Genomic DNA, 63,105 nt, shown 5'->3' with positions numbered 1-63,105 from the left:
CATTGACAAAACCAAGAAAATCCCCCACAGGAAACAAGGAAAAACAGGAAACTCCCCCACTTCGTCACACTCCCCCTTTGCCTTTCCCCTCCCCCCCAGCCCATTGTCCCCCGTGCCCAGTGGGAGCTGCCCCTGAGGCAGGGCGCCTGCTTGCAGACTCAGACCTGCCTGGTGCCTGCACAGCGCGGGGAGGGGGAGCCACAGGTGAGCAAGCCCCAGTCGTCAGCATCATCACAGCCACAGCCATTCTCTGTTTGGGGATTTCATTTCCCCGGGGCGAGGAATTCTAGCTGCTCTTCCCTTCCAGACAGCTGGTGGCTTTTCCCGTAAGAAACCGCACACCTGCTTTGCAAAGACGTCCATGCATCCCTGTTCACTTGCCAAGTGTCTTTTCCGGTTGTTCATTTATTTTGTTAACTCAGTTTCAGAGGCAGTTTTAAAAGTCCCTTGAATTGTAGCTGGTTTTTGCCGTTGGTCCAAAGGCACGTGGAAGAGGTGCAGACTTTTATTTCTGTGGGCGAACCCACCCGACGCGGAAATGTGAGTGTCGGAGCTAGGAAAGCTCTGCAAGGGTAAGGGACCCTTCAGGACATTGTCCTCAAGTCATTCCTTCTTCTGGGCATCCCACTCTATTGTTCCCTCCTGCAGTGACAGTGATCAGTGTCTCCACCCACGGGGGAGATGGTTTGTTTTTTCTAAAAGCAGTTAGTTTATTTATTTTATTTTAAGAATTTAGAGGCAACACCCAAGACAAGGAAAATAACCAGTGACTTCCATGTAGCATTTCACATTGCTGGCTTTCTTCTCCTCAGAGGAACACGTGCTTCACATTTCCACCAGACTGAGTCCTTCTATTGTCCCATTGCTGGTCTCCTTTGCCGTTTGTCTTTCAATAGCAGTTCCAGGGTTGTCATAGTCTTTTACTGTAGCTTCTCAATGGGATATTAAGTCCTGTAGCCTACTGATAACATCCTCTTTTTGCTCCACCATCTGCATTAGCTCTTGAATCCGGTTATTCACTGTCGTCATTTTCTCAGTAGCTTCTTCAAGTTGTCGGGCAGATTCACTTTATTTAATCACCTGCATTTCAAGCTCGTCAGTTCTCCATGTCAGCTCTTCTTTGGTTTTAGTTAGTTCAACAGTAACTTTCCCCAGTTTTTCTTCAAGCCAAGCAGTCGCTTCCTGTGGGTCTTCTCGGGATCCAATATACCTGCAACCTCCTTCTGCCTGCTTCTTAATATCAGTGACATCGTCTTGCAGAGAATCAATAATACCCTCAAGAGCAGTACACTTTTCGGGATCTCCATTCTCGCCTCCTTCCAGCATTCCAGCTCTTTCATTACAGTGGGAATTCTTCATCTCCTGTTCTTCATCCAGGTTTTTGGCACATTCATTTACCAAATCCTCGTAGATTTCCAAGCGTTGTTCAGAATCTTCTTCCAGCAACTCTGGATCCTGAGAAAGGCATTGCTTGAAAACTGTTTCCCGTTGAGCAAAATACGGAGTAAATTCTTGTGTGCCTTCTTCATGAATTTTTAATTCCAAGATTAATTTATCTTTGCTTTCATTGATCAGCTTGCTTTCCAGGTCTTCTATTAGAGTTAGTAGCCTCAGATACTCTTCTTTTCCAAGAATTACTTTCTTTTCCTCCTCCTCCTCATTTGCCATCTCTTTTGCCAGATCATGCTCTTCATGTGTGTCATTGTTATCCACAGTTAAATGCTCATCGTCTTCTATCACATCTTCCAGGCTCCTGTCCCAAAGTACAGGGGCTCTTTTTCTTGCTACCTGCATTTTCCTGTCAGCGTTATTTAGGAGAGACGCGTCTCTTGCAGACTTCTGGACAACTGGCCGCTCTTGGGGAGCGTTAGAAGAGTCTTGAACACAAATTTTTGGGGCAACTGCTGAGAGCTTGAGCACATTGAGCGTTCGTCGCACGCAGCAGCACACTGGCTGATGTTTACCATCCTATAAAGCTTTCCTCTTCCCCTGAAAAAGCCTTGAAGGAAGCGAGTGTCCCGAAATGGTACGTGCAGCGGCAGCTTTGGCTGTTGACTGTTCTTGAGTGCATGGAGGCATTTGCCTAGAATCAGTAGAGAAGTGTGAATATTTCCACTCTCTTTCAATCTATCACCCTCATTGCCGAGGAGCTGGGCTCAGAGGTGTCCAGGCAGGTGCCCGGCGCTGGTTGCGGTAGCAGCCCGGGGAGGGGCATTTTAAGGGGTGTGAACTGTGAATGTTGATGGTCTCTGTGTTGGGGGGTTACAGGCCTGGGGCCAGGGGATCCCCGGAATCGCCCGAGCCAGGGCTCTAGGGGGTGCAGTCCTGGGTCTCTGAAACGTCCCCCAGGTTCTGCTCAGCCAGCCTGGCCTCCTGCGTAACTCGGCCCCGGGGATTTCAGCCGGGATCTCTGCGTCCGGCCTCGCCCGGAGCTTGTCCTGATGGGCTGTACGTCCACCCGGCTATAGCCCAGGCTGGCCCCCCCAGACCGGCTGTGACTCGAGGTCGCTCCATGAGTCAGTCCCGAGTGACCCCGGTTGGGGACCCGGCCCTCCATAGCCAGGCCCTACAACCGCCTGGCACTGCCCTAGGACCCGGCCTGCTCTTTGCTCAGCCTGGCCCCACCAAGGTCCCCCCACCATGGGACCCTGCCCTCTCTGACAGGGGTGGAGGTGGGGGAGCAGGGCTGTGTTTCCCCCTGAGGTCCCCCGATGTGTCTCCTGCCCTGGGGGAGGGTCTGTCCCTTGCAAATGCCCAGCTCTAAAGACAAGATCTTGTGGTGGTGGCAGCCGTTGCTGGGTGGGCACGAGCTGGGTGGGCAGGGGGGAGAGGGCCTGACCCCCGCCCCAGGGGGAGCAGCTCGTGTTTACAGAGCCCCTGGATTCCCCCCACTGCTGCTCACACCCTGTCCTGTTCTCTGGAGCCCCGTGGGGCAGGCTGTCGGCTCTGGGATGGGATTCGCTATGTGTCAGGGAGTCCCCGGGCGATGCTCTGGAACTGCTCCCCACAAAGCCAGACAGGACTCTGGGGAAGTCTCCTCTCTGGGAGCAGCCTGTCTGCAGGACACACAGCTCACCTGGCTTCCACCTTCCTGGGTCTGACCTCGGAGCCTTCAGCATCCTCTGGCCCTCCGTGCGCTTCCCACAGCGAGTCCGCCCAAGCAGGGTCCTGGGGAAGCCAGAGGGTCCTGCCCCCTAACTCCGTAGTCAGACGTGACTCTCATCCAGCCGGGGAAACAGAGGTTTATTAGATGATAGGAACATGGTCAAACACAGAGCTTGTAGGTGCAGAGAACAGGACCCTTCAGCCAGGTCCATTCTGGGGGGCAGTGAGCCAGACAACCCCGTCTGCACTTCACTCCTTGTCCCCAGCCAGCCCCAAACTGAAACTCCCTCCAGCCCCCTCTCCTCTGGGCTTTGTTTCTTTCCTGGGCCAGGAGGGCACCTGATCTCTTTGTTCTCCAGCCCTTTAGCTCTCACCTCACAGGGGGGAAGGGCCCAGGCCATCAGTTGCCAGGAGACAGAGTGTCGGCCATTTATGTACCCTGGCCCTTTGCTCTGCAACAATTACACCCCCTAAAGACTTAAGAACTGCCTTGGTGAAACTGAGGCACCCCTACAGTATTCAGAGGAAACATTAAGAACAGTCCTGCTTCGTCACACTATGGGTCTGTGCCGGGGTGGGATGGGGCAGGGGGATCCCTTGGCCTGGGGTCCCTGGAGGGAGCAGCATTTGCTGACGCCGTGGGGACAGGGAGCGACCCGTGTCTGTCTCTGAGAGTGTCACGGGGGGGTGCTCCGTTCACCCCCATGGCAGCACCCTCTCCATAGAGCTCAGAGGGGCAGGGAGCAGGAACATGGGGTGTGGTGGGGGGAATCCAGCGGGGAAAGCGCAGGATGGCCCTGATTTCTTGGGACGTGCCTCACCCATGAGGGAGGGGACGTGTCCGACAGACCTCCCGCCCCCCCCCCCCACACACCCAGAACCCGCCCCCAGGAAAGCCGGCCGCACAGGGTCCTGCTTGGGCAGGGATGTCTGTATCCGTGACCCGCAGCCTGTCCCTCCGTCTGCACCCCGAGCCTGAGCACCTCCAAACCCCCATCCTCAGCCAGGACCCCTCATTCCACACCAGCCCCACTCCTCTGACTGAGCACCCCAGATGGACAGACAGCCCCCATGCTTGTCTCTAGCATGTGGGGGGTGGGGGGCTGGGAGCCAGGGCTCCTGGGTACTTTCCTAACACTGCGAGGGGAGTGGGGACTAGCGCGGGGGGCTGGGAACCAGGACTCCTGGGTTCTATCACAGTTCTGTGGCTTCTGACAAGTCGCTTTCCCTCAGTGTCCCCCTCTGTACCATGGGGTGAGGACACCGACCGGGGCTGCATTTCACTCGTAGTTTATTCCTCTCCAGTGCAGGTGTGGGGCTGGGCCAGGCCCCCCGGATGCCGGGTGGTTTCGGGTGGAAAGTCCCTGGCACCGAAATAACGCCCGCCCATGGGACCCTGGTGTCTCACTGACGCACCAACAAGCAGGACGCTGGGCCGGGGTTAGCACCTCCGGGGCTCGGCCAGGGGCAGCGCGGCACCGACCGGGCATCACCGGGCGCCGGGCAGAGTCGGGGCGGGGAGCAGAGTGTGTTGGATGCTGCTGGGGCCCCGGGCTGGGGGCTCAGACCCATCCCTGGGGGCGGGGGGGAGTGAAACCAGGTGAGGGGGAAAGCAGACGTCAGTCTGTCTGTCTGTCCGCCCACAGGCTGCCGGGGTGTGAAAGGACGTAGAGAGTTAACCCTTTCGGGGTCGCGGGGCCTGAGAAATGTCTCCACTGGGCTGTGGGCAATTGCACGGGGACTTTCCGCTGACACGGGATTGATGGCCCTGGACTGAAAGGCCCCATGTCCCGGCCCTGGCCCCCTGAGCCAGCCAGTCCCTCCCCCCCAATCCCGGCCCTTCAGCGCAGCCCTGTCCATTTGCCCTCCCTGACGGAGCCTGTGCAGGGAAAGCCCAGCGAGGCCGCGCTCGAGGGCTGGAGTCTGGAGGGGCCCGTACTCAGAGCTGGGCTGGAACCCAGGAGTCCTGGTGCCCAGGGCTGGGCTCTGTCTGGCCCATGGGGCTGCCGTAGCTGCACCATAGTTAGGTGTGACACAGACTTTGGTTAGCGCAGAGGCAGGATGGTGAATAGCCGGGGCGGGGGTGTGGCGGGGGGCAGGAGTAGGGCCGGGATGGTCCATGTGGGGCGCTGGAGAGAGAAGACTCCATGGCAGGGGGGTCTTGGCCAGCAGAAGGAGCAGCGGGCCAGGCTCTGAGTGACTCACACAGATTCATGCCCTGGCCCTGTGTCCCCTCCCACGGGGACAGCCCATGGGAGCAGCTGACAGGGACGTCCCCACGGCCTCATCTTCCCGCTCTCTGGGACACTCCCCCACCAGGGTCCCAGAGCTCTTTGCACCCCGATAGCACTGGGGCCAATTTCCCCCACAGAAATACAGCCACCGCTGGGGTGGGGCCTGGCAGCTGGGAAACAGCATCCAATGGGAGCGGCGGGGAAGGGCCAGGGGAGCATGAATGGCCATGGTGGGGCAGGGGCTGGGGTCTCCCCGGCAGCCCTGGGGCAGGGTAACAGCGACAGAGCAGGGCCGGGCTGGGGGGAGGGGGAATGTGAGCACCCAGCCCACATATCGCCCCAGAGGTTGTGGGGTCCTGAATAGCTGGGACCCCACAAGCAACCCCCACAGCGGGATGTGGGACTCTCTGACTGGGATGGGGCTCCCGTGTCACTGGTGAGTCTCTGGGCCCCTGGGGGGATGGGGCTGTGACTCCCTGGGGGGTTTGGGCTCCTGAATAATAACTGCCCTGCCCCATAGCCCAGCTCAATGACAGCCCCCCCATCCCAGCCCGGCCCTGTCGCTGACCCCAGGCCGGGGTGTCCGTGCTCTTGGGGTGCCCCCCAGGCTCACCAGGGGGACGGGAGCATCCCCCCCTCTGCAGCTGCCTCTCCCCTGGGGAAGGAACCGGTCTGCACTGGGACTGGGAACCCACAGCCTCCCCCAGGGGTCACCCCCACCCGCAGAGCCCCCCTCTGGGGTCCTGCCCCCTCCCTCCCGTCAGATCCGGCCCTGCCCAGGGCCCTCCCCAGCACAACAACCCTGATCCCTCCAGCCGCTAAATGGCCCCATGGTGTGTCTGGGGAGTCCCCTCCCCCAGGGCAGCTGCTCTGTGCCCTGCGTCCCGCTCCCCCCAGCCAGAGCCCAGCGGGCCCAGTGGCCCCAGCCCTGTCCCGGCCCCGGGGGAGCAGTGAGCACGGAGCCGGGGGGGCTGGGGATGGTTTATTAGGGTGCAGCAGTTCTAACAGCGCCCGGCCTCGGTCCGGCTTCCCCCCGGGCTGTGGAGCAGCGTCCCCCAAAGGTTCCCCGAGGGCCGCGGGGTCAGCGAGAGGGAACGTGGGGCTGGGCTGGGGCAGGGAAAGGGTTAACACAGGAGGGGTCGCCCCAGGGCCCTGCGGGGACTGAGGGGCAGGGACGGGTCCCCAGGCGGGGGCAGCGCGGGCTGGAGCCGGGCAGAGCGCGCGGAGCAGATGGGGACGGGAAGGGACCAGCCCCAGGTTCTGCATTCTCCGGGCTGGGCGAGGGGCTGGGAGAGACGGACGGAAACTCCTGCCGGCTGGGGATCCGACGCCCAGGATCTAACTCAGGAGCCCTGCAGGGAGAGGGGAGAGAAATCAGCCCCTGGCCGTGGGGCTAACGGGAGGGACGGGGGATTTTCTCTGCCAGGCCCCAGGGCGCCCCCAGGGACTCTGCCCGGCAGCCGCAGGGCTGGGCGATGCTCGGCAGGACCCAGGACCCTCTGCCCCCGGGAGCAGCTCGGGGATCGGCCTGAACGAGGACCGAGGGAGCCGCAGACTCCTCCTCCGCGATGCCAACGCCCCATTGCCCAGCTGCCCCGGGGCTGAGCCGGGCGGGTGTCATGGGCCGAGGGGCAGAAGCAGCCGCCCCACGGGTGTCCCAGGCAGCCCATGGTCAGTGTGGGGGGAGGTGGGTTTAACGGGGGGAGGGGAATTGAAATTACCTGCAGGTTGGGGAATGGGGCGCCCTGAAAAAGAAAGAGAGACATGGTCAAAGCTGTGGGCAGAGGGAGCCGGATCCTGGGGGTCAGAGCTCCAGCCCCCGCCCCATGGCATGGAACGCCCCTCACTAGGACCCCAGCCCCCGTCTAACCCCCAGACCTGGGGTTCCCCCCAGCCTGTTATTACAGTATTGTAAATCCCTGCCCCAGGATCCCCGCATTGGGGGAGGGGACGGGAAAGGCTCTCAGCCCCGGGGTACGAGGGGTCGGGGTCTCTGTCCCACCCCGGGGTCTCGGCCGGGAGAGGGGAGAATGGGAGCTCCCAGGCTGGCCCTGGGGCCCCCCACTGAGATCTTCCCATGGCCCCTGCTCTGTCCCTACCCTAAGGGTGGGTGTGGGGGGGAGATCTGACCCAGCCCCAGCCGACTAGAAGTTGGGAGGCCCCTGCCAGGCTCTGAGCAGCCCCTGCTGTGGGGTGGGAAGGAGCCTGCAGCCAGGCCCACATCCCCCCCACAGAGAAACCCTGGTGCCCCGACCCCGCCCGGAGCCATTCACCTTTCTTATTCTTCAGGTAGATGAGGAGTCCTGGCACCAGGAAGATCAGCCCCAGCACGAAGCCCCCGATGCCCGTCAGCATCTTGCTCCTGGCAGCATCAGACTGTGCCTCTGTGAGACAGGGAAAGGGGAACGGGCAGTCGGGTCAGAGCCAGAGGACTCCGGGCCAGGCTCCCGTCAGCACCAGGGACCAGCGCCAGCCGGGGCAGAGCCCGGGGCATAGCCCGCAGGTGCAGCTATGGGACATCAGGGCTCCTCCCGGTCTGTGATCATCAGAGATCGGTCTCCGGCTCTGCAGCGCGAGGTCTGACATCCTGCCCATTGTCAGCATGAACTAGTCGAGCCCTGGATACTCCTGTGAGCCACAGAACTGGACAACCCCTTTGTAAACCTTGCTCAGCTCTTGGGTCCGTTATATCCTGTGGCTGTTCGTTCCACAGGGGAACTTCACAGTGTGTGGAAAAAGTCCTTGCTTTTCCCAGGTGTGAATTTGCCCCCTCCGTCGAGCGTCCCCTTCTCCTTGTGCTGTGAGACAGGGAGAACAGGAGTTCCCAGCCCAGGTCAATAGATTTGGGTTAGCAGGGCTCAAACAAGTGCTCTAAAAATTGTGAGTAGGGTCGATGCTTTTGCTAAACACAACGTAAATGTAAAAATCTGGATGTAACTGTTAAAATTTTAGAAGAAAGTTTCCCCCCGCAAAAGCAGTGTCCTTTTCCAAATCAGGCCAAACCTTAAATTGCTAAAACCATTGACTCTCTTCCGCAACAAGAAATCATTTGTGTGTGTACTTCCATGTGCAATTCTCCCATTTGGCCAGGACAAAAACCAGATGGATCATGGCGTCTTCGTACGGATGATCAAAACTTAAATGAAGTCTCTCCAGCTGTTACAGCTGTTGTTTCCAAAATCCCTAATCTAATTAATCTGTAAATCCCAGAGCAAAATAAGTTTCTACCATTGGCACCTGTTGGGTTTGAATATAACTATAAGCTTTAGAGAATGAGTTCAGCACTTCTGGAAGAGTGCTCCCAGGGTGGACACGCATCGGTACTTGACCCCGAACCTAAATTCTCACGAGCGTTGACATGTAAGAAATACAGCAGCAAATGAATTCCATGCCACTGAGCAGTCAGCACACCCCCCCTCAACCCACGGCCGTAGCAACTAAACCAGCACCCTGGATTTCAACTCCGCCCAAGGAGTATAAAAAGCAGGAAGTGAAATTAAAGTTTCAAATAAAACCAAAGTTACCAATAAATACTTAAAAAGAAAAGGAGTACTTGTGGCACCTTAGAGACTAACCAATTTATTTGAGCATAAGCTTTCGTGAGCTACAGCTCACTTCATTGGATGTATACTGTGGAAAGTATCGAAGAAAGTACCCACCTGCGGAAGTGAAGAAACAGATTGATAGAGCCAGAAGAGTACCCAGAAGTCACCTACTACAGGACAGGCCCAACAAAGAAAATAACAGAACGCCACTAGCCGTCATCTTCAGCCCCCAACCAAAACCTCTCCAGCGCATCATCAAGGATCTACAACCTATCCTGAAGGACGACCCCTCACTCTCACAGATCTTGGGAGACAGGCCAGTCCTTGCCTACAGACAGCCCCGCAACCTGAAGCAAATACTCAACAACAACATACCACACAACAGAACCACTAACCGAGGAACCTATCCTTGCAACAAAGCCCGTTGCCAACTGTGCCCACATATCTATTCAGGGGACACCATCACAGGGCCTAATCACATCAGCCACACCATCAGAGGCTCGTTCACCTGCACATCCACCAATGTGATCTATGCCATCATGTGCCAGCCATGCCCCTCTGCCATGTACATTGGCCAAACTGGACAGTCTCTACGTAAAAGAATAAATGGACACAAATCAGATGTCAAGAATTATAACATTCATAAACCAGTCGGAGAACACTTCACTCTCTCTGCTCACGCGATTACAGACATGAAAGTTGCAATATTACAACAAAAAAACTTCAAATCCAGACTCCAGTGAGAGACTGCTGAATTGGAATTCATTTGCAAATTGGATACAATTAACTTAGGCTTGAATAGAGACTGGGAGTGGCTAAGTCATTATGCAAGGTAACCTATTTCCCCTTGTTTTTTCCTACACCCCCCCCCCCGCCCCTCAGACGTTCTTGTTAAACCCTGGATTTGTGCTGGACATGGCCCACCTTGATTATCATGCACATTGTAAGGAGAGTGATCACTTTAGATAAGCTATTACCAGCAGGAGAGTGGGGTGGGGGGAGGTATTTTTTCATGCTTTGTGTGTATAAAAAGATCTTCTTCACTTTCCACAGTATGCATCTGATGAAGTGAGCTGTAGCTCACGAAAGCTCATGCTCAAATAAACTGCTTAGTCTCTAAGGTGCCACACGTCCTCCTGTTCTTTTTGCGAATACAGACTAACCCGGCTGCTACTCTGAAACCTGTCAATAAATACTTCCAAGTGCTCGGAGCAGGAAAATGGAGCGTCCTACGGAAAACCAGCAGGAACCACTCCCGTATATTGATGGTCAATCCAGGAGGGGGCAAGAGACTCTAACACCATCGAGGAGGAGGCGAGTAAGTCTGGAGGTGTAACTGGCACGTGGGACGTATGTTTAGGACTTGTATATGCGGTGACATGTATAACTTTGTTGGTAACCTTAATAAAACTGCTAAAAGACAGATGCTCTCGTATGCGTTGGGTGCCTACGGCTCCATGTGTTCCTATGGGCTCTAAATCCAGAAGAAACAGAGACAACGTTGTGGAACTTGAGACTGCAGCCCAGAGCTGAACCCACTGGAGTGCGATTCAGCGTAAACAGAACGAAAGGCTACGGCAGACAGTGCTTTGAAGTCTTGGCTTGGGCTGGTATTTGTGGGGGCTGGGTGACCCAGAGGCTCTTACCCCAGTTCACGGCGAGGGGGCCCCGCAGGCTGATGTGCTCCACCTGGCAGGTGTAGACGTCCCCGCGCCGGGGGCTCATCTCCAGCATCACCAGGATCTGGAAGGTCCAGTCTCCGTTCTGGAGCAGCTCCGTGGACACCACCCCGGCCGTCTGCTCCTGCCCGTTCTTCAACCACTTGATCTCGATCCCCGAGGGGTAAAACCCCGTCACGGAGCAAACCAGCAGGTGGGAGTGGGGCCCAGACCCCGATGTCGTGGGGGAAACTTTCACCTTGGGCTGAACTGGGGGAAGAGAGAGAGAGCTGGGAAAGGGTCTGGAGATGGACGGGGGCTCAGAGAGAACAGGGGCCCCTCCAGGGAAATACTCCCCCCAACCCCCGCATGTGCCCAGCACCTGCCTAGGGCGATGCCCCCCAGGGTGTGTGGAGTCCAATCCCCCCAACCGCACACACGGTGCCGTTCCAGGACAGGGCATCCGACCCCCCCAAGACACCTGGCAGCTGCCCGGGGCAGGGCACCCGGGATGTGTAAGGTCCCGTTCCCCGGGACACGCCCAGGACAGACGGGGCTCCCCATGGTGTGTGGGGTCTGATTGCCTGGCCACCCCGTTCCCCCCTCACTGCCCTGGGGTGGGGCTGGTTCTCTCCTGCCCCCCGTTGCCCTGGGCAGGCTCCGGCAGGAAGGGCCCGAGGGGAGTCGCGTCCCGTCACCCCCATGGGGACAGAGCCGGGGACGGTCTGACCCTCGGGGCCCCGGGAGACGGGGTCTCAGCCAGGGACCAGGGGCTGCGCTGACCCCTGCCAGTGGGGACCCCGAGGGGGGAGGGGCGGGGTTGGGGGGAGGGGAAAGTTCTGCCCCATCGCCCGGCCCCCCGAGCCCAGGAAGGGGGGTAGAAGCCGCAGCAGCCGCCTGCCCCGAGGGGGGTCTGGGGGGGCGCTGGGGGCTGAACCCCTCAGAGGGGCGGGGGGGGCTGGGAAGGGGGAGGGGTCACCGGCCCCCCAGAGACTGACCCCGGGTGGGGCTCTGCTCCCTGCCGACAGGGGGCGCCGCAGCCAGACCGGGGCGGGGCGGGGTGGGGGGGGAAAGGGGAGATTCCCCCCCCCGTGACCCCGCCCCAGCGCCTGCTGCCCCCCCCGCCGTGGCGCGAGACGTTCGGTTCCCCCCCCCCGGGGTGCAGGTGGCGGATCGCGCCCAGCGAGGGGAGGAGGGGGCGGGGCAGGGCGTGTCCTGCTGCGGCCCCGCCCCCCGCGCTCCCTCTCCGGCCCCGCCCCCTCGGAGCCCCGCCCCCGCACTCACCTCTGCGGCCCCGCCCCCCTCGGAGCCCCGCCCCCGCACTCACCTCTGCGGCCCCGCCCCCCTCGGAGCCCCGCCCCCGCACTCACCTCTGCGGCCCCGCCCCCCTCGGAGCCCCGCCCCCGCACTCACCTCTGCGGCCCCGCCCCCTCGGAGCCCCAACCCCCGCACTCACCTCTGCGGCCCCGCCCCCTCGGAGCCCCGCCCCCGCACTCACCTCTGCGGCCCCGCCCCCTCGGAGCCCCGCCCCCGCACTCACCTCTGCGGCCCCGCCCCCCTCGGAGCCCCGCCCCCGCACTCACCTCTGCGGCCCCGCCCCCTCGGAGCCCCGCCCCCGCACTCACCTCTGCGGCCGACCACCTTCCCCGCCTGCGCCGTCTCGTAGTTGTGCCGGCAGAACGTGTCCACCGCCCCCCGCGCGTCCGCCAGGATCGCCGGGTCCTTGTTCCAGAGCTCGGCGTCGGGCCGGCCCAGCTCCGTGTCCGCCACGTACACCCCCAGCTCGCTGTCGAAGTGGACGTCCTGCCGCCGGTCCCAGATGTCTCGGTGCAGGAACCGGACCCGCTCGGTGCCGTTGGTGAACAGACACTCGGCCTTCACCTGGTACAGGAAATGCTCTGGGGGGGGGGACGGGCCGGGCTCAGGCTCAGCGGGGGGGGGCGGGGACAGCCCGAGCCCCGGGACCCCCCCAGCCCCGCCCTGGATCCACTGGGCGCCGCGGGAGCCCGCAGGTCTGGGGGGGGGTGACAGTGACGTGGGGAGACGCGGGGGGGGGGGACACGGGGGGAGGGGCGGGGCAGAAGGAACAGCAGAGAAACGGGGGTGGGGCACAGGCGGGGTGTGGGGAGACTGAGTCACCGGGGGCACAGCACAGATGGGGGCGCAGGGGGGTGGGGAGCCAGGCCGGGGGCACTGACACGGGGGCTGGGGGCCGGTCGCTGTGGGGCAGGAGAAGGTCCCGGGTCTGGCTCTGGAGCAGCCTGTTAATGTGGATTGACTCCAGGTTCCCCGGAGGGGGGAAGGGTGTAAAAGGGAACGATTCTCTGCATTGAGTCTCACCCCCATGGGAGGGGCCTGGTTCCCCCCATGGCCCCTCCCCAGCCTGGGACCCCCCCAAACACCACACAGGGAGCCGGAGCTCATGGAGAAAAGACAGAGACCGACACACCCAGCATCAGCCCAGGACAGGGCTCCCCGGGTGTGTGGGGTCCAATCCCCCCCTCATACATCTGCTGTCTGCCTGGATGGGTCTCGCCAGGGCATATGGGGCTGATCCTCCCTGAAACACCCAGCGCCTGCCCAGGCTCCCCGGGGTGAGCAGGGTCTGATTCCCCCAATGCACCCGTGACCAGGATGGGGCTCCCCAGGGCATGTGGGGTCTGAACCCCTTGATACACCCAGCGCCTGCCTGGCATGTGGCTCCCTGGGCATGTTTGTGGGGTCCAATCCAACCTCACAGATACACACAGCACCCACCTGGGCCATGATCCGCAGGGTGGGTGGGGTCCGATCCCCCCCCCCCCCCGATACACCCAGTGCCTGTCCAGGATGGAGCTTCCTGGGGCATGTGGGTCTGATCACCCCCCTCCCCCAGGATACACCCAGCGCCTGCCCAGGACGGGGCTCCCCGGGCACTGGGCAGTGCTTAAGTTGTGCCAGGGCTGAGCCCCGGCCCCTCTTTCATTACAGATTAAGCCCCCGGGGCGCTGGGGTCTCTGCTCACCTGGGGGCTCCGTGCAATGAGCCAGGTGGGTTCTCAGCACCGTCAGTGTCACGAGCAGAGCCCCAGCCCAGGGGCTCCCGGCCCCCAGGATCCGACCCGCCCCCATCGCGGCTCAGGAGGGAGAGATCTGGAAAGTCGTCGGGACCCCGTAGACTGAGACCTTCTCTGCCCAGCTCCGAGCACCAGCCCCAGGATGCTGCCCACGGCCCCGGGGATTGGGCACCCCCAGCCCAGGGGCCAGGCAGCATCGGGTCTGGGCAGCATCATCTGTTGCCGGGCAGAGCCGGCCCCAGCAGGTCTCGGTTCCATACTTCTCCCTCGTAGGGGGCAGAGCAGGGTCTGGGGTCGGGCTGCAGGACTCGCCTGGTGCCTGCCATGGCCCCGGGGCAGCTGGAGAGCGGGGCCAGCCCAGGGACCAGCCCCCACCAGAGCAGGGCCCCCAGCAACAAGCCTGGGACCCTCCGTCCCCTTCTCCTAGTGCCTCGACCCTCTGCTGCTGGCTGGGGCAGGCCAGGTCTGTGGGGGGGGTCTCTGGTTGTGGATAAATTTAGGCCCAGTGGAAGGTTCGGGGCTGGCCCCACAGGCAGAAGTTCTGAGCTTCCCCCACCCCCACCTCCATGGGCCTGAGCCCTGCCCCCTGGGACCCTGCTAGAGACGTTCAGTCTCCATGGGTCAGGCACAGCTCGGCCTCCCAGCTGCTCCCACCATCGATCTCCCTAAGTGGCTTCTCTGGCCCCCCTGTTTCTGAGCCCCTCTCCACTGCATTTGCCCCCCGCTTCCGTGGGGCAGGGCCGGGCCATTATCCCCAATGCCCAGCTGGGGAGGGAGGCCCAGAGAAGTCAGTGACTGGCCCAGGGTCACACACAGTCTGTGGCAGGGCCGGGAATGACCCCAGGGCTCCTGGGTCCCAGGCCAGCCCCTCTCGGCCCCTCCTGCCGGGGGCAGTGTGAACACCCAGCGCGTTAGCGGGGTGGGGGTGGGGGGACGGATGGCAGCGGGTTTGGGCAGGGGACACGGATCGACACACCCGCACAGGGCCCAGGACAGACCCCGGAGGGAGGGGGTTTGGTCACTAACAACAGGTCGGAGCCGGTGCCAGCAGAGGGGAAAGGCCCCATGTCCCCGTCCCCACCTCCTCAGCCAGTCCGTCCCCACCCTGGGGCCTCATGGGGGATGGTCCCGTGTCCCAGTCTTCCATGGATGATGCCCCAAACCCCGTGTGTGGCCTGGTCTACACTTGTCCCATCAGATCTCTGTGGCTCAGGGGTGTGACCCCCCTCAGTGGAGAGCTGGGCCGGCCAAGTCCCCCATCTGCACCCAGCCGTGCTGCAAAGCAGGGTGCCTGGGGGGGGCGTGAGCGCCCTCTGGGGAGACCCCACCCAGTGGCGCTGTGTCCACACCTGGGACAACCCCCCACTGGAGGCGCCGTGTCCACGCCAGGAGCAGGCATCTGGCCAGGAATGTGCCGTGTGGTCAGCCCCAAATGCTTTAAAATCCTGCGACGATGTACGAATACCAGCTGTGGGGTTTATTTGCCTTCTGCTCTTTGAGCCCCTCGGGTGCCCGGGGGTCACAGTTTGAAGCTCTCCCCGCAGCCCCAAGGGCTGGACACTCACTTTGTCTCTAAGATCGAGGCTGGAATCGTCCCAGACCCACATGACTCCAGGAGCTGGGGCTTTAGGAAAACACAAGAATTATCCTGAGACTCGTGACACAATCCTGAGAGCCGGGAACACTGAATTTCTCCGTCTCCTCTCGGCGAGGCTCAGCCCTGCTGCTCTGCCCGGTAACAGCCTGGTTCGCGCAGGGATTTCTGCCATTGGGTGCGGGACCCTGGGGCGGGCTCCCCTGGCCAATGCCGGGCACTGCCCCCCAGCCCTGCCTCCCCCCAGAGTGTGACACGTGCCCTCCGGCCCCCTAGCACTGCCGGCCCCACGCCCAGCCCAGTGTCCGGGGAGAGGAGATGGGCGCAGGACGGGGCGTCCCCATGGCCCAGCTGGCCCTGCTCACCCTGCTGGCCCTGCCGGGCGCCGGGGCGGTGACAGGTACGGGCGGGGCGGGGGCTGTGACGCCTGGGCCTGGGGGGGCAGCTTGACCCCCATAGTGCCCGACTCCCACCTCCAGGGAGGGGACAATGGGGGGCTGAGGGGCATGGCGGGAGCTGCAGGGAGGAGGGTCTTGTCCCATAGGAGGGAGGGGGGGGGCTGATCTGGATGGGGTGGAGGGTGGTGGGTCTCACCCCTGTGTCAGGGAGGGGGGAGGGGAAGCCGGCACGGGGGCAGCAGAGGGATCGGGGGGAAGTCGCTGTGGTTTGGGTATGACACAGCCCTGCCCTAGGGGTGCAGCCCCCCATTCCACACAGGGGAGATGGGGGAACGTTCCCCAGAGGGTCACTCCAGGGCCAGACCCTGCTGAGCAGTGAGAGCGTCTGTGCAGAGCAGGGAGCCCCTGGCCCTGCTCCCTGGCCTGTCCCCATTGTCTGGACTGGCCTGGCCTGTCCCCAGGACTCAGACCCACGGGGGCTCTGTGGGGCACTGTCTCTCCTTGGCTAGTGGTGGCGGGTTCCCTGCTTTGCGATGGCTGGGTGAGATCCTGCCGGGCGAGCTGGGATCCCTAGGACAGTGGCTCTCAAACTTTTGTATGGGTGGCCCCTTTCACACGGCAAGCTTCTGAGTGCGACCCCCCTTATAGATTAAAAACGCTTGTTTAGATATTTAACATCATTATAAATGCTAGAGGCAAAGTGGAGTTTGGGGTGGAGGTTGATAGTTTGTGACCCCCCATGTAATAAGCTCGTGACACCCTGAGGAGTCCCGACCCCCAGTTTGAGAACCCCTGCCCTGGGATGTGGGTGCTGAAGTCCCTTGGGCCCTGGGGAATCCCAGCCTCAGCCCTGAGCCAGCTTTAATGTCTCTGGCTGGGGAGTTCCCAGGCTCCTGGTGACCAGCCCCGGGGGGGGGTGAGTGTCGGGGACCAGGGATTGAAATCGCCCCGAGAACCAGGTCATGGCTATGGCGGGACACAGAACAAGCCCCATGGACAGCCAAGAGAATGAAATGTCCTGCAACCGCAGCCCCAGCCCCCAACGCCCCCAGGAGCCGGTTTGGGCTGGGTCCCGTCCCCACTTGCCAGCTGAGCCGCGTTTGGTCTGGTCACTGCTTGGCTGGGAGATGTGAATGGAAACTAGGGAACTGAGCTGGGGTCAGTAGGGGGGTGTCACGGAGTCCCTGGGCGATGCTCTGGAACTGCTCCCCATGAAGCCGGGCAGGACTCTGGGGAAGTCTCCTCTCTGGGAGCAGCCTGTCTTCAGGACACACAGCTCCCCCGGCTTCCACCTTCCTGGGTCTGACCTCGGAGCATTCAGCCTCCTCTGCCCCTCCGTGCGCTTCCCACAGCCAGTCCGCCCAGGCGGGGTCCTGGGGAAGCCAGAGGGTCCTGCCCCCCAACTCCGCAGTGAGACGTGACTCTCAGCCAGCCAGTAAAACAGAAGGTTTATTAGACGACAGGAACATGGTCTAACACAGAGACACCATCAGTGGCCAGGAAACAGGGTGTCGGCCATTCTCTGTGTCCAGACCCCTGCACACACCTGCCCTCTAGGGCTCTGCAGTGATCATACCCCCTTATCCCACTGTGAGGATGTGAGGCAGCAGGGAGGGGGGAGTGTTGACCTGGGAATGTGCCCTGGGGAGGGGAGACCTGAGAGCCTGTCACCTGAGGGGGGGGGAGGTAACACCTCTGCCCAGGAATGTGGACGGGGAGTGCAGCAGGGAACCTGCTGGGGGGGTTTAGTTTTCAGTTTGGGGCTGGGTGGAGGAACACAGGGAACCCCAGGGCTGGGGTCTAAGCTCCCTGCTCCCCCAGAAGGACTCGACTGAGGGGTCCTGGTTGTACCCACAAGCTCTGTTTTGGACTGTGTTCCTGTTGTCCAATAAACCTTCTGTTTTACTGGCTGGCTGAGAGTCTCAGTGGATCCCAGGAAGAGGGGTGCAGGGCCTGGACTCCCCCACACTCCGTGACACCCACCCCCTAGCTACTTAAGAACTGCCTAGGGGAAACTGAGGCACCCCCACACTATTCCGAGGAAACATTAAGAACAGTCCCACTTCATCACAGGGGGTCTCTGCTCTCTCAGTCCTTGCACCGGGGCAACCCTAGGGGGCTTGTGCTGGGAGGACTGGGGCAGGGGCGCTCTCCCCTCGCAGTCAGTGCTGGCCCAATTGCCCCCAGCGATGCTGGGGGGCGCCGTGCTCCACGCACCTGCCCCCCTCCCCGACACCGGGGAGCGTTTGTGCGAATGTCACAGCCCGGGAGCTGGGGGGCTGCGCTGTTGGGGGAAGCGCTGAGACCCCCTCCCCCGGGCGGGGGATCAGCCCCCCAGGTGGCCGGTGCTGATGCCCGTCTCCCCGCAGCGGAGAACATGCTCTCCCAGGTGGCCTTCTACCAGCGCACGGACCCGGCCCAGCGCGAGGCCGGGGAGTTCATGTTCGAGTTCGACCAGGACGAGATCTTCCACGTGGACCTGGAGAGGAAGGAGACCGTCTGGCGCCTGCCCGACTTCGGCAAGTTCACCAGCTTCGAGGCGCAGGGCGCCCTGGGCAACATCGCCGTGCTGAAGAAGAACATGGAGATCATGATCCAGAGGTCGAACCGCACGCGGGCCCAGAACGGTAAGGGGGGGGCACCTTCCCCACCAGGGGCCTGAGCCCTCCCACCACCTTCCCTGCCAGGGGCCTGGCCCCTTCCCCGCTGTCACGGAGTCCCTGGGCGATGCTCTGGAACTGCTCCCCATGAAGCCAGTCAGGACTCTGGGGCAGTCGCCTTTCTGTGAGCAGCCTGTCTGCAGGACACACAGCTCACACAGCTTCCACCTTCCTGGGTCTGACCTCGGAGCATTCAGCATCCTGTGCCCCTCCGTACGCTTCCCCCCAGCGAGTCCGCTCAGGCGAGGTCCTGGGGAAGCCAGAGGGTCCTGCACCCCAACTCCGCAGTCAGACGTGACTCTCAGCCAGCCAGTAAAACAGAAGGTTTATTAGACGACAGGAACATGGTCTAAAACAGAGCTTGCAGGTGCAGAGAACGGGACCCCTCAGCTGGGTCCATTTTGGGGGGCAGTGAGCCAGAGAACCATGTCTGCACTTCACTCCATGTCCCAGTCAGCCCCAAACTGAAAACCCCCTCCAGCCCCTCCTCCTCTGGGCTTTGTTCCTTTCCCGGGCCAGGTGGTCACCTGATTCCTTTGTTCTCCAACCCTTCAGCTCTCACCTTGCAGGGGGAGAAGGGCCCAGGCCATCAGTTGCCAGGAAACAGGGTGTCGGCCATTCTCTGTGTCCAGACTCCTGCACACACATGCCCTCTAGGGCTCTGCAATGATCATACACCCTTACTCCAACCCCCTAGATACTTAAGAACTGCCTAGGGGAAACTGAGGCACCCCCACACTATTCAGAGGAAACATTAAGAACAGTCCCACTTCGTCACACCCGCTTCCCCGGATCCTTCTCCCCACCTTCCTGAGCAGAGACCCCTCCCATCTCTCCCCTACCTTCCCCTCCTTGCACACCCACCCGGGCCTGATACCAGACCCCACCAGAGATTGAGAGTCTCCTCCCAGCTCCCCCCACAGCCCCTGGAGGGCTCCAGGGAGCCAGTCAGCCGGGCCAGGGCTGTGCAGGGCAGGGGTCCCGGGCAGTTCACACCCTCCAGGCTGGTGGCCCAGGGCATCTCTTTGCCAAGGGCTGTTCCTTGCCCGTGCCCAGCCCCAGGCCCTGCCCCTGAGGGATTCTCTCGCCGGCCCCTGGTGCCCCATGAGCCGTCAGGGCAGGGAGCTGGGACGGCCCCGGTGACGCCCCCACAGTCCTGGGGAGAGACCCCTGAGCTGGAGCGTGAGCACCAGGGACTGGCTGGCTCAGGGGGGCAGGGAATGGGGCACGGGGCCTTTCCCCTCTAGGGGGTTGTCAAGGTTCCTCCCCCACTCTGAACTCTAGGGTACAGATGTGGGGACCTGCATGAAAACCTCCTAAGCTTATTTTTACCAGCTTAGGTTAAAACTTGTCCAAGGTACAAATTAATTTTACCCTTTGCCCTTGGAATTTCCACTGCCACCACCAAACTTTAACTGGGTTTACTGGGAAACGTAGTTTGGACACGTCTTTCCCCCCAAAATCCTCCCAACCCTTGCACCCCACTTCCTGGGGAAGGTTTGGTAAAAATCCTCACCAATGTGCATAGGTGTCCACAGACCCAAACCCTTGGATCTTAAAACAATGAAAAAACATTCAGTTTTCTTACAAGAAGACTTTTAATAGAAGTAAAGGAATCACCTCTGTAAAATCAGGATGGTAGATACCTTACAGGGTAACTAGATTCAAAACATAGAGAATCCCTCTAGGCAAAACCTTAAGTTACAAAAAAGACACACAGACAGGGATAGTCATTCTATTCAGCACAGTTCTTTTCTCAGCCATTTAAAGAAATCATAATCTAACACATACCTAGCTAGAAGAAAAGGAGGACTTGTGGCACCTTAGAGACTAACCAATTTATTTGAGCATGAGCTTTCATGAGCTACAGCTCACTTCCTCAGATGCATAACAGCTCACTTCCTCAGATGCATCGGGTGCATCCGATGAAGTGAGCTGTAGCTCACGAAAGCTCATGCTCAAATAAATTGGTTAGTCTCTAAGGTGCCACAAGTCCTCCTTTTCTTTTTGCGAATACAGACTAACACGGCTGCTACTCTGATACCTAGCTAGATTACTTACTAAAAGTTCTAAGACTCCATTCCTGTTCTGTCCCTGGCACAAGCAGCAGACAGACAGACAGAGACCCTTTGTTTCTCTCCCTCCTCCCAGCTTTTGAAAGTATCTTGTCTCCTCATTGGTCATTTTGGTCAGGTGCCAGCGAGGTTACCTTTAGCTTCTTAACCCTTTACAGGTGAGAGGATTTTTCCTCTGGCCAGGAGGGATTTTAAAAGGGGTTTACCCTTCCCTTGATATTTATGACAGGGGTGCTGGCTCCAATCTGGTCCCAGGGCTGGGACTGGCTGGCTCAGGGGCAGGCAATGGGACCCACTCACCCCTGTCTCCCCAGTGCCCCCTGAGGTGACTGTGTTCCCCGAAGACCCCGTGGAGCTGGGCAAGCCCAACTTCCTGATCTGCTTCGTGGACAAGTTCTCCCCACCCGTGCTCAGCATGACGTGGCTGAAGAACGGGCAGGAGGTGAAGGGGGGCGTCTACGAGACCGACTTCTACCCCCGCCAGGACAACTCCTTCCGCAAGTTCTCCTACCTGCCCTTCCTCCCCAGCCAGGGTGACTTCTACGACTGCCGGGTGGAGCACTGGGGGCTGCCCGAGCCCTTCACGAAGCACTGGGGTAAGGCTGGGATGCCCGGGAACCCCGTGGGCCCAGGGCTGGGAGCCAGGATGCCTGGGTTCTGTCCTGGCTCTGGGAGGGGAGTGGGGGCTAGTGGGTCAGAGCAGGGGGGCTGGGAGCCAGGACACCTGGTTCTATCCCAGCTCTGGGAGGGAAGGTTGGGAACAGCCCCCCTCACTCCGTGCCCTGTCCCTCTCCTCCTCTCTCCAGAAGTCCAGGTGCCCACCCCCGTCCCCGAGACCACCGAGACCCTGATGTGCGCCCTGGGCCTGGCCGTGGGCATCATCGGCATCATCGTGGGCACCATCCTCATCATCAAGGGCATGAAGATGAACGCCGCCCGCAACCCGCGGGGCCCCTTGTGAGTAGCCGCTGCCCGGGGAGGGCACCCGCTGCACCCGCAGCCCCTGGGCCCACACAGCACTCCCCGGGGAGACCCCCACCTGTTGTGTGTCCCCCAGCCAGCCACAGCCCCATAGCCCATCCAGCACCCACTGGGGAGACTCCCCGCACCCGCTGTGCTCCTCCCAGCCAGCACCCCCTGTGTCACAGGGAAACTCCCAGGCAGTGCTGGGAAGTGGCCCCGATCCCTGCCAGCTTCGTGTTGGGGCCCAGAGCTCCTGGTAACTGACCCTCTTTGCCTTTCAGATAAACGCGGGGAGGAGCCGGGCCCCTGAATCCCCCAGGTGCCTTCGTGAGACCCACTCGTACTGCCCCCCGCTGTCCCCAGCGTCCCTGCTCTGTGCCCGTTGGTGCCAGCTGCTGTACCCCGACCCCGTAACCGGGACAAGCCAACCCGCTAGAGACTCACCGGGGAGCCGGCCCCTCGGACTTCCCTCACCCACCCCGCTGCTGGGCTTGGGAGGGGGCACCTATCCAGGGAGAGGGCTGCTGCCCCATGGGGCTGGGAATGGGGATCGCCCCTCGTCAGGGGCAGCAGGGCCCACGGGGCTGATCCAAACCCCATTGCCATCGTGGGGAAGGTTTCTCTTGACTCCAGTGGGAGCTGGATTGGGCCCCGAGCCCGGCCCCTGTTGGCCAGAGGCTGCTGTCAGTCAGCCCAGGTAAAGCCCCTCCAGCCATTACCCAGAAGGCTTTGGGCCAGATTCGGCCATTCCCGGTCAATGGGGTCCCTGTGGGATGGGATCAGGCCCATGGCTGGGGGTGGGGCAGCCCCAGTGCCCGGCTAAAGGCCCCATGGCACCCGTGTGCGGCTCCCCCGGGTCCAAGGGCCCAGCGCGGGGTCGGTGTGGGAAGGGCCCAGTCCCTGTATAGTCCCCGCCCCGTGTGTGTCCACAGCCCGGCCGCCCCCGATCTCGCCCTGCAGCTTTGCGAACAGCCATAAAATGGGTTTTGGGGACGTTTTTTATCATGATTTTAAATCTGGTCAGTCTGGGCCATGTCCGCGGCAGCCTGTGTTAGCCCAGCCCAGCCGCAGTTGGTCCAGGGGCCCTGGGTTATAGCGGGAGTTAAGGGCGTTCAGTAGAAGGGCTAAGGAAGGGGCCAGGACTCCTGGGTTCTGTCCCGGCTGTGGGCGGGGAGTGGGGGCTAGTGGGGGAGAACTGGGAGTCAGGATTCGGGGGGTCGATTCCCGTTGCTGACACGGACTTGCTGCGAGTTGTGATGCACCCTATGCCTGTTTCCCCTTGTGTGATATATGGCCAGTCTCCTCCTACCGTGGTGGTGGGGGCTCTGGGGCTGAGGGATGGTCCCTGAAGAGCTTTGAGATCGTCCCATGGCCGGGAGCCCTGCAGAAGGGCAGGACTCATGGGCCAGGGTCCCCCGGGACTGAACCCCGCAGGGTGAGCGGCTGCAGAGAGATGCTGGCCTGTCTGGGTGCTGCGGTGACGTCCCCCAGGCTGGGGTCACTGTGACGCGAAAGGCAGATCCCCCCACCCCAAACACGGCACTGAGCCCCCAACCCAGCGCTTCCTTGCACCCCTTCACTGGCACCTGCTGGGAGACCCCTGTGATGGTTCCCCCCCGCCCCATGGTGCCACTTGGAAGTAGGGCACCACTGAGCCCACCTGACTCACCAGCGAGGGCTCCCTTTACACCGTACTGCTCTGCAGCCTGCCAAGCCCCCCCGGCTTCAGCCTGCACGTTACCAGCACACACACAGGTAGGGACACCCCCAGCTGCAGCTTCACACAGATGCTGAGATCAGCTCTGCATGGGAAGGCTCAGCTAAGGAACTGCCCGGTACTCAAGTGCACACCCCCCTCTAGAGGATAAACCCCAAATTATACCGTCTTGCACTGCACAGAGATGGGTACAGCATAAGCTCATGAAATTCACCCCCTCCCTCAGTGTGGAGAGGAATATGCACAGCCTTCTGCCCCCGGTTATGATTTTCACACCCTGGGTTTAGAGAAAACAAAAACAAGTTTACCAAACTTAACCCCCTCCGCCTGTGATTTATTTCTAATAGATGCTTGGGATTGCTCAAACTGGTCAGCTAGAGTAGCCAGTTCATCGACAGTTTTCACCTTTTTATCCCATAAACGCTGTTTTACATCGTCATTACACACACTCAGGAAATGCTCCTGAGCAACATGATCAGCCATTTCTGCAGCGCTTCTAACACCTTTTCCCCCTTGCCCATCACATCTCTCATCTGCTTCCACAGGCCACATTACTCATTCCAGCCCCTCTCTTTAGGCTTCTGAATTTTACTCAATCTGCTTCAAGTGTGAAAGTGTTTTAAAACCATTTCCTTGAATTTACCATAATCTGCAGCATCACCAATAGGCATCTTACTGAATCTGTCCAGAGCTTTCCCAGACAACTTTGCAACCAACATGGGCATCTTTTGGTCTTCAGGAATCTCATGGAGCACATACAGCCTCTCAAGGTGATGAAATATTCAGCAATGTCCCCTGTCTCGCTGTATGCAGGACACAACCGCTCCCATTGGTGGCTTTTTGGAGCGGTGGGACCCCGTGGTGTCTCTGTGGGGCGCTGGTTCCGCCCCTCTATCAAGTCCAGTTCATGCTTCCTCTCTCTTTCCTTCTGCTCCATGGCGAGCTTCTGGGCCTCGATTTCCTTATCAGCCTCTATCGGTCTCAGTTCCAGGGCGTTCTGGTGCGCAGCCTCTTGTCCGGCATCTCTGCTTCTGTGGTTCTTTGCTCTGCTGCTTCTCCTGCATTGATCTCCAGCTGCTTTAATTCCATTTGCCTTTTGCTCCCTCCGTCTCTCCCCTCCCCACTACCCGCCTATCCCTCCCCCTTGGCTGTCCCCCACCATCCCTCGCTCAGCGCGTCGTCCCCCTGCCTGGCTTGGTTACTTACCCTGCTGCCTGCCCCCTTCCCCACCACCCCCCGCCCTTCCCACTCCCTGCCCCCACCCTCACGGGGCGGCCATGTGTCCGTGGGAAACACCTTGAGCTCTGTGGACCAGTGACATTTTCCCACGGGGCGGCTCCACGCCCACGGCGCTGACCCGGCTTCCAGCCCATGGGGAACCAAGGCCGGGAACCGCGGCCAGTGGGAGCTGCGGGGGGCGGGGCCAGAGCTGCCGGGCCCCGCCCCTGGAGTCGGGCACGGTGGGGGGGGAGCCGCAGGCAGCCCCTCAGCCCGCGGAGCAGCAGGTGTCGGTCACTGTCAGACAGACACAGACGGGGTGGGGGTTGGGACAGACAGATGGAGGCCGGGGGAGCAGCGATGGGCACCCTGGGGTTGGCATTAAATACCGACTACAGAGGGGGCTTCCTGGGGGGGGCTATAGCAACTCCCCCCACCACAGAGCAGATCTGGGCTGCAGCTAGCTCCATCCATCACTCCGCCCCGCCCCACAGAGACCCACACAACCCTCCGCCCCCCCCGAGAAACCCCCACCGACCCCTGTGCCCCCGTCACTCCTCTCCAGAGAGCCCCCCCTTTGTGCCTCCAGAGACAGCTCCCCTCCCCCCTGCTCCCTACCATCTCACTGTCACGGACTCACAGATCGTGCCCATTCTTGGCCCCGTGCGGTCCGTGGGGGGTGCCCCATTCAGTGAGACAGCCCTTCTCCCGGGGGTCCACTCTCTCTCGGGGTTAAGCCCCTCCATCTTCTGGAGCTGCACCGCTCTGAGCCTCAGCACCCCTGTCTCTGCCGTGGGCCCCCTCAGGGAGTCCCCTCGCTCTGGACCCCCGGGGCCTCCACCCCCCGAAGGGGATGATGCCCCACTGTTCTCTAGACCGGAGTGACTCTCCGCCAGCGTAAAACAGGAGGGTTTATTGACTGTCTGAACCCAGCACAGGACACTCTCAGGGCCTCAGGCCTGGCCTCCTTCAGCCCAGCACATCCCAGTCTCCCCTGCATCCAGGGGGGACCTGCCTGCTCCCTTTCTTCAGCTCCGAGCCCCCCTGCTTCCCAGCTGGGCATCTGATCTCACCGGCCCCAAGCCCCTCCCGCCCGTCCATTGTCTCCTCTTCAGGTAAACAGAGTGGCCTGGGCCTCCTCTCCTCTCTTCGCAGCCCATTGTCGTCCCGCTGGCCAGACCCGGCTGGGCCTCCTGAGCTGGGCCTCCGGGTCACCAGTCAACGATCACCAGTCGCTGGGGTCTCCATTCTCCACGCCAGTGGTTGGGGTCCCAAGTTCCCTCCCTGGTCCTCTGTAACAACAAACTCCCTCTCCCATCACCTCCTTAAACCCGTAGCACCGAGGGAAACTGAGTCCCACCCCCTCTGCATGCAACCCATTGACAAAACCAAGAAAATCCCCCACAGGAAACAAGGAAAAACAGGAAACTCCCCCACTTCGTCACACTCCCCCTTTGCCTTCCCCCTCCCCCCCAGCCCATTGGCCCCCATGCCCAGTGGGAGCTGCCCCTGAGGCAGGGCGCCTGCTTGCAGACTCAGACCTGCCTGGTGCCTGCACAGCGCGGGGAGGGGGAGCCACAGGTGAGCAAGCCCCAGTCGTCAGCATCATCACAGCCACAGCCATTCTCTGTTTGGGGATTTCATTTCCCCGGGGCGAGGAAATCTAGCTGCTCTTCCCTTCCAGACAGCTGGTGGCTTTTCCCGTAAGAAACCGCACACCTGCTTTGCAAAGACGTCCATGCATCCCTGTTCAGTTGCCAAGTGTCTTTTCCGGTTGTTCATTTATTTTGTTAACTCAGTTTCAGAGGCAGTTTTAAAAGTCCCTTGAATTGTAGCTGGTTTTTGCCGTTGGTCCAAAGGCACGTGGAAGAGGTGCAGACTTTTATTTCTGTGGGCGAACCCACCCGACGCGGAAATGTGAGTGTCGGAGCTAGGAAAGCTCTGCAAGGGTAAGGGACCCTTCAGGACATTGTCCTCAAGTCATTCCTTCTTCTGGGCATCCCACTCTATTGTTCCCTCCTGCAGTGACAGTGATCAGTGTCTCCACCCACGGGGGAGATGGTTTGTTTTTTCTAAAAGCAGTTAGTTTATTTATTTTATTTTAAGAATTTAGAGGCAACACCCAAGACAAGGAAAATAACCAGTGACTTCCATGTAGTATTTCACATTGCTGGCTTTCTTCTCCTCAGAGGAACACGTGCTTCACATTTCCACCAGACTGAGTCCTTCTATTGTCCCATTGCTGGTCTCCTTTGCCGTTTGTCTTTCAATAGCAGTTCCAGGGTTGTCATAGTCTTTTACTCTAGCTTCTCAATGGGATATTAAGTCCTGTAGCCTACTGATAACATCCTCTTTTTGCTCCACCATCTGCATTAGCTCTTGAATCCGGTTATTCACTGTCGTCATTTTCTCAGTAGCTTCTTCAAGTTGTCGGGCAGATTCACTTTATTTAATCACCTGCATTTCAAGCTCGTCAGTTCTCCATGTCAGCTCTTCTTTGGTTTTAGTTAGTTCAACGGTAACTTTCCCCAGTTTTTCTTCAAGCCAAGCAGTCGCTTCCTGTGGGTCTTCTCGGGATCCAATATACCTGCAACCTCCTTCTGCCTGCTTCTTAATATCAGTGACATCATCTTGCAGAGAATCAATAATACCCTCAAGAGCAGTACACTTTTCGGGATCTCCATTCTCGCCTCCTTCCAGCATTCCAGCTCTTTCAGTACACTGGGAATTCTTCATCTCCTGTTCTTCATCCAGGTTTTTGGCACATTCATTTACCAAATCCTTGTAGATTTCCAAGCGTTGTTCAGAATCTTCTTCCAGCAACTCTGGATCCTGAGAAAGGCATTGCTTGAAAACTGTTTCCCGTTGAGCAAAATACGGAGTAAATTCTTGTGTGCCTTCTTCATGAATTTTTAATTCCAAGATTAATTTATCTTTGCTTTCATTGATCAGCTTGCTTTCCAAGTCTTCTATTAGAGTTAGTAGTCTCAGATACTCTTCTTTTCCAAGAATTACTTTCTTTTCCTCCTCCTCCTCATTTGCCATCTCTTTTGCCAGATCATGCTCTTCATGTGTGTCATTGTTATCCACAGTTAAATGCTCATCGTCTTCTATCACATCTTCCAGGCTCCTGTCCCAAAGTACAGGGGCTCTTTTTCTTGCTACCTGCATTTTCCTGTCAGCGTTATTTAGGAGAGACGCGTCTCTTGCAGACTTCTGGACAACTGGCTGCTCTTGGGGAGCGTTAGAAGAGTCTTGAACACAAATTTTTGGGGCAACTGCTGAGAGCTTGAGCACATTGAGCGTTTGTCGCACGCAGCAGCACACTGGCTGATGTTTACCATCCTATAAAGCTTTCCTCTTCCCCTGAAAAAGCCTTGAAGGAAGCGAGTGTCCCGAAATGGTACGTGCAGCAGCAGCTTTGGCTGTTGACTGTTCTTGAGTGCATGGAGGCATTTGCCTAGAATCAGTAGAGAAGTGTGAATATTTCCACTCTCTTTCAATCTATCACCCTCATTGCGCGTCTTGAAACGTCTTTCTGAGCCAGCCAGACCACAGAGCGCCACTTCACTGACTCGGGTTACAGCAGGAGCTTCACGATCTTCCGTCTTTAGCCTTTGAAGAGTGGATACGCTGCGACTTCTACGGGAGTGAGGATCCCGCTTGCTGCAAGCAACACTCTGGTGCTTCAGCCCGAGCTGCAGAAGTTGAAAAGCTGCTTTTGAATCCGAAAACTGAATCCACGGCAGATCTTTCACATCAGAGCAGCCTCTGATGTCTTGGGCAAGACACGGCACCCTTCTTTTCTGGTCATTTGACCCTGGGAGCGACACGTGGTAAACGCACTTGTTGTCAAGCTCACAAAAGGACACCCAGACAGAAGACGTCCTGTCACTTGCCACGCTCGCCCACGGTCGGTGGTTCAGGGTCTTTTCTGGGTTCTTCCAAGTCTGCAGATGATTCGGAAGTTTTGCTGTGAGTGTTGGTGCTGTTTTGCGAGTCTACCTCTTTCGCTGGGTGAAGGATTGAATATTTCACAGCAATGTCTTCTCTCACTCGGTCGTTAGTCGGCCTTATATCATCTCTACGGCCAAGGGGTGTGAAATCCATCTCTGGACACACTTTGCCATCTCCCACAGGGGTCAACCCTGCAGCCACTCTGCCTCTAGGCTTGTTCTCTGTCCGCGCCCCCTACCAGCCCCTCTGGCCTCCCCGGGATCCCCCCTCCCGTTACTCCCGGTGGGTCTCTCTTCTTTCACCAGAGCTTCGCGTGAAGGAAAGTCTGTCATGGCAGCTTCTTCGCTCTGTCATGTATTTAATTGTGATGTATTTATTAAGCGTTAATTAATGTACTGGGGAGTCCCCCTTCGGCCCAGCACCAGACACCATGTTCTACCCTCTGGGCCCGAGGGGAAACGCCCGGCCAGGTCCGTGTCCGGCAGCGGGAGGAGCTGGAAGGAGATCCCAGGGGCTGAGAACGGTGGGGGAGGGGGACACAGGCAGGTCACTAAGGGGCTAGAGGCCCCGATCCTGCAAACGTGCCGAGCTACAAGCTGGTGAGCGACCCCCTGGATTATGTGAGAAGCCGCGTGTGCTGACGTGCTCTGCTGGTTTCGGGTCAAACTGAGCCCCCGCACCCAATGCTGCGTTTCCCCCCCACACCCACTCCAGCAAGGTCCCCCCAGCTGGGCCCCGGCGGCCCCATCGCCATAGGGCTTAGAGCTCCCCCAGCTCTCCAGTGCTCCCCTGTCCCAGAGTTGGGGGGCGCAGGGGGCTCCCTGGAGGAGAGAATCATAGAATCATAGAATATCAGGGTTGGAAGGGACCCCAGAAGGTCATCTAGTCCAACCCCCTGCTCCAAGCAGGACCAATTCCCAGTTAAATCATCCCAGCCAGGGCTTTGTCAAGCCTGACCTTAAAAACCTCTAAGGAAGGAGATTCTACCACCTCCCTAGGTAACGCATTCCAGTGTTTCACCACCCTCTTAGTGAAAAAGTTTTTCCTAATATCCAACCTAAACCTCCCCCACTGCAACTTGAGACCATTACTCCTCGTTCTGTCATCTGCTACCATTGAGAACAGTCTAGATCCATCCTCTTTGGAACCCCCTTTCAGGAAGTTGAAAGCAGCTATCAAATCCCCCCTCATTCTTCTCTTCTGCAGGCTAAACAATCCCAGCTCCCTCAGCCTCTCCTCATAACTCATGTGTTCCAGTCCCCTAATCATTTTTGTTGCCCTTCGCTGGACTCTCTCCAATTTATCCACATCCTTCTTGAAGTGTGGGGCCCAAAACTGGACACAGTACTCCAGATGAGGCCTCACCAATGTCGAATAGAGGGGAACGATCACGTCCCTCGATCTGCTCGCTATGCCCCTACTTATACATCCCAAAATGCCATTGGCCTTCTTGGCAACAAGGGTACACTGCTGACTCATATCCAGCTTCTCGTCCACTGTCACCCCTAGGTCCTTTTCCGCAGAACTGCTGCCTAGCCATTCGGTCCCTAGTCTGTAGCTGTGCATTGGGTTCTTCCGTCCTAAGTGCAGGACCCTGCACTTATCCTTATTGAACCTCATCAGATTCCTTTTGGCCCAATCTTCCAATTGGTCTAGGTCCTTCTGTATCCTATCCCTCCCCTCCAGCGTATCTACCACTCCTCCCAGTTTAGTATCATCCGCAAATTTGCTGAGAGTGCAATCCACACCATCCTCCAGATCATTTATGAAGATATTGAATAAAACCGGCCCCAGGACCGACCCTTGGGGCACTCCACTTGATACCGGCTGCCAACTAGACATGGAGCCATTGATCACTACCCGTTGAGCCCGACAATTTAGCCAGCTTTCTACCCACCTTATAGTGCATTCATCCAGCCTGTACTTCTTTAACTTGCTGACAAGAATACTATGGGAGACCGTGTCAAAAGCTTTGCTAAAGTCAAGAAACAATACATCCACTGCTTTCCCTTCATCCACAGAACCAGTAATCTCATCATAAAAGGCGATTAGATTAGTCAGGCATGACCTTCCCTTGGTGAATCCATGCTGGCTGTTCCTGATCACTTTCCTCTCATGCAAGTGCTTCAGGATTGATTCTTTGAGGACCTGCTCCATGATTTTTCCAGGGACTGAAGTGAGGCTGACTGGCCTGTAGTTCCCAGGATCTTCCTTCTTCCCTTTTTTAAAGATTGGCACTACATTAGCCTTTTCCCAGTCATCCGGGACTTCCCCGGTTCGCCACGAGTTTTCAAAGATAATGGCCAGTGGCTCTGCAATCACAGCCGCCAATTCCTTCAGCACTCTCGGATGCAACTCGTCCGGCCCCATGGACTTGTGCACGTCCAGCTTTTCTAAATAGTCCCTAACCGCCTCTATCTCCACAGAGGGCTGGCCATCTCTTCTGCATTTTGTGATGCCCAGCGCAGCAATCTGGGAGCTGACCTTGTTAGTGAAAACAGAGGCAAAAAAAGCATTGAGTACATTAGCTTTTTCCACATCCTCTGTCACTAGGTTGCCTCCCTCATTCAGTAAGGGGCCCACACATTCCTTGGCTTTCTTCTTGTTGCCAACATACCTGAAGAAACCCTTCTTGTTACTCTTGACATCTCTTGCTAGCTGCAGCTCCAGGTGCGATTTGGCCCTCCTGATAACATTCCTACATGCCCGAGCAATATTTTTATACTCTTCCCTGGTCATATGTCCAACCTTCCACTTCTTGTAAGCTTCTTTTTTATGTTTAAGATCCGCTAGGATTTCACCATTAAGCCAAGCTGGTCGCCTGCCATATTTACTATTCTTTCGACTCATCGGGATGGTTTGTCCCTGTAACCTCAACAGGGATTCCTTGAAATACAGCCAGCTCTCCTGGACTCCTTTCCCCTTCAAGTTAGTCCCCCAGGGGATCCTGGCCATCCGTTCCCTGAAGGAGTCGAAGTCTGCTTTCCTGAAGTCCAGGGTCCGTATCCTGCTGCTTACCTTTCTTCCCTGCGTCAGGATCCTGAACTCAACCAACTCATGGTCACTGCCTCCCAGATTCCCATCCACTTTTGCTTCCCCCACTAATTCTACCCGGTTTGTGAGCAGCAGGTCAAGAAAAGCGCCCCCCCTAGTTGGCTCCTCTAGCACTTGCGCCAGGAAATTGTCCCCTACGCTTTCCAAAAACTTCCTGGATTGTCTATGCACCGCTGTATTGCTCTCCCAGCAGATATCAGGAAAATTAAAGTCACCCATGAGAATCAGGGCATGCGATCTAGTAGCTTCCGTGAGCTGCCGGAAGAAAGCCTCATCTACCTCATCCCCCTGGTCCGGTGGTCTATAGCAGACTCCCACCACTACATCACTCTTGTTGCACACACTTCTAAACTTAATCCAGAGAGGGGCCGACCAGCCGAGGAGCTGGGCTCAGAGGTGTCCAGGCAGGTGCCCGGCGCTGGTTGCGGTAGCAGCCCGGGGAGGGGCGTTTTAAGGGGTGTGAAATGTGAATGTTGATGGTCTCTGTGTTGGGGGGTTACAGGCCTGGGGCCAGGGGATCCCCGGAATCGCCCGAGCCAGGGCTCTAGGGGGTGCAGTCCTGGGTCTCTGAAACGTCCCCCAGGTTCTGCTCAGCCAGCCTGGCCTCCTGCGTAACTCGGCCCCGGGGATTTCAGCCGGGATCTCTGCGTCCGGCCTCGCCCGGAGCTTGTCCTGATGGGCTGTACGTCCACCCGGCTATAGTCCAGGCTGGCCCCCCCAGACCGGCTGTGACTCGAGGTCGCTCCATGAGTCAGTCCCGAGTGACCCCGGTTGGGGACCCGGCCCTCCATAGCCAGGCCCTACAACCGCCTGGCACTGCCCTAGGACCCGGCCTGCTCTCTGCTCAGCCTGGCCCCACCAAGGTCCCCCCACCATGGGACCCTGCCCTCTCTGACAGGGGTGGAGGTGGGGGAGCAGGGCTGTGTTTCCCCCTGAGGTCCCCCCATATGTCTCCTGCCCTGGGGGAGGGTCTGTCCCTTGCAAATGCCCAGCTCGAAAGACAAGATCTTGTGGTGGTGGCAGCCGTTGCTGGGTGGGCACAAGCTGGGGGGGCAGGGGGGAGAGGGCCTGACCCCCGCCCCAGGGGGAGCAGCCGGTGTTTGCAGAGCCCCAGAATTCCCCCCACAGCTGCTCACACCCTGTCCTGCTCTCTGGAGCCCCGTGGGGCAGGCTGTCGGCTCTGGGATGGTATTCGCTATGTGTCAGGGAGTCCCCGAGCGATGCTCTGGAACTGCTCCCCATGAAGCCAGGCAGGACTCTGGGGAAGTCTCCTCTCTGGGAGCAGCCTGTCTGCAGGACACACAGCTCACCCGGCTTCCCCCTTCCTGGGTCTGACCTCGGAGCATTCAGCCTCCTCTGCCCCTCCATGTGCTTCCCACAGCGACTCCGCCCAAGCAGGGTCCTGGGGAAGCCAGAGGGTCCTGCCCCCCAACTCCGTAGTCAGATGTGACTCTCATCCAGCCGGGGAAACAGGTTTATTAGATGATAGGAACATGGTCAAACACAGAGCTTGTAGGTGCAGAGAACAGGACCCTTCAGCCGGGTCCATTCTGGGGGGCAGTGAGCCAGACAACCCCGTCTGCACTTCACTCCTTGTCCCCAGCCAGCCCCAAACTGAAACTCCCTCCAGCCCCCTCTCCTCTGGGCTTTGTTTCTTTCCTGGGCCAGGAGGGCACCTGATCTCTTTGTTCTCCAGCCCTTTAGCTCTCACCTCACATGGGGGGAAGGGCCCAGGCCAACAGTGGCCAGGAGACAGAGTGTCGGCCATTTATGTACCCTGGCCCTTTGCTCTGCAACAATTACACCCCCTAAAGATTTAAGAACTGCCTTGGTGAAACTGAGGCACCCCTACAGTATTCAGAGGAAACATTAAGAACAGTCCTGCTTCGTCACACTATGGGTCTGTGCCGGGGTGGGATGGGGCAGGGGGATCCCTTGGCCTGGGGTCCCTGGAGGGAGCAGCATTTGCTGACGCCGTGGGGACAGGGAGCGACCCGTGTCTGTCTCTGAGAGTGTCACGGGGGGGTGCTCCGTTCACCCCCACGGCAGCACCCTCTTCATAGAGCTCAGAGGGGCAGGGAGCAGGAACATGGGGTGTGGTGGGGGGAATCCAGCGGGGAAAGCGCAGGATGGCCCTGATTTCTTGGGACGTGCCTCACCCATGAGGGAGGGGACGTGTCCGACAGACCCCCGCCCCCCCCACACACACACCCAGAACCCGCCCCCAGGAAAGCCGGCCGCACAGGGTCCTGCTTGGGCAGGGATGTCTGTATCCGTGACCCGCAGCCTGTCCCTCCGTCTGCACCCTGAGCCTGAGCACCCCCAAACCCCCATCCTCAGCCAGGACCCCTCATTCCACACCAGCCCCACTCCTCTGACTGAGCACCCCAGATAGACAGACAGCCCCCATGCTTGTCTCTAGCATGTGGGGGGTGGGGGGCTGGGAGCCAGGGCTCCTGGGTACTTTCCTAACACTGCGAGGGGAGTGGGGACTAGCGCGGGGGGCTGGGAACCAGGACTCCTGGGTTCTATCACAGTTCTGTGGCTTCTGACAAGTCGCTTTCCCTCAGTGTCCCCCTCTGTACCATGGGGTGAGGACACCGACCGGGGCTGCATTTCACTCGTAGTTTATTCCTCTCCAGTGCAGGTGTGGGGCTGGGCCAGGCCCCCGGATGCCAGCCAGGCTGCAGGCCCGGGTGGTTTCGGGTGGAAAGTCCCTGGCACCGAAATAACGCCCGCCCATGGGACCCTGGTGTCTCACTGACGCACCAACAAGCAGGACGCTGGGCCGGGGTTAGCACCTCCGGGGCTCGGCCAGGGGCAGCGCGGCACCGACCGGGCATCACCGGGCGCCGGGCAGAGTCGGGGCGGGGAGCAGAGTGTGTTGGATGCTGCTGGGGCCCCGGGCTGGGGGCTCAGAACCATCCCTGGGGGCGGGGGGGAGTGAAACCAGGTGAGGGGGAAAGCAGACGTCAGTCTGTCTGTCTGTCTGTCCGCCCACAGGCTGCCGGGGTGTGAAACGACGTAGAGAGTTAACCCTTTCGGGGTCGCGGGGCCTGAGAAATGTCTCCACTGGGCTGTGGGCAATTGCACGGGGACTTTCCGCTGACACGGGATTGACGGCCCTGGACTGAAAGGCCCCATGTCCCGGCCCTGGCCCCCTGAGCCAGCCAGTCCCTCCCCCCAATCCCGGCCCTTCAGCGCAGCCCTGTCCATTTGCCCTCCCTGACGGAGCCTGTGCAGGGAAAGCCCAGCGAGGCCGCGCTCGAGGGCTGGAGTCTGGAGGGGCCCGTACTCAGAGCTGGGCTGGAACCCAGGAGTCCTGGTGCCCAGGGCTGGGCTCTGTCTGGCCCATGGGGCTGCCGTAGCTGCACCATAGTTAGGTGTGACACAGACTTTGGTTAGCGCAGAGGCAGGATGGTGAATAGCCGGGGCGGGGGTGTGGCGGGGGGCAGGAGTAGGGCCGGGATGGTCCATGTGGGGCGCTGGAGAGAGAAGACTCCATGGCAGGGGGGTCTTGGCCAGCAGAAGGAGCAGCGGGCCAGGCTCTGAGTGACTCACACAGATTCATGCCCTGGCCCTGTGTCCCCTCCCACGGGGACAGCCCATGGGAGCAGCTGACAGGGACGTCCCCACGGCCTCATCTCCCCGCTCTCCGGGACACTCCCCCACCAGGGTCCCAGGGCTCTTTGCACCCCGATAGCACTGGGGCCAATTTCCCCCACAGAAATGCAGCCACCGCTGGGGTGGGGCCTGGCAGCTGGGAAACAGCATCCAATGGGAGCGGCGGGGAAGGGCCAGGGGAGCATGAATGGCCATGGTGCGGCAGGGGCTGGGGTCTCCCCGGCAGCCCTGGGGCAGGGTAACAGCGACAGAGCAGGGCCGGGCTGGGGGGAGGGGGAATGTGAGCACCCAGCCCACATATCGCCCCAGAGGTTGTGGGGTCCCGAATAGCTGGGACCCCACAAGCAACCCCCACAGCGGGATGTGGGACTCTCTGACTGGGATGGGGCTCCCGTGTCACTGGTGAGTCTCTGGCCCCCTGGGGGGATGGGGCTGTGACTCCCTGGGGGGTTTGGGCTCCTGGATAATAACTGCCCTGCCCCATAGCCCAGCTCAATGACAGCCCCCCCATCGCAGCCCGGCCCTGTCGCTGACCCCAGGCCGGGGTGTCCGTGCTCTTGGGGTGCCCCCCAGGCTCACCAGGGGGACGGGAGCATCCCCCCCTCTGCAGCTGCCTCTCCCCTGGGGAAGGAACCGGTCTGCACTGGGACTGGGAACCCACAGCCTCCCCCAGGGGTCACCCCCACCCGCAGAGCCCCCCTCTGGGGTCCTGCCCCCTCCCTCCCGTCAGATCCGGCCCTGCCCAGGGCCCTCCCCAGCACAACAACCCTGATCCCTCCAGCCGCTAAATGGCCCCATGGTGTGTCTGGGGAGTCCCCTCCCCCAGGGCAGCTGCTCTGTGCCCTGCGTCCCGCTCCCCCCAGCCAGAGCCCAGCGGGCGCAGTGGCCCCAGCCCTGTCCCGGCCCCGGGGGAGCAGTGAGCACGGAGCCGGGGGGGCTGGGGATGGTTTATTAGGGTGCAGCAGTTCTAACAGCGCCCGGCCTCGGTCCAGCTTCCCCCCGGGCTGTGGAGCAGCGTCCCCCAAAGGTTCCCCGAGGGCCGCGGGGTCAGCGAGAGGGAACGTGGGGCTGGGCTGGGGCAGGGAAAGGGTTAACACAGGAGGGGTCGCCCCAGGGCCCTGCGGGGACTGAGGGGCAGGGACGGGTCCCCAGGCGGGGGCAGCGCGGGCTGGAGCCGGGCAGAGCGCGCGGAGCAGATGGGGACGGGAAGGGACCAGCCCCAGGTTCTGCATTCTCCGGGCTGGGCGAGGGGCTGGGAGAGACGGACGGAAACTTCTGCCGGCTGGGGGATCCGACGCCCAGGATCTAACTCAGGAGCCCTGCAGGGAGAGGGGAGAGAAATCAGCCCCTGGCCGTGGGGCTAACGGGAGGGACGGGGGATTTTCTCTGCCAGGCCCCAGGGCGCCCCCAGGGACTCTGCCCGGCAGCCGCAGGGCTGGGCGATGCTCGGCAGGACCCAGGACCCTCTGCCCCCGGGAGCAGCTCGGGGATCGGCCTGAACGAGGACCGAGGGAGCCGCAGACTCCTCCTCTGCGGTGCCAGGGCCCCATTGCCCAGCTGCCCCGGGGCTGAGCCGGGCGGGTGTCATGGGCCGAGGGGCAGAAGCAGCCGCCCCACGGGTGTCCCAGGCAGCCCATGGTCAGTGTGGGGGGAGGTGGGTTTAACGGGGGGAGGGGAATTGAAATTACCTGCAGGTTGGGGAATGGGGCGCCCTGAAAAAGAAAGAGAGACATGGTCAAAGCTGTGGGCAGAGGGAGCCGGATCCTGGGGGTCAGAGCTCCAGCCCCCGCCCCATGGCATGGAACGCCCCTCACTAGGACCCCAGCCCCCGTCTAACCCCCAGACCTGGGGTTCCCCCCTAGCCTGTTATTACAGTATTGTAAATCCCTGCCCCAGGATCCCCGCCTTGGGGGAGGGGACGGGAAAGGCTCTCAGCCCCGGGGTACGGGCAGCTCCCTGCACTGCGAGGGGTCGGGGTCTCTGTCCCACCCCGGGGTCTCGGCCGGGAGAGGGGAGAATGGGAGCTCCCAGGCTGGCCCTGGGGCCCCCCACTGAGATCTCCCCATGGCCCCTGCTCTGTCCCTACCCTAAGGGTGGGTGTGGGGGGGAGATCTGACCCAGCCCCAGCCGACTAGAAGTTGGGAGGCCCCTGCCAGGCTCTGAGCAGCCCCTGCTGTGGGGTGGGAAGGAGCCTGCAGCCAGGCCCACATCCCCCCCACAGAGAAACCCTGGTGCCCCGACCCCGCCCGGAGCCATTCACCTTTCTTATTCTTCAGGTAGATGAGGAGTCCTGGCACCAGGAAGATCAGCCCCAGCACGAAGCCCCCGATGCCCGTCAGCATCTTGCTCCTGGCAGCATCAGACTGTGCCTCTGTGAGACAGGGAAAGGGGAACGGGCAGTCGGGTCAGAGCCAGAGGACTCCGGGCCAGGCTCCCGTCAGCACCAGGGACCAGCGCCAGCCGGGGCAGAGCCCGGGGCATAGCCCGCAGGTGCAGCTATGGGACATCAGGGCTCCTCCCGGTCTGTGATCATCAGAGATCGGTCTCCGGCTCTGCAGCGCGAGGTCTGACATCCTGCCCATTGTCAGCATGAACTAGTCGAGCCCTGGATACTCCTGTGAGCCACAGAACTGGACAACCCCTTTGTAAACCTTGCTCAGCTCTTGGGTCCGTTATATCCTGTGGCTGTTCGTTCCACAGGGGAACTTCACAGTGTGTGGAAAAAGTCCTTGCTTTTCCCAGGTGTGAATTTGCCCCCTCCGTCGAGCGTCCCCTTGTCCTTGTGCTGTGAGACAGGGAGAACAGGAGTTCCCAGCCCAGGTCAATAGATTTGGGTTAGCAGGGCTCAAACAAGTGCTCTAAAAATTGTGAGTAGGGTCGATGCTTTTGCTAAACACAACGTAAATGTAAAAATCTGGATGTAACTGTTAAAATTTTAGAAGAAAGTTTCCCCCCGCAAAAGCAGTGTCCTTTTCCAAATCAGGCCAAACCTTAAATTGCTAAAACCATTGACTCTCTTCCGCAACAAGAAATCATTTGTGTGTGTACTTCCATGTGCAATTCTCCCATTTGGCCAGGACAAAAACCAGATGGATCATGGCGTCTTCGTACGGATGATCAAAACTTAAATGAAGTCTCTCCAGCTGTTACAGCTGTTGTTTCCAAAATCCCTAATCTAATTAATCTGTAAATCCCAGAGCAAAATAAGTTTCTACCATTGGCACCTGTTGGGTTTGAATATAACTATAAGCTTTAGAGAATGAGTTCAGCACTTCTGGAAGAGTGCTCCCAGGGTGGACACGCATCGGTACTGGACCCCGAACCTAAATTCTCACGAGCGTTGACATGTAAGAAATACAGCAGCAAATGAATTCCATGCCACTGAGCAGTCAGCACACCCCCCCTCAACCCACGGCCGTAGCAACTAAACCAGCACCCTGGATTTCAACTCCGCCCAAGGAGTATAAAAAGCAGGAAGTGAAATTAAAGTTTCAAATAAAACCAAAGTTACCAATAAATACTTAAAAAGAAAAGGAGTACTTGTGGCACCTTAGAGACTAACCAATTTATTTGAGCATAAGCTTTCGTGAGCTACAGCTCACTTCATTGGATGTATACTGTGGAAAGTATCGAAGAAAGTACCCACCTGCGGAAGTGAAGAAACAGATTGATAGAGCCAGAAGAGTACCCAGAAGTCACCTACTACAGAACAGGCCTAACAAAGAAAATAACAGAACGCCACTAGTCATCACCTTCAGCCCCCAACTAAAACCCCTCCAACGCATTATTAAGGATCTACAACCTATCCTGAAGGATGACCCAACACTCTCACAAATCTTGGGAGACAGGCCAGTCCTTGCCTACAGACAGCCCCCCAACCTGAAGCAAATACTCACCAGCAACCACGTACCACACAACAGAACCAGTAACCCAGGAACCTATCCTTGCAACAAAGCCCGTTGCCAACTGTGCCCACATATCTATTCAGGGGACACCATCACAGGGCCTAATCACATCAGCCACACCATCAGAGGCTCGTTCACCTGCACATCCACCAATGTGATCTATGCCATCATGTGCCAGCAATGCCCCTCTGCCATGTACATTGGTCAAACTGGACAGTCTCTACGTAAAAGAATAAATGGACACAAATCAGATGTCAAGAATTATAACATTCAAAAACCAGTCGGAGAACACTTCAATCTCTCTAGTGACGCGATTACAGACATGAAAGTTGCAATATTACAACAAAAAAACTTCAAATCCAGACTCCAGTGAGAGACTGCTGAATTGGAATTCATTTGCAAATTGGATACAATTAACTTAGGCTTGAATAGAGACTGGGAGTGGCTAAGTCATTATGCAAGGTAACCTATTTCCCCTTGCTTTTTCCTACACCCCCCCCCCCCCCGCCCCTCAGACGTTCTTGTTAAACCCTGGATTTGTGCTGGAAATGGCCCACCTTGATTATCATGCACATTGTAAGGAGAGTGATCACTTTAGATAAGCTATTACCAGCAGGAGAGTGGGGTGGGGGGAGGTATTTTTTCATGCTTTGTGTGTATAAAAAGATCTTCTTCACTTTCCACAGTATGCATCTGATGAAGTGAGCTGTAGCTCACGAAAGCTCATGCTCAAATAAACTGCTTAGTCTCTAAGGTGCCACACGTCCTCCTGTTCTTTTTGCGAATACAGACTAACCCGGCTGCTACTCTGAAACCTGTCAATAAATACTTCCAAGTGCTCGGAGCAGGAAAATGGAGCGTCCTACGGAAAACCAGCAGGAACCACTCCCGTATATTGATGGTCAATCCAGGAGGGGGCAAGAGACTCTAACACCATCGAGGAGGAGGCGAGTAAGTCTGGAGGTGTAACTGGCACGTGGGACGTATGTTTAGGACTTGTATATGCGGTGACATGTATAACTTTGTTGGTAACCTTAATAAAACTGCTAAAAGACAGATGCTCTCGTATGCGTTGGGTGCCTACGGCTCCATGTGTTCCTATGGGCTCTAAATCCAGAAGAAACACAGACAACGTTGTGGAACTTGAGACTGCAGCCCAGAGCTGAACCCACTGGAGTGCGATTCAGCGTAAACAGAACGAAAGGCTACGGCAGACAGTGCTTTGAAGTCTTGGCTTGGGCTGGTATTTGTGGGGGCTGGGTGACCCAGAGGCTCTTACCCCAGTTCACGGCGAGGGGGCCCCGCAGGCTGATGTGCTCCACCTGGCAGGTGTAGACGTCCCCGCGCCGGGGGCTCATCTCCAGCATCACCAGGATCTGGAAGGTCCAGTCTCCGTTCTGGAGCAGCTCCGTGGACACCACCCCGGCCGTCTGCTCCTGCCCGTTCTTCAGCCACTTGATCTCGATCCCCCCGGGGTAAAACCCCGTCACGGAGCAAACCAGCAGGTGGGAGTGGGGCCCAGACCCCGATGTCGTGGGGGAAACTTTCACCTTAGGCTGAACTGGGGGGAGAGAGAGAGAGCTGGGAAAGGGTCTGGAGATGGACGGGGGCTCAGAGAGAACAGGGGCCCCTCCAGGGAAATACTCCCCCCAACCCCCGCATGTGCCCAGCACCTGCCTAGGGCGATGCCCCCCAGGGTGTGTGGAGTCCAATCCCCCCAACCGCACACACGGTGCCGTTCCAGGACAGGGCATCCGACCCCCCCAAGACACCTGGCAGCTGCCCGGGGCAGGGCACCCGGGATGTGTAAGGTCCCGTTCCCCGGGACACGCCCAGGACAGACGGGGCTCCCCATGGTGTGTGGGGTCTGATTGCCTGGCCACCCCGTTCCCCCCTCACTGCCCTGGGGTGGGGCTGGTTCTCTCCTGCCCCCCGTTGCCCTGGGCAGGCTCCGGCAGGAAGGGCCCGAGGGGAGTCGCGTCCCGTCACCCCCATGGGGACAGAGCCGGGGACGGTCTGACCCTCGGGGCCCCGGGAGACGGGGTCTCAGCCAGGGACCAGGGGCTGCGCTGACCCCTGCCAGTGGGGACCCCGAGGGGGGAGGGGCGGGGTTGGGGGGAGGGGAAAGTTCTGCCCCATCGCCCGGCCCCCCGAGCCCAGGAAGGGGGGTAGGAGCCGCAGCAGCCGCCTGCCCCGAGGAGGGTCTGGGGGGGCGCTGGGGGCTGAACCCCTCAGAGGGGCGGGGGGGGCTGGGAAGGGGGAGGGGTCACCGGCGCCCCAGAGACTGACCCGGGGTGGGGCTCTGCTCCCTGCCGACAGGGGGCGCCGCAGCCAGACCAGGGCGGGGCGGGGGGGGGGGAAGGGGAGATTCCCCCCCCGTGACCCCGCCCCAGCGCCTGCTGCCCCCCCCCCTCCCGCCGTGGCGCGAGACGTTCGGTCCCCCCCCCGGGGTGCAGGTGGCGGATCGCGCCCAGCGAGGGGAGGAGGGGGCGGGGCAGGGCGTGTCCTGCTGCGGCCCCGCCCCCGCGCTCCCTCTCCGGCCCCGCCCCCTCGGAGCCCCGCCCCCGCACTCACCTCTGCGGCCCCGCCCCCCTCGGAGCCCCGCCCCCGCACTCACCTCTGCGGCCCCGCCCCCTCGGGGCCCCGCCCCCGCACTCACCTCTGCGGCCCCGCCCCCCTCGGAGCCCCGCCCCCGCACTCACCTCTGCGGCCCCCGCCCCCCTCGGAGCCCCGCCCCCGCACTCACCTCTGCGGCCCCGCCCCCCTCGGAGCCCCGCCCCCGCACTCACCTCTGCGGCCCCGCCCCCGCACTCACCTCTGCGGCCCCGCCCCCCTCGGAGCCCCGCCCCCGCACTCACCTCTGCGGCCCCCGCCCCCCTCGGAGCCCCGCCCCCGCACTCACCTCTGCGGCCCCCGCCCCCCTCGGAGCCCCGCCCCCGCACTCACCTCTCCGGCCCCGCCGCCTCGGAGCCCCGCCCCCGCACTCACCTCTCCGGCCCCGCCCCCTCGGAGCCCCGCCCCCGCACTCACCTCTGCGGCCCCGCCCCCTCGGAGCCCCGCCCCCGCACTCACCTCTCCGGCCCCGCCCCCTCGGAGCCCCGCCCCCGCACTCACCTCTCCGGCCCCGCCCCCTCGGAGCCCCGCCCCGGCACTCACCTCTGCGGCCCCGCCCCCCTCGGAGCCCCGCCCCCGCACTCACCTCTGCGGTCGACGCTGAACGGTTGGACCGCCCCGTAGTTGTGCCGGCAGAACCGGTCCACCTCCCCCCGGTAGGACGCCAGGGTCTCGGGCTGGCTGTTCCAAGCCTCGGCGTCGGGCCGGCCCAGCTCCGTGTCCGCCACGAACACCCCCAGCTCGCTGTCGAAGTGCAGGAACTGCCGACGGTCGTAGATGTACCGGTGCAGGAACCGGACCCGCCCGGTGCCGTTGGCGTAGAGACAGTCCGACTTCTCCTGGTACAGGAAATGCTCTGGGGGGGGCGGGCCGGGCTCGGGCTCAGGCTCAGCGGGGGGGGGCGGGGACAGCCCGAGCCCCGGGACCCCCCCAGCCCCGCCCTGGATCCACTGGGCGCCGCGGGAGCCCGCAGGTCTGGGGGGGGGGTGACAGTGACGTGGGGAGACGCGGGGGGGCGGGGGGACACTGAGCGGGGGGGACACGGGGGGAGGGGCGGGGTAGAAGGAACAGCAGAGAAACGGGGGTGGGGCACAGGCGGGGTGTGGGGAGACTGAGTCACAGGAGGCACAGCACAGATGGGGGGCGCCGGGTGGCGGGGAGCCAGGCCGGGGGCACTGACACGGGGGCTGGGGGCCGGTCGCTGAGGGGCAGGAGAAGGTCCCGGGTCTGGCTCTGGAGCAGCCTGTTAATGTGGATTGACTCCAGGTTCCCCGGAGGGGGGAAGGGTGTAAAAGGGAACGATTCTCTGCATTGAGTCTCACCCCCATGGGAGGGGCCTGGTTCCCCCCATGGCCCCTCCCCAGCCTGGGACCCCCCCAAACACCACACAGGGAGCCGGAGCTCATGGAGAAAAGACAGAGACCGACACACCCAGCATCAGCCCAGGACAGGGCTCCCCGGGTGTGTGGGGTCCAATCCCCCCCTCATACATCTGCTGTCTGCCTGGATGGGTCTCGCCAGGGCATATGGGGCTGAACCTCCCTGATACACCCAGCGCCTGCCCAGGCTCCCCGGGGTGAGCAGGGTCTGATTCCCCCAATGCACCCGTGACCAGGATGGGGCTCCCCAGGGCATGTGGGGTCTGAACCCCTTGATACACCCAGCGCCTGCCTGGCATGTGGCTCCCTGGGCATGTTTGTGGGGTCCAATCCAACCTCACAGATACACACAGCACCCACCTGGGCCATGATCCGCAGGGTGGGTGGGGTCCGATCCCCCCCCCCCCCGATACACCCAGTGCCTGTCCAGGATGGAGCTTCCTGGGGCGTGTGGGTCTGATCACCCCCCTCCCCCAGGATACACCCAGCGCCTGCCCAGGACGGGGCTCCCCGGGCACTGGGCAGTGCTTAAGTTGTGCCAGGGCAGAGCCCTGGCCCCTCTTTCATTACAGATTAAGCCCCCGGGGTGATGGGGTCTCTGCTCACCTGGGGGCTCCGTGCAATGAGCCAGGTGGGTTCTCAGCACCGTCAGTGTCACGAGCAGAGCCCCAGCCCAGGGGCTCCCGGCCCCCAGGATCCGACCCGCCCCCATCGCGGCTCAGGAGGGAGAGATCTGGAAAGTCGTCGGGACCCCGCAGACTGAGACCTTCTCTGCCCAGCTCCAAGCACCAGACCCGGGACGCTGCCCACGGCCCCGGGGATTGGGCACCCCCAGCCCAGGGCCAGTCAGCATCGGGTCTGGGCAGCATCATCCGTTGCCAGGCAAAGCCGGCCCCAGCAGGTCTCGGTTCCATACTTCTCCCTCGTAGGGGGCAGAGCAGGGCCTGGGGTCGGGCTGCAGGACTCGCCCGGCGCCTGCCATGGCCCCGGGGCAGCTGGAGAGTGGGGCCAGCCCAGGGACCAGCCCTCACCAGAGCAGGGCCCCCAGCAACGGGCCTGGGACCCTCCGTCCCCTTCCCCTGGTGCCTCGACCCTCTGCTGCTGGCTGGGCAGGCTGGGTCTGTGGGGGGGGTCTCTGGTTGTGGATAAATTTAGGCCCAGTGGAAGGTTCGGGGCTGGCCCCACAGGCAGAAGTTCTGAGCTTCCTCCTCCCCCACCTCCATGGGCCGTAGCTCTGCCCCCCTAGGCACCCCACCAGAGCAGGGGGCTCAGTCTCCATGGGTCAGGCACAGCTCAGCCTCCCAGCTGCTCCCACCATCGATCTCCCTAAGTGGCTTCTCTGGCCCCCCTGTTTCTGAGCCCCTCTCCACTGCATTTGCCCCCCGCTTCCGTGGGGCAGGGCCGGGCCATTATCCCCAATGCCCAGCTGGGGAGGGAGGCCCAGAGAAGTCACTGACTGGCCCAGGGTCACACACAGTCTGTGGCAGGGCCGGGAATGACCCCAGGGCTCCTGGGTCCCAGGCCAGCCCCTCTCGGCCCCTCCTGCCAGGGGCAGTGTGAACACCCAGCGCGTTAGCGGGGTGGGGGTGGGGGTGGGGGGACGGATGGCAGCGGGTTTGGGCAGGGGACACGGATTGACACACCCACACAGGGCCCAGGACAGACCCCGGGGGGAGGGGGTTTGGTCACTAACAGCAGGTCGGAGCCGGTGCCAGCAGAGGGGAAAGGCCCCATGTCCCCGTCCCCACCTCCTCAGCCAGTCCGTCCCCGTCCTGGGGCCTCATAGGTGATGGTCCCGTGTCCCAGTCTTCCATGGATGATGCCCCAAACCCCGTGTGTGGCCTGGTCTACACTTGTCCCAGCAGATCTCTGTGGCTCAGGGGTGTGACCCCCCAGTGGAGAGCTGGGCCGGCCAAGTCCCCCATCTGCGCCCAGCCGTGCTGCAGAGCAGGGTGCCTGGGGGGGGGCATGAGCGCCGTCTGGGGAGGTGCTGTCTTCACACCGGGAACAATCCCCCCGACGGCAGCGCATCCACACCTGGGACAATACCCCCCCCCCCCAGCGGCGCTGTGTCCACACCTGGGACAACCCCCCACTGGAGGCGCCGTGTCCACGCCAGGAGCAGGCATCTGGCCAGGAATGTGCCGTGTGGTCAGCCCCAAATGCTTTAAAATCCTGCGACGATGTACGAATACCAGCTGTGGGGTTTATTTGCCTTCTGCTCTTTGAGCCCCTCGGGTGCCCGGGGGTCACAGTTTGAAGCTCTCCCCGCAGCCCCAAGGGCTGGACACTCACTTTGTCTCTAAGATCGAGGCTGGAATCGTCCCAGACCCACGTGACTCCAGGAGCTGGGGCTTTAGGAAAACACAAGAATTATCCTGAGACTCGTGACACAATCCTGAGAGCCGGGAACACTGAATTTCTCCGTCTCCTCTCGGCGAGGCTCAGCCCTGCTGCTCTGCCCGGTAACAGCCTGCTCGGCGCAGGGATTTCTGCCATTGGGTGCGGGACCCTGGGGCGGGCTCCCCTGGCCAATGCCGGGCGCTGCCCCCCAGCCCTGCCCCCCAGGGTGTGACACGTGCCCCCCCCGGCCCCCTAGCACTGCCGGCCCCACGCCCAGCCCAGTGTCCGGGGAGAGGAGATGGGCGCAGGACGGGGCGTCCCCATGGCCCAGCTGGCCCTGCTCACCCTGCTGGCCCTGCCGGGCGCCGGGGCGGTGACAGGTACGGGCGGGGCGGGGGCTGTGACGCCTGGGCCTGGGGGGGCAGCTTGACCCCCATAGCGCCCGGCTCCCACCCCCAGGGAGGGGACAATGGGGGGCTGAGGGGCATGGCGGGAGCTGCAGGGAGGAGGGTCTCGTCCCATAGGAGGGAGGGGGGGGGCTGATCTGGATGGGGTGGAGGGTGGTGGGTCTCACCCCTGTGTCAGGGAGGGGGGAGGGGAAGCCGGCACGGGGGCAGCAGAGGGATCGGGGGGAAGTCGCTGTGGTTTGGGTATGACACAGCCCTGCCCTAGGGGTGCAGCCCCCCAATCCACACAGGGGAGATGGGGGAACGTTCCCCAGAGGGTCACTCCAGGGCCAGACCCTGCTGAGCAGTGAGAGCGTCTGTGCAGAGCAGGGAGCCCCTGGCCCTGCTCCCTGGCCTGTCCCCATTGTCTGGACTGGCCTGGCCTGTCCCCAGGACTCAGACCCACGGGGGCTCTGTGGGGCACTGTCTCTCCTTGGCTAGTGGTGGCGGGTTCCCTGCTTTGCGATGGCTGGGTGAGATCCTGCCGGGCGAGCTGGGATCCCTAGGACAGTGGCTCTCAAACTTTTGTATGGGTGGCCCCTTTCACACGGCAAGCTTCTGAGTGCGACCCCCCTTATAGATTAAAAACGCTTGTTTAGATATTTAACATCATTATAAATGCTAGAGGCAAAGTGGAGTTTGGGGTGGAGGTTGAGAGTTCATGACCGCCCGTGTTATAAGCTTGTGACGTCCTGAGGGGTCCTGACCCCCAGTTTGAGAACCCCTGCCCTGGGATGTGGGTGCCGAAGTCCCTTGGGCCCTGGGGAATGCCAGCCTGAGCCAGACCCCTCCCCCTCCCGGAGGGTGTCTGACCCCCCCAGTGCAGCTTTAATGTCTCTGGCTGGGGAGTTCCCGGGTCTCCTGGTGACCAGCCCCGGGGCGGGGGGTGAGTGTCGGGGGCCAGGGATTGAAATCGCCCCGAGAACCAGATCATGGCGATGCCGGGATACAGAACGAGCCCCATGGACAGAGGGGAGAATGAAATGTCCTGCAGCCACAGCCCCCAACGCCCCCAGGAGCTGGTTCGGGCTGGGTCCCGTCCCCCCTTGCCAGCTGAGCCGGGTTTGGTCTGGTCCCTGCTTGGCTGGGAGACGTGAATGGAAACCAGGGAAGCGAGCAGGTGTCAGTAGGGGGGTCTCTGCTCTCTCAGTCCTTGCACCGGGGCAGCCCTAGGGGGCTTGTGCTGGGGGGACTGGGGCAGGGGCGCTCTCCCCTCGCAGTCAGTGGTGGCCCCATTGCCCCCAGCGATGCTGGGGGGCGCCGTGCTCCACGCACCTGCCCCCCCCCGACACCGGGGAATGTTTGTGCAAATGTCACAGCCCGGGAGCTGGGGGGCTGCGCTGTTGGGGGAAGCTCTGAGACCCCCTCCCCCGGGCGGGGGATCAGCCCCCCAGGTGGCCGGTGCTGACGCCCGTCTCCCCGCAGCGGAGAACATGCTCTCCCAGGTGGCCTTCTACCAGCGCACGGACCCGGCCCAGCGCGAGGCCGGGGAGTTCATGTTCGAGTTCGACCAGGACGAGATCTTCCACGTGGACCTGGAGAGGAAGGAGACCGTCTGGCGCCTGCCCGACTTCGGCAAGTTCACCAGCTTCGAGGCGCAGGGCGCCCTGGGCAACATCGCCGTGCTGAAGAAGAACATGGAGATCATGATCCAGAGGTCGAACCGCACGCGGGCCCAGAACGGTAAGGGGGGGGCACCTTCCCCACCAGGGGCCTGAGCCCTCCCACCACCTTCCCTGCCAGGGGTCTGGCCCCTTCCCCGCTTCCCCGGATCCCTCTCCCCAGCTTCCTGAGCAGAGACCCCTCCCAACTCTCCCCTACCTTCCCCTCCTCGCACACCCACCCGGGCCTGATACCAGACTCCACCAGAGATTGAGAGTCTCCTCCCAGCTCCCCCCACAGCCCCTGCAGGGCTCCGGGGAGCCAGTCAGCCGGGCCAGGGCTGTGCAGGGCAGGGGTCCCGGGCAGTTCACACCCTCCAGGCTGGTGGCCCAGGGCATCTCTTTGCCGAGGGCTGTTCCTTGCCCCTGCCCAGCCCCAGCCCTGCCCCTGAGGGGTTCTCTCGCCGGCCCCTGGTGCCCCATGAGCCGTCAGGGCAGGGAGCTGGGACGGCCCCGGTGACGCCCCCACAGTCCTGGGGAGAGACCTCTGAGCTGGAGCGTGAGCACCAGGGACTGGCTGGCTCAGGGGGGCAGGGAATGGGGCACGGGACCTTTCCCCTCTAGGGGGTGCTGGCTCCGATTCAGCCCCAGGGCAGGGACTGGCTGGCTCAGGCGCAGGCAATGGGACCTACTCACCCCTGTCTCCCCAGCGCCCCCTGAGGTGACCGTGTTCCCCGAAGACCCCGTGGAGCTGGGGGAGCCCAACGTCCTGATCTGCTTTGTGGACAAGTTCTCCCCACCCGTGCTCAGCGTGACGTGGCTGAAGAACGGGCAGGAGGTGACGGGGGGCGTCTCGGAGACCGACTTCTACCCCCGCCAGGACAACTCCTTCCGCAAGTTCTCCTACCTGCCCTTCCTCCCCAGCCAGGGTGACTTCTACGACTGCCGGGTGGAGCACTGGGGGCTGCCCGAGCCCTTCACGAAGCACTGGGGTGAGGCTGGGGTGCCCGGGGACCCCGCTGAGCACAGGGCTGGGAGCCAGGTCGCCTGGGTTCTCTCCTGGCTCTGGGATAGGAGTGGGGACTAGTGGGTCAGAGCGGGGGCAAAACTGGGTGCTCAGACACCTGGGTTCTATCCCAGCTCTGGTTGGGGAGCAGTGTCTAGTGGGTCAGAGCAGGGGGGCTGGGAGCCAGGACACCTGGGTTCTATCCCAGCTCTGGGAGGGAAGATTGGGAACAGCCCCCCTCACTCCATGCCCTGTCCCTTTCCCCCTCTCTCCAGAAGTCCAGGTGCCCACCCCCGTCCCCGAGACCACTGAGACCTTGGTGTGCGCCCTGGGCCTGGCCATGGGCATCATCGGCATCATCGCGGGCACCATCCTCATCATCAAGGGCATGAAGATGAACGCCGCCCGCAACCCGCGGGGCCCCTTGTGAGTAGCCGCTGCCCAGGGAGGGCACCCACTGCACCCGCAGCCCCTGGGCCCACCCAGCACCCCTTGGGGAGACCCCCCCACCTGCTGTGCTCCCCCAGCCAGCCACAGCCCCTCCTCCACCCAGCACCCGCTGGGGAGTGTTACCAGATTTGCCCATGACTTTGAAGTATGCTCATATATTAGGGTTACTCTTCTGGGGGGCGGGGGGGTCTGTAATTCTATCCATGTTCCTTTTGTGTCACTTGTGTGTTGATATGGAGCTCTGCTTCTCCCTCCTGCAAGTCCCCTCTCAGTGGAGCGATCCTGCAGGACCTAGGTTCCCTAGGGCTGGGTTCCTCCAGACACAGACGCTGTCTGAGTGGACCGGGTCAATCAGCACTTTCAATCTGCCACCCTTATATGCCCCTGGACTTGTAGTCTGGGTCGAGCAGCACTTCCAAGCTGCCACCCTCTTATGTCACAGGTTCAGCACGTCCCTGTCCCCACTTTCACGTTACAATTGTTCTGGTCGTAACCCACTGGATGAGCAAACCCCACGATATCTGGGGGCACTACAGGGCTCTTTAGCTTAGGTAAGAGAAGCATTGCTCCAAAGTAAATGGGGAAGCTAAAAACACAAAAGCGTAAAGTTCAGAGGGAGAGGGAGGGAAGCAACCAGCTTAACCATAAAAGTTATTTATTGAATAATAGTGATAACCACACAAGGAGAGCCTAAACCGACAGAACATTATTAAAGGTTACAAAAGTCATATGTAGAAAACTGGAGCTGATCAAACAAGTCAGGGTTAGAACGTTATACCTGAGGTAGAAAAGAGAACAGAGAGAGAGAGAAAGAGAGGGATCTCACCACTCCATGAAGCCTGAACGGGTCGGGGTTCCCAGGTGGCGGGAGTAGCTCGGGGTCCTGAGTGCTGGAAACAGGCAGAGCCTCCAGCACGATCAGTCAGGAGAAGATGAAATCCCAGTGGAATTGATACAGAGTTTGGGTCCATGCATCAGAACACTGACTGGAGGGTGGGTCGGGGTTTTTTGTAGGGAAACAACAAGGGTTCAAGGGAGAACACTAGATTTGTTTATGGGTAATCTGATGACTCAGGATAGACTAGACAGGAAGAGCTGATCACTCCTGGCTCTGGGAGGTGTTCCTTCCAGGGAGCTCACAGTGCAATTAGGCAGCTTCGGTATTTTGGGATATCAATCAAGGATTCATTACTAGGATTGGTCTGATAACGGCTGAGCTGGGTGTGTGCAGGTTCATTAACATCTGGAGCAGAGATCCCCCATCATGCCGTGCTTCCCTGGGCCCAGAGTTCAGTGCGGTTCTTGTGTGGGAATCTCCGTTCTCCATTCTGTGTGCTAATGGGGATGCCTCCCTGTCCCATCTTTGATGCAGATGAGGCTGGGGGAGTTGCCTTAATCCTGTCACGCTTGTCAGGAGGGGTCTAGGTGTGTCTCTCAGCGCCCTTCACTGCTGTCTGCAAGTCTTTTCTCTGATCGGTTTTGGTTCAAGCAGAGGCTGGGGGCGGAGGGGGGGTGTCCTTCATGTGTCAGACAGGCTGGATACTGCGCCCTGGTTCCCCAAGAACACAGAGCTGACTGGTATCAGGAGACTCCCAGCCCAGCCCCCACCTAGCTCCCCCTGCATCAATGGGAGGCTCCCTGGGGGCTCTGGGGAACAGCCCCGATCCCTGCCATCCTCGCATCGGGGCCTGGGGCTCCTGGTAACTGACCCTCTTTGCCTTTCAGATAAATGTGGGGCGGAGCCGGGGCCCCTGAATCCTTCCCAGGTGCCTTCGTGAGACCCGCTCGCGCCACCCACCCCCCTCAGCTCTGCCCCCAGCGTCCCTGCTCCGTGTCCGCCAGTGTCAGCTGCTGTACCCAGCTGGGAGCCCCCTGGCCCCATACCTGTGACAAGCCAACCCCCTGGAGATTCACCGGGGAGCCAACCCCTCGAGCTTCCCCCGCACCCTCGGCTTGGGAGGGGGGCGCCTATCCAGGGAGAGGGCTGCTGCCTCATGGGGCTGGGAATGGGGGTCTCCCCTCGTCAGGGGGGCAGAAGGGGAGAGGGCTGCTGCCCCATGGGGCTGGGAATGGGGGTCGCCCCTCGTCAGGGGGGCAGAAGGGGAGAGGGCTGCTGCCCCATGGGGCTAGGAATGAGGGTTGCCCCTTGTCAGGGGTCAGAAGTGCACATGGGGCTGATCCAAACCCCATTGCTGTCATGGGGAAGGTTTCTCTTGACTCCAGTGGGTGCTGGATTGGGCCCCGACCCCAGCCCCTGTTGGCCAGAGGCTGCTGTCAGGCACCCCAGGTAAAGCCCCTCCAGCCATTACCCAGCAGGCTTTGGGGCAGATTCGGCCATTTGAGGTCAATGGGGTTCCCACGGAGCGGGATCAGGCTCATGGCTGGGGGTGGGGCAGCCCCAGTGCCCGGCTAAAGGCCCCATGGCACCCGTGTGCGGCTCCCCCGGGTCCAAGGGCCCAGCGCGGGGTCTGTGTGGGAAGGGCCCAGTCCCCGTATAGCCCCCGCCCCGTGTGTGTCCACAGCCCGGCCGCCCCCGATCTCGCTCTGCTGCTTTGCTAACAGCAATAAAGTGGGTTTTTGGGACGTTTCTGAGGTTTTGATCTTTATTCAAAATCTGGTCGTCTGGGCCGAGCCCGCGGCAGCCTGTGTTAGCCCAGCCCAGCCGCAGTCGGTCCAGGGGCCCCGGGTTATAGCGGGAGTTAAGGGAGTTTGGTATGAGGGTTAAGGAAGGGCCAGGACTCCTGGGTTCTATCCCAGCTCTGTGGTTTATCCAAGGTAAGGTTCCTGAGGAGGAGGTTTCTGCGAGCAGGGGGCTCTTTGGTCTCGCAGACAAAGCTGAACGAGAGCCGATATCTGGCAGCTGAAGTGAGACAACTTCAGACGAGAAATGAGACACTTTTTTAACCGGGAGAGGGACTAACCATGGCAAGAGCTGAGCCAGGGACGTGGTGGATGCGCCAGCCCTTGGAGTCTGTACATCAGGCTGGGACGTCTCTTTCTAACAGACCCGCTCTAGCTCGACTACCAGACATGGGCTGGATGCCGGAATCCCTGGGTGTGACTCTCTGCCCTGGGCCATGCTGGAGCTCAGACCAGGTGCTCAGAACAGTCCCTTCTGGCCTTGCCAGCTCTGGGTCCCTGACAGGGGTGTGGGGTGAGGGCCCCAGGGACGTGGTACCGACCTTCAGGAGAGGCCAGCAGAGCGCTCCTGGCGATTACTGCCCCGCCAGGGGGTGGGTGAGGAGGGAGAGACCAAGGGGTAGAACTGAAGACTGAAGAGTGGTGGGGTGGGCAAGGTCTGGGGGGATTCAGAGACAGGAGTCGGCAGGGTCTGGGGCTCAGGGTACTGCCTGGAGGGTGGGGGTGGGTCTCAGGGGCACCCTGGTCAGGGTGTAGCAGGGGCTGGGCTCAGGCAGGGACCAGGATGGGAGGTTCTGGGTGTGACGAAGTGGGACTGTTCTTAATGTTTCCTCCGAATATTGTGGGGGTGCCTCAGTTTCCCCTTTGCAGTTCTTAAGTATCTAGGGGGTGGGGTAAGGGTGTATGATCATTGCAGAGCCCTAGAGGGCAGGTGTGTGCAGGGGTCTGGACACAGAGAATGGCCAACACCCTGTTTCCTGGCAACTGATGGCCTGGGCCCTTCTCCCCTGCAAGGTGAGAGCTGAAGGGTTGGAGAACAAAGGAATCAGGTGACCTCCTGGCCCGGGAAAGGGACAAAGCCCAGAGGAGGAGGGGCTGGAGGGAGTTTCAGTTTGGGGCTGGCTGGGACATGGAGTGAAGGGCAGACGGGGTTGTCTGGCTCACTGCCCCCAAAATGGACCCAGCTGAGGGGTCCTGTTCTCTGCACCTGCAAGCTCTGTGTTAGACCATGTTCCTGTCGTCTAATAAACCTTCTGTTTTACTGGCTGGCTGAGAGTCCCGTCTGACTGCGAAGTTGGGGGGCAGGACCCTCTGGCTTCCCCAGGACCTCGCCTGAGCGGACTCGCTGTGGGAAGTACACGGAGGGGCAGAGGATGCTGAATGCTCCGAGGTCAGACCCAGGAAGGTGGAAGCTGGGTGAGCTGTGTGTCCTGCAGACAGGCTGCTCACAGAAAGGCGACTGCCCCAGAGTCCTGACTGGCTTCATGGGGAGCAGTTCCAGAGCATCGCCCAGGGACTCCGTGATACTGGGGTTACCCAGTGTGGGGTTTGGGGCTAGGGGTTGGGATTCATGGGTCAGGAGTTACCCGGGGTGGGGCTGAGGGAGGGGCTGGGATTCAGGAGGGCCCGGCAGGTCAGGGGCCGCAGGGCTGCTGGGTGCTGGCTGCCCTCCAGCAGGGCACATGGAGGCTGATGCCCCTCCAGCCGGCCGGGGTGTCTCTGCAGCTCGGGGCGCGCCCTGTCCCCTGGGGTGGGGGATGGAGCAGACACGGCTCAGGCAGAGCCTGGACCCGGCTCTCGCTGCAGCAGTTTCACCCAGTGACCTGGTGGCCCCAGGGCCTGCGATTGGTCCTTCTGGATCTGCACCCGGTGTGCAGAAAGTCCCTGGCAAAGCCCCGGGTTCCCAGGAGCATGTGCTGGGGAGCCGATCCTGGGAGAGTCTCTGGTACCGGCCCAGCATGGGGGATGGGGAGCAGCTCCCAGCACATAACTGCATGAGGGCAGCTAAGCCAGATAGGGCGGCTGGGCCAGCTCAGAAAATCCTGCCTGGACCCCACATCCCCTCAGCTCACACCCCACCCCAAGGGCTACCGGCCTTTCCCTCGGTGAAAGGATCCCCGAGCTCACAGACCCCACCCCCAGAGCTCCCCCTGACAGCTCACAGACACCTCACAGATTCCACAGACACAGAAAAAGTTGTGCCGGGCAAGAAGCCATCCTGGTTAAAAGGAGATGTGGAAACAATGATCAAACATTAAAAAATCAACATGCAAAGAATGGAAAAAGGGGAAGTAAATGGCAACAAATATAAGTTACAAGTAAACAAATACAGGCGACGGATAAGGGAAGCTAAAGGATTCAGTGGCCAACAGGGTTAAGGACAATAAGATGACATTTTAAAATCCTAATTCAACCTGACTCTGACCCCTGTCACACCTGTGCTGGCAGCTGGCCCCACCCCAGCCCCTCTGCCCCTGTGTGCCCTGGGGCTGCTGGGTCCCACAGCCCAGCCTCCCCCTCCTCAGGTTAACCCCCCCCTCCATGGCTCTCGGTGCATCTCCGGGGGGCGGTCCCATGTCCCTGGGCAGGGCTGGTGTGAGTGTCGGTTCTCCCCTCCCACCCAGCCCTCGGGGCTTTTCCCAGAAAGCTTCCACTTCACCTTGAACTCAAGTAATCCCCCCAAACCCCGGCCAATCAACGCACGGCTCCGGGCAGCGTCATCGGTCTCCGGCAGATCCCGGCTGGCAGGGCTGAGCTGCGGCTGGTGGAGCTGAGAGGTGCTGCTGGAGGGAAGGGGGGAGGGGGAGGGGGTCAGCGGCTGCCCCCCCGCCTGCAGGCTCAGTACAGCCCCCCCTCCACCGGCAGGGAGCGGAGTTCAGCCGCCCTCTGACCTCAGGGGATTTTTGCACAAAGCCTGAAATCAGGATCCGGAGTGGGGGAGGGGCACCACAGTCCGAGCTGCCCCCCAGGCCTCGGTCCTGAGTCTGAGCCCCCCCCGACCCAGCCCTTCCCCAGCAGCCAGCTCACCCCAGGACAGCCAGCGGGGCCCAGTACATGGGGAACTGGGAGCCAGGACTCCTGGGTTCTCTTCCCCAGCTCGAGGCGTCTGGTGGGTTACAGTGGGGGGAGGGGCTGAGAGCCAGGACTCCTGGGTTCAGTTCCCCCTTTTGGCACTATTGTGCTGTGTGCACTGGGGTAAATCCCTCCCTGTCTGGGGCTCCGTTCCCAGCTCTGACATGGGGCTGGCGACCTCCCTGTTGTCTTGTCATGTGTCTGGACAGCGCCCGGCACAACACGGCTCCGATCCCAGCTGGGGTCTGTGCAGCCCCCGGGGCGGGGGGGTGGCTGGCTCAAGGGGGCAGGGAATGGGACACAGGCCCTTTCCCATCTAGGGGCACCAGGTTTGGCTCTTCAGCTGCCTGCTCCAGTCACTCCAAACCCACCCCTGGGCCAAGTGCAGCCGGTTTGTACCATCCCGATTTCCAGCCCCAGCGGTTGATTGGCGCCCTCCAGGGCTTTCCCTGCACAGCTGGCTCCGGGCAGCAGGAGGTGCTGGACGCAGATGCTGAGCCCACGCACTGAGCTTTGGTCCTGGGGTGTTTGGGGTGGGGGCTGCAGGGAGGAGGGTCTCTTAAACTTCAGTACCAGGCAAACTAGTCGAAACTATAGTATAAAGAACAAAATTATCAGACACAGAGATGAACACAGTTTGTTGGGGAAGGGTCAACACAGCTTTTGTAAAGGGAAATCATGCCTCACCAATCTAGTATAATGCTTTGGGTGTAACAAGCATGTGGACAAGGGGGATCCAGTGGATATAGTTTACTTAGAGTTTCCAAAAGCCTTTGATAAGGTCCCTCACCAAAGGCTCTTAAGCATGTCATGGGATAAGAGGGAAGGTCCTCTCCTGGATCAGTAACTGATTAAAAGACAGGAAACAAAGGGTAGGAATAAACAGTCAGTTTTCAGAATGGAGAGAGGTAAATAGTGGTGTCCCCCAGGGGTCTGTACTGGGCCCAGTCCTAGTCAACATAGTCATAAATGATCTGGGAAAAGGAGTAAACAGGGAGGGGGTGAAATTTGCAGATGATACAAAACTACTCAAGATAGCTAAGTCCAAAGCAGACTGTGTAGAGTTACAAAGGGGTCTCACAAAACTGGGTGATTGGACAACAAACTGGCAGATGAAATTCAATATTGATAAATGCAAAGCAATGAACATTGGAAAACATCATCCCAACTATACATACAAAATGATGGAGTCTGAATTAGCTGTTACTACTCAAGAAAGATCTTGGAGTCATTGTGGAGAGTTCTCTGAAAACATCCACTCAATGTGCAGCGGCAGCCAAAAAAGCAAACAGAAGGTTAGGAACCATTAGGCAAGGGATAGATAATAAGACAGAAAATATTCTATTGCCGCTATATAAGTCCATGGTTCGCCCACATCTTGAATACTGCGTGCAGATCTCGTCGCCCCATCTCACAAAAGATCTATTGGAATTGGAAAAGGTTCAGAAAAGGGCAACTGAAATGACTAGGAGTATGGAACAGCTTCACTATGAGGAGCGGTTAATAAGACTTTTTTTAATAAATGGGACTTTTCAGCTTGGAAAAGAGACATCTAAGGTCTATAAAATCCTGACAGGTGTGGAGAAAGTAGATAAGGAAGTGTTATTTACTCCTTCTCATAACACAAGAACTAGGGGTCACCCAATGAAATGAATTGGCAGCAGGTTTAAAACAAACAAAAGGAAGTATTTCGTCACACGACACACAGTCAACCTGTGGAACTCCTTGCCAGAGGATGTTGTGAAGGCCAAGACTATAACAGGGTTCAAAAAAGAACTAGATAACTTCATGGAAGACAGGTCCATCAGTGGCTATTAGCCCGGATGGGCAGGGATGGTGTCCCTGGCCTCTGTTTGGCAGAAGCTGGGAATGGACGACAGGGGATGGATCACTTGGTGATTCCCTGTTCTGTTCATTCCCTCTGGGGCACCTGGCATTGGCCACTGTCAGCAGACAGGATACTGGGTGAGATGAACCTTTGGTCTGACCCAGTACTGCCATTCTTATGGAGGGGGCTGCAGGGAGGAGGGTCTAGCCCCAGAGTGGGGAGGGGATGGGGGCAGGGAGGGAGATGGGGTGCTGCTCTGAACAGGGTGGGGGTTTCAAGGAGGAGGATCATAGAATCATAGAAGATCAGGATTGGAAGGGACCTCAGGACGTCATCGAGTCCAACCCCCTGCTCAAAGCAGGACCAATCCCCAACTGCGGGAGGGGGCGGCTGATCTGGATGGGGTGGGGGCTGCAGGGAGGAGGGTCTCACCCCCATGGCAGGAAGGGTGGGGAGGGCAGGCTGGTGCAGGGGCAGCAGAGGGATTGTGGGGAAGTCGCTGTGGTTTGGGTACGACACAGCCCTGCCCTTGAGGTGCAGCCCCCAACTCCCCGCAGGAGCCGCTTTGGGCTGGGTCCCGTCTCCCTTCACAGGCTACGTGGGTAGAGGCCTGACCACTACTTAGATGGGAGACCCTGGGGTAAACAAATGAGCGGCGGGGGGGCACAGTAGGGGTGCTGTCCCCTCCCAGGCAACGCTGACCCCATGCCCCAGCGTGATGCCAGGGGTCCCTGCACCTCCCCCCCCGACGCCTGGGAGTCCTCGTGCGAATGTCACAGCCCGGGAGCTGGGGGGCTGTGCTGTTGGGGGAAGCGCTGAGACCCCCTCCCGGGGCGGGGGATCAGCCCCCCAGGTGGCCGGTGCTGACGCCCGTCTCCCTGCAGCGGAGAACATGCTCTCCCAGGTGGCCTTCTACCAGCGCACGGACCCGGCCCAGCGCGAGGCCGGGGAGTTCATGTTCGAGTTCGACCAGGACGAGATCTTCCACGTGGACCTGGAGAGGAAGGAGACCGTCTGGCGCCTGCCCGACTTCGGCAAGTTCACCAGCTTCGAGGCGCAGGGCGCCCTGGGCAACATCGCCGTGCTGAAGAAGAACATGGAGATCATGATCCAGAGGTCGAACCGCACGCGGGCCCAGAACGGTACGGGGGGGCACCTTCCCCACCAGGGGCCTGAGCCCTCCCCAACCTTCCCTGCCAGGGGTCTGGCCCCTTCCCCGCTTCCCCGGATCCCTCTCCCCAGCTTCCTGAGCAGAGACCCCTCCCATCTCTCCCCTACCTTCCCCTCCTCGCACACCCACCCGGGCCTGATACCAGACTCCACCAGAGATTGAGAGTCTCCTCCCAGCTCCCCCCACAGCCCCTGCAGGGCTCCGGGGAGCCAGTCAGCCGGGCCAGGGCTGTGCAGGGCAGGGGTCCCGGGCAGTTCACACCCTCCAGGCTGGTGGCCCAGGGCATCTCTTTGCCAAGGGCTGTTCCTTGCCCGTGCCCAGCCCCAGCCCTGCCCCTGAGGGGTTCTCTCGCCGGACCCTGGCGTCCCATGAGCCGTCAGGGCAGGGAGCTGGGACGGCCCCGGTGACGCCCCCACAGTCCTGGGGAGAGACCCCTGAGCTGGAGCGTGAGCACCAGGGACTGGCTGGCTCAGGGGGGCAGGGAATGGGGCACGGGGCCTTTCCCCTCTAGAGGGTGCTGGCTCTGATCCAGCCCCAGGGCAGGGACTGGCTGGCTCAGGCGCAGGCAATGGGACCCACTCACCCCTGTCTCCCCAGTGCCCCCTGAGGTGACCGTGTTCCCCGAAGACCCCATGGAGCTGGGCGAGCCCAACATCCTGATCTGCTTCGTGGACAAGTTCTCCCCACCCGTGCTCAGTGTGACGTGGCTGAAGAACGGGCAGGAGGTGACGGGGGGCGTCTTGGAGACCGACTTCTACCCCCGTCAGGACAACTCCTTCCGCAAGTTCTCCTACCTGCCCTTCCTCCCCAGCCAGGGCGACTTCTACGACTGCCAGGTGGAGCACTGGGGGCTGCCCGAGCCCTTCACGAAGCCCCGGGGTGAGGCTGGGGTGCCCGGGGACCCCGCTGAGCACAGGGCTGGGAGCCAGGATGCCTGGGTTCTCTCCTGGCTCTGGGATAGGAGTGGGGACTAGTGGGTCAGAGCGGGGGCAAAACTGGGTGCTCAGACACCTGGGTTCTATCCCAGCTCTGGTTGGGGAGCAGTGTCTAGTGGGTCAGAGCAGGGGGGCTGGGAGCCAGGACACCTGGGTTCTATCCCAGCTCTGGGAGGGAAGATTGGGAACAGCCCCCCTCACTCCATGCCCTGTCCCTCTCCCCCTCTCTCCAGAAGTCCAGGTGCCCACTCCTGTCCCCGAGACCACTGAGACCTTGGTGTGCGCCCTGGGCCTGGCCGTGGGCATCATTGGCATCGTCGCGGGCACCATCCTCATCATCAAGGGCATGAAGATGAACGCCGCCCGCAACCCGCGGGGCCCCTTGTGTGTAGCTGGTGCCTGGGGAGGGCACCCAGCCACACCCACAGCCCCTCCCCCACCCAGCACCCACTAAGAGCCCCCCACACACACCCTTGGTGCCCCCCCAGCCAGCCATAACCCTGGGCCCACCCAGCACCCCCTGGGGAGACCCCCACCGGCTGTGCCCCTCCCCAACCAGCCCCCACTGTGTCAATGGGAGGCTCCATGGGGGTGCTGGGGAGTGGCCCCGACACCTGCGAGCCTCGCGTTGGGGCCCAGGGCTCCTGGTAACTGACCCTCTTTGCCTTTCAGATAAACACGGGAAGGAGCCGGGGCTCTTTCCCAGCTGTGTGGTTTTTCCAAGGGAAGGGTTCTGGGGAGGAGGTATCTGCGAGCAGGGGGCTCTTTGATCTCACGGCCAAAGCTGAGCAAGAACCAATGGCTGGCAGCTGAAGTGAGGCAAATTCAGACTAGAAATAAGGGACGCACGTTTAACTGTGAGGGGCACTAACCATTGGAACGGCCGACCCAGGGATGTGATGGATTTGCCAGCAGTTGGAGTCTGTACATCAGGCTGGGACGTCTCTTTCTAACAGACCCGCTCTAGCTCGACTACCAGACATGGGCTGGATGCCAGGATCCCTGGGTGTGACTCTCTGGACTGTGTTTGCAGGTGCTCAGACCAGATGCTCAGAACGGTCCCTTCTGGCCGTGGCAGCTCTGGCTCCATGACTGGGGTGCAGGGAAGAGGCCCCAGGGATGTGGTACCGACCTTCAGGAGAGGCCAGCAGAGCACTCCTGGCGATTACTGCCCTGCAAAGCTCGCTCCTGTGCCGTGGCTGGGGTTACAGAACTAACAGCAACAGGGAGAGAGCCCTGGAAATACCAACGGGGGCGGGGGGCAGGACCCTGAGCTGCAAGGCAGCACTGCGGGGTGGAGAACAATGGGTAGAACTGCAGACTGAACAGTGGTGGGGCGGGCAGGGCACGGTGCCCGCAGGGGCTGGGGGGATTCAGAGACAGAGGTCGGCAGGGTCTGGGGCTCAGGGCGCTGCCTGGGGGGTGGGTCTCAGGGGCACACTGGACAGGGTGTAGCAGGGGCTGGGCTCAGGCAGGGACGTGTGAGGTTCTGGGGTTACCCAGCGTGGGGTCTAGGGTTTGGGGCTAGGACTCCCCTAGGGAGTTTGGGGCTGGCACACAGGATAGGGTGTGGAGGGGTCAGGGGTTACCCAGGTGAGGGGTGAGGTGCTGAGGGAGGAGCTGGGATCGGGGGATTCAGGAGCACACAGGACAGGGTCTGGAGGGGTCATCAGGGGTTACCCGGGGTGGGGGGTGGGGCTGAGGGAGGGGCTGGGATTCAGGAGGGTCCGGCAGGTCAGGGGTCACAGGGCTGCAGGGCACTGGTTGCCCTGTGCCAGGGCGCAGGGAGGCTGCCGTCCCTCCAGCTGACTGGGATCTTTCTCGAGCTCGGGGCGCGCCCTGTCCCCTGGGGTAGGGGATTTAGCAGGCACGGCTCATGCAGAGCCCGGACCCGGCTCTCGCTGCAGCACTTTCACCCGGCAACCGGTGACCCAGCGGCCCCAGGGCCTGCGATTGGTGCTGCTGGATCCACACCCGGTGCACGGAAAGTCCCTAGCAAAGCCCTGGGTCCTGGGAGCACGTGCCAGGGAACCGAGCCTGGGAGAGTCCCTGGCCCCGGCCCAGTGCGGGGGATGGGGAGCAGCCCAGCCTAGAGACGCCCTGAGGGCAGCAAAGCCAGATAGGATGGCTGGGCCAGTTCAGAAAATCCTGCATGGACCCCCCCTCCCCTCAGAGAGAGGGATCCCCTCATCTCACACCCCCCAACCCAGGGGCTCATGAACCTTCCCTTGGGAAAAGGATCCCCTGGCTCACAGACCCCCCGGCCCTAGGGCTCCCCCTGACAGCTCACAGACCCCTCACAAGCCACGATTCTACAGGCATGGAAAAAGTTGGACTCAGCAAGAAGCCATCCTGCTTGAAAGGAGATATGGGAACAACAATCAAATATTAAACAATCAATATAAAAAGGGGAAGTACATGGAAACAAAGATGTTACAAGTCAACCAATACAGGCTATTGATAAGGGAAGCTAAAGGATTCAATGGCCAACAGAGTTAAGGACAATAAAAAGACATTTTAAAACATATTAGGAACTAAAATAACCCTCAGTCAGGTATAGGTCCATCACTAGATGCAGATGGTAAAACATTAAAGATGCAGAGAAGGCAGAAATGTCCCACAGCTATTCCTGTCTGTGTTTGGAGTGAGGCAGGAGGCTGGGTCCGTCCCTGCGGGAGCTGTGGATGGACCAGAACATTCACCGTCTCTAACAAAGGAGGAGGTGTCTGCTAAAATCGGACACTTTCACATCAACAGTCCCAGATAATTTACACCCAAGATCAGAGGAACCAGCTGAGGAGCACTCTGAGGGTAAATACAGCCCAAGGCGAGGCAGCCCATCTGGGCACCAAGAACGCAGTTTGTACCTGCAGGGTGGGGACTGCCTTGGAAAGCTGTGACTCAGAGACGGGCTCAGGGTCAGGGCAGATACCTGCCTCTCCATGAGTTTTCAGGGCAGGGCTGTGGAAGGCGGGCTGAGGAGATCCTTGGATGTATAAGCAGGGGAATATCGAGTAGAAGCAGGGACGTGACCCTGCCTCTGTATGGTGCATTGGTGAGACCGCCAGAGATTGCTGTGTCCAGCTCTGGGGTCCACACTTGAAGAGGGATGTAGAAATGCTGGAGCGAGTTCAAAGGAGGGCCAGAAAAATGCTCCAGGTCCATGGGCCGGGTAACAACCCCTAGGAGGTGAGGCTAAAGGCTGAGGGGCCTGGTCACTGGGGCTAGGTCCTGACCCACAGACGGATCTGAGAGTGGGGCGGCTTCTCAGTCCTGCTGACAGAGGCAGAACAAGAGCCAATGGCTAGAAGCTGAAGACAGACAAAACTCGGTTTGAAATAAGGTGCAAATATTTCCTAGCAGAGGGTGGTGACTGACACTGGAACAGCTCCCAGGGAAGGTGGGTGGTGATTCTGCATAAAGGATTTGCTTTCGTCCAGCCTCCCTACAGCCCGTGTAATGGGGAGGGGTTGGGCTGGGTGGGTCCCTTCTGGCCTTGGAGTCTGTGAATCTGGGGTTCCCGTTTGTCTCCTCCCTTCACAGGTCACAGGAGAATAGGGTTGCCTGCGTTGCTCTTGGCATGCTGTAACACTCAGACAATGGCTCTCATCCAACCTCAGGCTTCAGGGCTTCAGCCAGTCACCTGCGGGGTCAGGAAGGGATTTGCTCCCCAAGACTCAGTTGACCAGATGTCTCTGGGGCTTTTCCTCTGAAGCGTCAGGACTCGGCCCAGCTGGAGACGGGGCACTGCACGGGGGTGGGAGTGGGGAATACTCTGAGTGGCTCCAGGGACTCTGTCTGGCTCACATGTTGGGGGTCCCCAGATTGGGAGCAGGGAAGGAATCCCCCCAGGGCAGACTGGAGGGGCCCTTGGGGAGTTTCCCATTCTGCTGTAGCGCGGGGTGTGGGTCGCCGGCTGGGATCGGGTCCCAGCCATTGCAGGGGTGTTGGTCCTTGGGGCCCCTCGGTCCCACCTGGGCTTTGGCTGGGGCCACATCAGCACGGTCCCCCAAGGGCTGAAATGCCTTGGTCCGACCAGGCACCGGGGACTGGCCGTGGGTCTCTGGCCTGGGCTGGGCTGCAGTGGGACAGGCCAGACAATCCGATGGTCCCTGCTGGCCTGGCTCTCTATGGAGCCGTGCTGGGGGCCCGCTCCTGGCGGGTGTCGCTCCCGGCCCGGGCCCCACTGCGGGGGAGTCCGGCCCCGATTCACCCGGCTGGGCGCTGGCCCGAAGGCTGGGCCGGGCGCAGCGTGTCCGGGGGCTGGAGGCCGGGGCTCATTGGGGTGAGGAGAGCCCTGACCTTCGCCCTCCCCCCAGCGCTAGCCCCCAGCCCTGCCCCCTACTTCAACCTCCACATCCCAGTCCCCCCCCCCCGGGCTAACACCCCCTCCCTGGTTAGCCCCCCCATGGCTCTTGGTGCATCTCCACGGGGGCGGGGGTCCGTGTCCATGGCAGGGCTGGTGCGAGCGTGGTCCCATCCCCCCCCGGGCCCAGTGTCCCCCCCCCGCCAATTCCCAGCCCTAGGGGCTTTCCCCAGAAGCTTTCACTTCGCCTTGAACTCAAGTAACCCCCCTTTCCCAGCCAATCAGCACGCGGCTCTGGGCAGCGTCATCGGTCTCCGGCAGATTCCGGCCGGGCCGGGCCGGGCCGCGCTGGGGCAGGCTGAGCGGTGCAGCGGGGAGGGGACACGACGGAGGGCCCGGCTGGTGTTAGGGGGCAGCGGATCCCCCAGCCCCCCCCCCCCCGCAGGCTCAGTCCGGCTCCTCCTCCCCAGCAGGGAGCTGAGTTCAGTCGCCCCCTGAGCCCCAGCACTGGGGGTCTGGTGGGTTACAGTGGGGGGAGGGGCTGGGAGCCAGG

The 63,105-nt window shown here is 60.7% G+C and overlaps 5 protein-coding genes and 1 pseudogene across 7 annotated transcripts; 3 read left to right on the top strand and 3 right to left on the bottom strand.

Moving 5' to 3' along the window:
• Window positions 1-6,308: 6,308 nt before the first annotated feature.
• On the bottom strand, window positions 6,309-13,696 carry LOC144929403 (HLA class II histocompatibility antigen, DR beta 5 chain-like). The gene is made up of 6 exons (XM_078848768.1): window positions 13,547-13,696; window positions 12,168-12,440; window positions 10,531-10,812; window positions 7,613-7,723; window positions 7,061-7,084; window positions 6,309-6,691 (listed from the first exon to the last, which is right to left on the bottom strand). Exons 1-6 carry the CDS (start codon window positions 13,650-13,652, stop codon window positions 6,678-6,680), a joined length of 810 nt encoding a protein of 269 aa, XP_078704894.1. The 5' UTR covers window positions 13,653-13,696; the 3' UTR covers window positions 6,309-6,677.
• A 1,755-nt stretch (window positions 13,697-15,451) lies between these two features.
• On the top strand, window positions 15,452-22,424 carry LOC144929397 (HLA class II histocompatibility antigen, DR alpha chain-like). 2 transcript variants are annotated; one of them, XM_078848756.1, is made up of 5 exons: window positions 15,452-15,591; window positions 17,959-18,216; window positions 20,639-20,920; window positions 21,131-21,281; window positions 21,569-22,424. In XM_078848756.1, the coding sequence occupies exons 1-5, from the start codon at window positions 15,510-15,512 to the stop codon at window positions 21,570-21,572; spliced, it is 777 nt and encodes a 258-aa protein (XP_078704882.1). In that variant the 5' UTR covers window positions 15,452-15,509; the 3' UTR covers window positions 21,573-22,424. The 2 variants fall into 2 exon arrangements, with proteins under 2 accessions (XP_078704882.1, XP_078704883.1); XM_078848757.1 differs by lacking the exon at window positions 21,569-22,424 and having other exon boundaries at window positions 21,131-21,285.
• A 4,243-nt stretch (window positions 22,425-26,667) lies between these two features.
• LOC144929281 (kinesin-like protein KIF20B pseudogene) lies at window positions 26,668-28,332 on the bottom strand (annotated as a pseudogene).
• A 7,463-nt stretch (window positions 28,333-35,795) lies between these two features.
• Window positions 35,796-43,559, bottom strand: LOC144929389 (DLA class II histocompatibility antigen, DR-1 beta chain-like). The gene is made up of 6 exons (XM_078848745.1): window positions 43,361-43,559; window positions 41,962-42,231; window positions 40,042-40,323; window positions 37,118-37,228; window positions 36,546-36,569; window positions 35,796-36,176 (listed from the first exon to the last, which is right to left on the bottom strand). The coding sequence occupies exons 1-6, from the start codon at window positions 43,464-43,466 to the stop codon at window positions 36,163-36,165; spliced, it is 807 nt and encodes a 268-aa protein (XP_078704871.1). The 5' UTR covers window positions 43,467-43,559; the 3' UTR covers window positions 35,796-36,162.
• Window positions 43,560-45,343: 1,784 nt separating this feature from the next.
• LOC144929394 (HLA class II histocompatibility antigen, DR alpha chain-like) lies at window positions 45,344-51,187 on the top strand. 2 transcript variants are annotated; one of them, XM_078848750.1, is made up of 5 exons: window positions 45,345-45,477; window positions 46,969-47,226; window positions 47,855-48,136; window positions 48,426-48,576; window positions 50,326-51,187. In XM_078848750.1, the coding sequence occupies exons 1-5, from the start codon at window positions 45,396-45,398 to the stop codon at window positions 50,327-50,329; spliced, it is 777 nt and encodes a 258-aa protein (XP_078704876.1). In that variant the 5' UTR covers window positions 45,345-45,395; the 3' UTR covers window positions 50,330-51,187. The 2 variants fall into 2 exon arrangements, with proteins under 2 accessions (XP_078704877.1, XP_078704876.1); XM_078848751.1 differs by lacking the exon at window positions 50,326-51,187 and having other exon boundaries at window positions 45,344-45,477; window positions 48,426-48,580.
• Window positions 51,188-57,026: 5,839 nt separating this feature from the next.
• LOC144929280 (HLA class II histocompatibility antigen, DR alpha chain-like) lies at window positions 57,027-59,059 on the top strand. The gene is made up of 4 exons (XM_078848401.1): window positions 57,027-57,282; window positions 57,909-58,190; window positions 58,480-58,634; window positions 58,919-59,059. Exons 1-4 carry the CDS (start codon window positions 57,033-57,035, stop codon window positions 59,057-59,059), a joined length of 828 nt encoding a protein of 275 aa, XP_078704527.1. The 5' UTR covers window positions 57,027-57,032.
• The last annotated feature ends 4,046 nt before the right edge of the window (window positions 59,060-63,105 follow it).

The sequence above is a fragment of the Lepidochelys kempii genome, chromosome 14 (genome assembly GCF_965140285.1).
Source record: "Lepidochelys kempii isolate rLepKem1 chromosome 14, rLepKem1.hap1, whole genome shotgun sequence".
Taxonomy (NCBI): domain Eukaryota; kingdom Metazoa; phylum Chordata; order Testudines; family Cheloniidae; genus Lepidochelys; species Lepidochelys kempii.
The sequence above is the reverse complement of the archived record's forward strand: the minus strand, read 5'-3'. Positions and strand labels throughout refer to the sequence as shown.

Bases quoted from the DNA above. Each gene is read 5' to 3' on its own strand.
- LOC144929280 (XM_078848401.1), top strand. From the start codon at position 57,033: ATGCTCTCCCAGGTGGCCTTCTACCAGCGCACGGACCCGGCCCAGCGC. The intron at 57,283-57,908 runs GTACGGGGGGGC...CTGTCTCCCCAG, and splicing joins CCGCACGCGGGCCCAGAACG to TGCCCCCTGAGGTGACCGTG. The intron at 58,635-58,918 runs GTAGCTGGTGCC...TTTGCCTTTCAG, and splicing joins ACCCGCGGGGCCCCTTGTGT to ATAAACACGGGAAGGAGCCG.
- LOC144929389 (XM_078848745.1), bottom strand. From the start codon at position 43,466: ATGGGGGCGGGTCGGATCCTGGGGGCCGGGAGCCCCTGGGCTGGGGCT. The intron at 42,232-43,360 runs GTGAGCAGAGAC...CGCCCCCCCCAG, and splicing joins TCATTGCACGGAGCCCCCAG to AGCATTTCCTGTACCAGGAG. The intron at 40,324-41,961 runs GTGAGTGCGGGG...CTCTCCCCCCAG, and splicing joins GTTCAGCGTCGACCGCAGAG to TTCAGCCTAAGGTGAAAGTT.
- LOC144929397 (XM_078848756.1), top strand. From the start codon at position 15,510: ATGGGCGCAGGACGGGGCGTCCCCATGGCCCAGCTGGCCCTGCTCACC. The intron at 15,592-17,958 runs GTACGGGCGGGG...GTCTCCCCGCAG, and splicing joins GGGCGCCGGGGCGGTGACAG to CGGAGAACATGCTCTCCCAG. The intron at 20,921-21,130 runs GTAAGGCTGGGA...TCCTCTCTCCAG, and splicing joins GCCCTTCACGAAGCACTGGG to AAGTCCAGGTGCCCACCCCC.
- LOC144929394 (XM_078848750.1), top strand. From the start codon at position 45,396: ATGGGCGCAGGACGGGGCGTCCCCATGGCCCAGCTGGCCCTGCTCACC. The intron at 45,478-46,968 runs GTACGGGCGGGG...GTCTCCCCGCAG, and splicing joins GGGCGCCGGGGCGGTGACAG to CGGAGAACATGCTCTCCCAG. The intron at 47,227-47,854 runs GTAAGGGGGGGG...CTGTCTCCCCAG, and splicing joins CCGCACGCGGGCCCAGAACG to CGCCCCCTGAGGTGACCGTG.
- LOC144929403 (XM_078848768.1), bottom strand. From the start codon at position 13,652: ATGGGGGCGGGTCGGATCCTGGGGGCCGGGAGCCCCTGGGCTGGGGCT. The intron at 12,441-13,546 runs GTGAGCAGAGAC...CCCCCCCCCCAG, and splicing joins TCATTGCACGGAGCCCCCAG to AGCATTTCCTGTACCAGGTG. The intron at 7,724-10,530 runs GTAAGAGCCTCT...CCTGTCTCACAG, and splicing joins CCCCCTCGCCGTGAACTGGG to AGGCACAGTCTGATGCTGCC.